Source organism: Xenopus tropicalis, chromosome 3 (genome assembly GCF_000004195.4).
Source record: "Xenopus tropicalis strain Nigerian chromosome 3, UCB_Xtro_10.0, whole genome shotgun sequence".
In the NCBI taxonomy this organism is placed as follows: Eukaryota; Metazoa; Chordata; class Amphibia; order Anura; family Pipidae; genus Xenopus; species Xenopus tropicalis.
The window spans coordinates 59041262-59103254 of record NC_030679.2 but is presented as its reverse complement, the minus strand read 5'-3'; the positions used below and the strand labels follow the sequence as shown (position 1 = coordinate 59103254).

The 61993-nt window shown below is 39.1% G+C and overlaps 1 protein-coding gene across 3 annotated transcripts; it reads right to left on the bottom strand.

Moving 5' to 3' along the window:
• Positions 1–1795: 1795 nt before the first annotated feature.
• On the bottom strand, positions 1796–36110 carry frs2 (fibroblast growth factor receptor substrate 2). Of its 3 annotated transcripts, none has more exons than XM_012958358.3 (7): positions 35846–36030; positions 13282–13382; positions 12677–12768; positions 11913–12099; positions 6428–6583; positions 5472–5635; positions 1796–4138 (listed from the first exon to the last, which is right to left on the bottom strand). In XM_012958358.3, the coding sequence occupies exons 3-7, from the start codon at positions 12740–12742 to the stop codon at positions 3182–3184; spliced, it is 1530 nt and encodes a 509-aa protein (XP_012813812.1). In that variant the 5' UTR covers positions 12743–12768; positions 13282–13382; positions 35846–36030; the 3' UTR covers positions 1796–3181. The 3 variants fall into 3 exon arrangements, with proteins under 3 accessions (XP_012813812.1, XP_031753362.1, NP_001128281.1); NM_001134809.1 differs by lacking the exon at positions 35846–36030 and adding an exon at positions 36067–36110 and having other exon boundaries at positions 1800–4138; XM_031897502.1 differs by lacking the exons at positions 11913–12099; positions 12677–12768; positions 13282–13382; positions 35846–36030 and adding an exon at positions 7022–7470.
• Between the last annotated feature and the right edge of the window lie 25883 nt (positions 36111–61993).

Sequence of the window (61993 nt, the reverse complement as noted above, 5' to 3'; positions counted from 1 at the left end):
CAGCTCTAACCGCACCAGGAAGAAATGTGGGAGGAGAAGACTGAACTTTGGCTATTAATTGGCTGATGTGACCTTAAAAGTGTATTTGTGCCCTTTGTTTGTGTACACTGTGAATTCTAAGATCCCAGGGGCGGCCCTTAGTAATTAATATGGCAGCTTTTTTATTTAGGATAATCCAATAGCACATACAACTAAAAGTATATTCTTATGAAAATAGTTTATTTATACGAAGCAGGTTTTATGGATTCCTATAGAGACCAGCATTGCTTGGGGGGTTTAGTTTTCAACTTCACCACCTGCTTCAAAAACAGGGACATCCACCCGTTAAGCTCAAGACAACCCCAAAACCCATAACTTAGTATTGCCAGCCTCTGCATTGAATGTTGATTGAAAATGTATTTTCTTCCTGCAAGCAACTTCACAGGACTTGGGAAAACAGAAGCGATGCCAAGGGCGACTCCTGTTTCGGAGTGGTTAGTCGACCGCTTTCTGACACATGTATGACATCACATTTGTTTCACTTTTTTTTCCCCCGACACAGATGGTTTATATTTTCACTTTGCCAAAAAGTAGTTTTTATTTTGAAACTAATGTTTCAGCCTACCCTATGGCCTTTTTCAAACTTAACACCTCAGTTTATAATATTATATATAATGTGTGTTAGATTATTGTATTGTTACCCTGTCTGTATTGAAGTGTTTTTTCATTTACAGTACTACCTATACAAAAAAAAAAAAATATACACATACAATGCAGCAGACCAATAACCACAGCTTTTAAACACTACATAAGAGGCATATTTATCAAAGGGTGAACACAGAGCCGACCACAGCTCTGCAAGAAAAAAAAATGCCACTGTCATCTATTCATTAGTGTAGGATTGTTATAGGCATGTTAATAAAAGTATTAAAATTAAGTAAACACTATTTATAGACAATGCTTAAAGAAACTCAGCATGGCATCCATCTGTAGAAGTGCTGAAGACAGGAGTCACACCCTGTTGCCACAGAAAGTGAATTAAAAAAATATACAAGAACCTATCATCACTAAGTTGCTCTGACCCACCTAACCGTTCTCCCCCTCTCTTCCCCCTTTCTTGTAAATATAAACAGGAAACACTATTTACTAAATGGTTCTCAATACAGTAAAGCAACACAGTACTAAACAATGTTGTGAATATGCATAACACGGTAACTAACAGGCTTTTGCTTCTGTTCCCCTTTTTTTTCTCTATGCATGTCACCCTGATTTATGTTTATATTTGAAAAATGAAAATAAAGTATAAAAAAAAAACCCAAAACCCTGTTTTGGTGGACAAACGTACGTTCATCAGAATGATTAATGATAAGGCTTGTGCCTGTGTATGGTCAAGTAAAGCTTTGACTAAGGGGCAGAGCTTAATAAATAAAAACTCATGTTGTACTCATTCCTATGGGATTTTCAGAAGCGGTGTAAAAGTTAAGAGTTCACCAATTGATAAATACCCATTGGAATAATTAGAACATGGGTGAGAGTTTTTACATATTAAGCTATAAATTCATATTTTGAAATATATGCCCTGAATGTCAGCCATCTGAATGCAGTAAAAATGTTTAACTGCTGAATACTCATCACCTGGGGGTCATATCTACTGTTTTCAGAGGAGCACTAGATGGCAATAATAATTCATCATATGGTCCAAAGAGCTTTTTATAGTGAATGCAGGGGTATTTTCAATATACATAATACACATTTTGAAAATTATGCAGTTAGCCTAAAAGCAATTTACAGTGCATATAAATAATCACAGTGTAAATCCATTCTTTGGTTTCTGTTTAATATATGGCAAAATTATACTAGTAACATTAAGTACAAAACACAATATTAGAAAGCCTTGTGTAAATCAGTATTTTATTGCCATGCTACAAAAATGATGTTGGCACCAATGAAGTGACAATATTGTCAATATCAAAATATATATATATGAGTATTTTAAATGAACATCTGGTAAGCAATGTCAATATCTGAAAATGCAAACCAAACACATTAAATTAAAGGCTAGTGTTCAAATCAAGAACATTTTTTAATGAAGATAATGTTTCTGCATAGTATCTCTTTTGCTGAGCCCTGCAGTGCAATGTTTCCAGCAACCCACTGCTCTACATTGTGTTGCATATGAACTGTCACTACTGCAGGGCTCAATAGTAACACAGTATCATGGAATGTTTAGTGCAGATATTAACCTAAGAGACTTTAGAAAAGTTGTCATAATATTTGGCAATGTGCATTGCCTATTTCATTATTAAAAAAAGGAAACTCAAATATTGCCTACACTACCTTTATACAAAAGTTGCTATTTATATACTTTTATGTAGGAAAAAATTAAACATTTTGTAGTTTAAAGTAGAACATACAGTAATCTTACAATATAATACAATGGGATAAACAAAGAGAAATATTGTTTGGCCTTTATACAACTGTAAATATCTGCATTTAATAAATGCAACCCAGGCATAATGTAACTCACATATTCCCTCCCCCCCACAAAAACATGTAAAAACTAGAATCCTTTGCAACCAAATATCTGCAAAGGACTTTTTAATGCAGGAGGACATTTTGGGAACATAGCTTGAATAGTGCTTTGCGTGCAAAAAGCAACATGCTTGTCTGAATGCAGCATGTTGCACGGCTGTAATACAGCACTTTTTATTTCATGATCAAAAGCAAATGTACACTTGTACTAATGTCCATAATGCAAAATGCTGGTGAGAAATATTTGGCAAATTCCTGGCATTATTAAAAAAACAATTAGTATAAAAATACATACTGTATATATATTTAACACATTCATACTGGAAACATCCCCAAAATTAAAATGCATCTGCGGCTTTAAATGGCAACAGTCTAGATGTAAAATATTAAAGGCAAGTGTCTTTTATGTTGATAAACTTAAAACTGGCATATCACTGCAAGTCTATTCAATTAAATAGGCACAAAAATGCAGCTATGCAGCTATACAGTACATATGACTACTGTAGTGTGAAAATTATTTTAGGAGTACCTGCTCTACATCAATTCCCTTTAGACAAAAGCACATGTAAAATTTAGTCTATAAAAGTGTTAGTGTATAAGATGGGTTTTTTTTGTGGATTTTCTAAAAGAAATATCACAAAGGTGCAAAATGAAGTAGCGTGCTTGAGGCTCACATGGGTAGGTCAGTACTGTTATGCCTTGTCTTTCTAGACGTACCATCATCTCTTGGCAGTGCTTTTTGTAAGTTTGACATGGCAGCAGTCCTTTCAATATCTATCACAGCATATAGCTCCGTACGCCTCGTAGGAGTTTGTGGGAGTGGAGTGGTCGGCGTTTTTGGAGTCTGGGGGTTATCAGAGTCACTGCCACCTTCCAAATCAACCTGTATGTAATTAAGCTGCCTTTGTTCCAGACTTGGACGCCTTATATCAAAATTGAAGACTGTTGGTGTGCAGTCCCGACGTCTAGAAAACTCTACTTTGTGAGCACTTAATGGAACAGTTACATTTTCAGTGTTCACGTAATTATGCATTGGGTCTAAGTTACTATGAAACCCATTTAAGGATGGAGTCTTTGGTCCTAGTGATTCATCTTCCTCTCTGCTGGGTTTCCGAGTTTCCCAGACTGGAGGAAGGGATGGTAAGTTTTCATAGTTTATCAAGGCAGTTCTCCTCTGTGCAGAGTTATTTACATTTTGGATATCGGTGGGAATGGGCGGTACCACTCGTCCCCTTCGCACCCCAGATGATGAAATGGATAATCCATTTAAATTCTCATACACCATTTTATTGCCAGGAGTTTCTCTGCGTTCATCGCTGTCATAACCAGTGTCCCCTTCTGTGTTATTTGGACAACTGCTTTCACCATTGTTTACACTAGCTTGGTTTTGCTCAAGTTTCTCCAGTTTCTTTTTCTCCATTAACTGTCTCTGAACAGGTGTTGGTCCTAAAACAAACTTCACTCCTTCAGGCTCAAGAATAACCTGTGGATCTCTCTCAGGAACAGCAGGTTCACTGTGGCCATGGATTACTTCAAGGTTGGAAACACAAACCTCCTGAGCAGGTGGAATATTTGGCCTCTGTTTCTGATCCTCCTGTACTCCAGAAGTGTTAACATATGTATGCACCTAAACAAAAAGGAAAACATTAAAATGTAAAACGAACACACAGGTAACTAATTACAGTTATCTTTATCTGCAATGTTGCCGTCATTAAAAAAAAAAAAAAACTACGAATTGCACTATCCTTTAGAACAGTGCTGTCCAACTGGTGGCCCGCGGCCCCCCTCTGTGTGGCCCCCCACCTGTCTGGCTGCTTTGATGGCTTACCTTGGTGTAAGCTTTAAATGGTATCAGTACTGGCCCCCTGCATGGTTAAAACCTCAGATTCAGGCTGTAAACCCCCTGTATTGTTTAAAAATTTAATCCACTGTGTTGTTCACACCTTTTAATCCCTGCATTTACAAAAAGTTTGTATCCTAAGATTATATGTTAAAAAACAGACTAACAGAGAGCCCTATTCAAGTGTGCTTTCCATCAAGAAAGAAAGAAAACCACTGCAGACGATTATATTTTCTCTGAAAAATGGGAAGTGGAAAGCGAAGGAGTGGCTTTTAAAGCCACTGCTCCACTCCCAGACTCAAAAAGTACAGCAGAACATAGAATCTACAATACGTGGCACATAGGTACTTTTATTCACAAAATGTAGATTTTACGTTATGTGACACAAAGGGTTACGGTGGTCAGAAATATGGTCTTGCAGTATAACTGGTTTCAACTTAAATGACTAAACACTAATGGCTGTTTGTAGCCATAGGCATGCAGCTTTGAAAAACATCCTCCAGAACTAAACTGACTTGCCTGTCTTTCCATTAGTGAGTGTCTGTGACATACATAGACCAATGGCCATACACCTTAATTATACAGGGGTAATCACATAAGGGGGCTGAAACACAGGCAAAAATTTTTATTGAGATACTGTACTGTCAGGCACCATTTTGGTATATTTTTCTAGAAAAGGTGGCAACCCTAAGTCTGATATTGAAACTAGCTGCAAGTAGCTTGTACTATATGATCTCCCTGTGTCTGCATCATATCATCAACTGGATATTTCCTCCAACATTAAAAAAGGAAAAAAAAATTGGCTTCATGAAATTGACCCTAGTGTGTTGTGGAAATTTAATAAACTGTAAGATCTGCTTGGGCAGGGATTAAATTGAATGATGATTAAACTCTTTAAAGGCGCTGTAATTTAGTACATATAACATATCAAAACTGTAAATTAGATAAATAATAAAATGAAATAAATTTACCTGTACCAAGAACAAAAACAAATACAGTTTTAGAATATTTTATTAAAAAAGTGATAAATTCATACCTATATTGCAATAAATAGCAATGTAATTAAGCTATAACTACAATACTACTTTAGAAGGGAGGGATATATTAACCTCGCACTTACATGGTCTTCAGGGACAAGTAAAGGGTGTGTAGATTCTTCACCAACTGAAGGAAGGCGTGTGCTACCCACAGAGGGATGTCTGCTTGATGGGTGCGAGGATGCTTCACCAAAGGATGGGTAGCGGGGGTAGCCATTTGGGACACCTGACCCACTAAATCCAGGGGCTACAAGGGGAGCAAATTTAAGGAAAACAGATTTTAATTTGTTCATATAAAAGTAATAAACACTCGAGGTCTTTATCCTTCAAATAAATATGGTCTACTTAAATATTTTGTGCAATGGGAAAAACACACACATACACACACTATATAAACAATGCAATAAATACCTTAACCAGTTTTAAAATCCTTTTCAGCCATGAACACACACATTTATGCATATTTATAAAAACAAAATTCCTTCAACAGCAAGGAAGAATAATTTCTGTGTAGGAGTTTGAGGTTACTGCTGCCTATAAACCATTGAACTTATTATGAATAATGTAAAGGAAAGAAAACAATAACTGTGGTGCTACAATAGCCTCTTAAATCATACCCAGTAGAGTTGAGGGTAATTCCCATGGGGGCCAAAAACACATCATTCAAGTGAGAAGTTTTTGCCTATAAAATTAATTCTAGGTGAAGTGTGCAAGCACCATTTATTTTCATATTAAAGATGTAAAGAGGAATCAAAACAAGGTGTCTCATTTTTAGTGCTTGCTTTGTATATTAGAGCGGAGATGCTCAGCTGCTTTGTTACACTATTCTAAAGAAATCCTAGCAAAGGTGTGTTATGGGGAAATTACAGAAGATGCCAATGCTGCGCTTATTTAGTAAACTACTGGACTGGGGGCTCAAGGTTAGTGACTAAATTCACTGGGGAATGGGGTATCTAATAAATTAGGAACCCACAATGAATAGCAATTTTTTTTGTCCTTTAATTTCCTGTGAAAGAAGAATAAAAAAAAAGTCATTTACTGGTGGGTGTGCGAGGGGTTCTTGGAACATCCAACTCAGTCTGGGGATTTCGTTCAACTACTGGCTCCTCCACAACGCTAATGCTATTGTTCTGCATGATCTCTTGAAGCATATTGAAGAGCTCTTCTGCACGAGCACACTTAAAAGCAAATATTCCTGAAAAACACAATATTTCTACTTTATGTGCGATTATAACCTATGTCAGTAGCTGACAAAAACATTCCAGATTACTCAACATTTCTAACCAGTCACTGGGACACATAATGGAAAAAATACATAACATAATAAAAACATTACTACAAAGGAAGTTTAGACATAGGGTACAGGTTGTGTGACCTATATAGGAGAGTAGTTGTAAAACTGAAAGACAGTAGAAGCACTAATAAGATTGAAAAGGAATAACAGTGATGCGGTTTTACAGACCTCACCTTCTTTGCATTAATTTTGTAAATAAGCCCTACCAAAAAAAGAAAAAAAAAGCTGCCCCATTCTTGTTGGACGCTAGGAAAAATGGTAGCGGAAGAGAAGACAGACAGTACAAAGAAGGCATTGATAGTGTGATACCATGCCTCCAGCAGAGGGGGCCCAACTTACCATTACCAGAAAAGACAATCAGTGAAGTCTCCAGCTTTGGATTGATCTTCCTTTTGCAAGCATTAAGTTAAAATTAATATTCTTGTTAAACACATTAGTTTTGCATGGACTGATTTGAAACCCTGGACTTTATTTTATTTTTAATTTTTTTTAACTTGCTGTTGGAGGAAAAGGCAGAGCTGCAAAAGCATGCATATCTCAAGTAAACTTAAGATTATATTTTAACCTCGAAAGGCCCACACATTATAGCGATAGCATGCAGTACAAATACTTCAAATATTTTCATTCAGCAGGTAAATAAACAATTTCTAAACAAGGAAAGTCTACAAGCTAGGACTCAAGAGCAGGAATATTTGAATTTTAATTCAATGTATAGATCACTTAAAGAATTTAGATCAGTTTAGCTGTGACAACATTGTTTGTGACAGCAAGACAAAGATTTAGAAGACAGCCCATTCCCCACCCTCATCCCCTCCCAAATACATGCACAATTATAAGGAAGATGTGCTTAGCTAAAATTAGGATACATAAATTATGCTACTGCTGTCTATAGTAAGGAGATCACACAAGGTCAACTACATCTACTAGAGACACAATGCTATATGCCTCAGACATTTTAAACTTACTTAAGCCATGACAGCAGCGAAAACTGACAAAATACACAAAACAGTTTGTACAGTTATGGGATCCCTTATCTGGAAACCTGTTATCCAGAAAGTTCCAAATTACGGAAAGGCCATCTTCCATAGACTCCATTATCATTATAAGCAAATAATTTAAATTTTTCAAAATTATTTCCTTTTTCTCTTTAATAATAAAAAAGTACCTTGTACTTGAGCCCAACTAAGATATAATTAATCCTTATTGGAGGCAAAACAAGCCTATTGGGCTTAATCAATCTTTAAATGATTTTTAGCAGACTTAAAGGGGACATATAGAGTAAATGGGAAAACCCTAATTTTGTAGGCAATTATGAATAATATATGGTGCTGGTTTAACTTTGTGCTAAAAATTAATCCTATCTGTAAAAATGGCCCCTTTATTGGAGCTCCCTATAGATCCTATCAGTTCTCTGTCAGAGTTTGAAATGGAGAGTGGGCGTGTCCTAACAGTCCCTGCCAGAAGCACATTAGGAGGGGGAGAGCCAATCACAGCCCTGCACTCCCACAAGCAAAGACAGACTTCAGTTCCCTATCAGGTCAGCCTAGCCGCTGATTGGTTCCTATCCTACAGTGCAGGGTACGGAGGGCCGCCGGCTCCCCAGCTCATCCAGAGAATTCAGCCAGCAGGAAGTGGAACAGATGGGCGGGGCTAGTGGAGTTTTGGTGGAATTTCTCAATAAATCAGTCTGAAATACAACTTTTTTTTTAAGCACAATCCTTCTATATCTAGAGGAGAATAATTCTCTGGTACATTCATAACTTTTATAGGATATGTCTCCTTTAAAATTGTGGAGATCTAAACTACGGAAAGATCCCTTATATGGAAAACCCCAGGCCCCGAGCATTCTGGATAACAGGTCCCATACCTGTATTATTTATAATATGAAAAACACATCTTTAGTCAGATATAAAATGCATAATTATTCAACACATCAGGGCAGGGCAAAATATGGCCTTTTTAAGCCACCCTAGGTCTATATTCATTTTTCAGATACCGCAATACCGGGGTGTCAGGGTACTCACCCGTGCGGCCCGGTCTCGCGCGCATCCTGTTGTCCGCGGGACGGTGCGCGTGCGTCAAAGTGCACGTACATGTCAAAGCGTGCACGTACGTGACGAGCTGACGACGCCGGTTCTGTGCATGCGTGGGGGGTATTTAAAGCTATCAAATTTCTCCTCCTGTGCTATGTTGTCTGCGGCCTTGCCTGGGAAACTAAGCCTGCCTGATTTACCTTACGACTTTCTGTTGCCGATCCTTCGCTTGCCTGACTCTGATTTTCAATACTGCAGTAATTATTCTCTAATTTATTAGGACATGGGGTTAACACCTAATCATGCATGGAAAAAAAAAATACAGTCAAATACTGTGACACCGATATAATTTTGAAAAATACCGTGATATAAATTTTTGGTCATACCGCCCAGCTCTAATATGATCATCTAGTTTGAGCTGGGACATTGTTTATCTCTTCTTGTATGTTATCTGTATGTTTAATGTATGCAGTCATTTATTGCACTGCACTGAATATTTTGTTTTATAAATACATAATAATTATAATAATGATAATCTGCAGATCAAATTCCAGTCTGGGTCATCATTGCTTTTTTCCCTCCCCAGACCAATTTCCTATTCCTCTTCTACTTTCTTTTATGCCATGAGATTTTCTTCCCCGTCCATCCCTTTTTAAATCTCTCCCCTTCTCTCCATATGCTACGTCTCCCCTTCTTTTGCCAACTTATTATTTCAGTACATTCCTCTGCTCATACTTTCCAGCTGTTAACTTGTGTCCTTACCCCTTTCCTACACCTTTTTCTCTTTCGCACTTTCCCTCTCATTTACCATATATCCTGCTTTACCCTTCATTTTACACTCCCTATAGCTTTTTACACCTCCCCCTTTTTATCTCTGCCTCTCCTTCATTCCCAATATATACTGCTCACCCTTGCACCTTATGCTTCCTATTCTTTCCCTTTTCTTCTGCTGAGCCCCAATATTAACAATTATCCTTTTACTCTCCAGTTTTTTCTCCACTCTTCTCTTTTTTTCTAATATATTTTATGGTCAACAAATTGCAGACCAGCCTAAAAAAAAATAAATTTTAGCATTTTAGTGCCAACTCTGTAAATTATTTTGTTTTTAAAAAAAATCCTGATTATAATTAAAGTGCAGACCAGACTAAAATAATTATAATCAATATTTTTTTTCCATATAAAAACAAAATAATTTACGGAGTTGGCGCTAAAATGCTTTATATGTCTATGATATGTCATCATATGTCAATAAGGACACCTATCTCTCAGCTAAAAGACCCATTTGGAACAATGTGTCTTGTGGACAAACAGTACAGGTATGGGAACGGTTATCCAGATTGCTTGGGACCTGGTGTTTTCCGGATCTTTTCGTAATATGGATCGCCACACTTTAAAAAGGTACTAAAAAATAATTTAAACATTAAATAAAGCCAATATAATTCAACCTTATTGGAAAACAATTCTATCTTAGTTGGGATCAAGTACCAGGTACTGCTTTATTATTACAGAGAAAAAGAAAACCATGTTTTAAAATCAGAATTATTTGCTTATAATGTAGTCAAATGGGAGATGGCCTTCCTATAATTCAGAACTTTCTGGATAAAGAGTTTCTGGAAGGCCAATCCCATACCTGTACATATAGGGTTGATTTAAATTCTTCAATGCTACCACCAGTTCATTACTCTCATTAAACTTTCTAAGAAGCCAGGGACCTTTTTTTGACACAACAATGGAGTAGGCCTAGGCCCCCCTTTCTCTTATTTTAAACTGGCAACACTGTTTGGAAAAGTCTCCTTTATCCAAGGTAAAGGCATTGGCATTAAATGCATCAATACAAAAGTAACATTTACTGACTACAGCAAGATATAAAGTCTCAAAAGATGAATTTAAGGTAAAATGCTAGAAGACAAATAGGAATGTTGAGTGAATACATACTCAAGCAAAAGCAATACATATTTATATATTGTAAACTGGTAACAGGTAAACAGGTGGAAGGGAGATATATTTCCCCTAGGTTCATCTCCTACTCCCTCATGTATAGCGTTGCTGACAGGGGCACTTCTGCCATTAGGCGAGTTGAGAAACTCGCCTCAGGCGGCAGAAGCGCCCCAGTTACCAGGGGCGGCAAAAAGCCACTCCTGGTAACTTTAAGACCCAAATTTCCGGTTTTTAAACGGGAAATTCGGCTCTTCTAGTGCAGAGAGCGCAATTGCGCTCTCTGCACTAGCGATCTCACCGCCCCCGGACCCACTCCTGCGCTCAGAAGGTAAGCGCTGGGGAGCGGCATCCAGGAGCCGCCTCAGGCGGCGATATGTCCAGAATCGCCCCTGGGTGCTGAGGGGGTTAATTCCCCAAGGGAGTCTCACCTGGGGAATAATTAGCAGGCTAGATATGCCTGCAGTCAGAGAGTGAAGGGGCTGGGGCTGAGACTGAGGACTGAACTTGCTGTGTGAGGGTCTGTGCCTGCCTGAAGGAGCTTTGAGCATTTTCTCCCAAACAGAAGGACTCTCAAAAGGTACTGTGACTTTGGGGGAGTTGTGTTTTTGGTTTAGCCGGTAATCCCAGTAGGGGACCGGTAATAGAGAGGGAAGTACTAGTAGTTAGAGCCCAAGTGTGGCAAGGGTTTTGTATTGCTTAAGCTCGTGCTGGATACCAGAGTCTGTGACTGCATATAATAAACTGGACTTTATCGACCTAACGGACAGTCTGTACGTCTGATCTCGCTTACAACATATATTTATATATATATGTACAGCAACTAATGCATTGATATATTCTGATACAGTATGTATCTGGAAGGAAGTAAGGTCTTACAAGACTTTTCATTATTGTTATCTTAAAAATAATTTTATGGGACAAAATATTTTTACACAATATATATGCCTATGCAAAGTCTGCCGCATTGTAGTCACCTACAACAACCAATAACCAGGTAACATTTACTGGTCACCTGTTTAAAAGCAAACACCTTAATGGTTGCTATACTTGATCATCATTTTTTATGTGCCTGAACAGATATAATTTAAAAATATATAAAAGGTATAGTGTGCAAACGAAGCAGCTTCGTTGAAAACTCAGGATGGCGAGCTGCAAACATACTGGTTTACAGTACATTTTTGGTATATCTGATCTAAAGATGTTTCAGTCATTTTTGCAAAATAGCATCAGTACAATTAAGCCAAAAAACTTCCCCTTACCTTGTCCAGTCTGACACCTTCGTCCACTTTCAAAAGAAAATAGGTTTGAATCGTATCCATAGCGTCGCAAGCAGAGGTAAGGCCACTTGACAGAATCTCGCTTACGAGTGTATAAGATTAGCTCATTTTCTGTCAATTCCATTATGCCAGAGCCAAGCTCATTACCATCATCATCAACGTTAATAACCTTATATTAAAGGGGAAAAAATAAACTACCATTAGAAAAAGTAACCATTTTGAATGTCCAGGGTGTAGATTTAAAGTGTCAGCAGCTAAGGAACCTATCTACTGATTCAGTTCAACCTTTTAAATGACTATTTAGAGTAAATGACTATTTAGTCTAAATGGATGTTAACAGTTGAGGTGGCCATATACTATAAGATCCTTTTGTTTGGCATAATCACCAAACAATCTCATCTCTCTCTTAATATGCCCATCTATGGTAGGTGATATTGTTCTAATCTGATTAAATTACAATGAAGAGGATATGAGCCATGGGAGGGAGGAGGGAAAATCAGGCCTGCCCAATCGACATGTGTCCGATTTTCGGACAGATATTTGTCCATTTGTGGGGCCCACCGACAGGCCTCCCTGACCATTAAGTTCTCGAATTGGCAACTAAGCCATAAGATTAGCAAGAAGGGGAAAGAATACAGGCATTATCAAATATAAAAAGGGAATTATTAATAAAACATTTGATACCGTTTAACTTAAGTGTCAAGCTGTTTAATTGTGTATGCAGGCTAGAAGCATTAACAACTTACCTTAAATCTGTTTTGTTGGTTATCTGGGATAGTTTCTTTATCTGGACAGCTACAACAGCTACCCATTGCTTCTTTAGAAGACCATATGATCACTAGAGGCAATTCAAAATAATAGCACAGGTGTAAACAAAATAGCACTTCCTTAGTAAAATAGCAAGCATAAAAAAAAGTCTGCTTTTTGTGTTCCGAGACAAATATTTTTATGCAACTGGCTCATTTTAAGTATACCAGTAACTCTTATACCAGTGTCATTTTATTAATTTGTTATGACTAGGCCTACATAACCAAAGTGTTTTCCATTGTAATCTCTTTTAGATTCAGACGAGACTTTAGCCAGAATAACACTCAGCATTAGTAAATTGGTGGGCGAGACAGATCTGTAGAAGCACATCACAATGGTCTCAAAAAGCTCTACAAAATGTGAGATAGCTTTTTTTCGAAATGGGCACACAATTTTCTAGCATTTTATAAATTAATACTAATGCGTGAAAATGGACATATTTTAACTGAAAAGCACAATGCAACCCCATAGGCTATTTGGACTAAGTGCACCCCATTTAGAGATAGCCTAAACAGGAGTAAAACAGAAAAAAAAAAAAACTTACATAGATCTGGCCATTAATCTTCTTAACCTCTGCTGCTGCATCAGGGCGTTAGTCTTGAACCAAGATACCATACCGCATGTTTTCCCCAAGTGCCTTGCAACCTTTAGAATGGAAAAAAAAAAAGCTATTCAAAGCTTTTGTTCTGTAACAGGTTAAAAGGCCCAATAACAAAGCTCAGAGTGGTTTGCAGGGACAAGAAACTAGCAAAAAAGAGAGTATGGCTTTTTTTTCCCACAATGCTGTGCTGGGAGAATATTCACTTTTTCCTTTACCAGCAAAACCAAGCTGTATTACCCACATTATGGAAATAAAGGTTCACTTGGTACCACTGGGCGTTCTTAGACATTTTCACTTTTACTTTAAGTAGCTTTAGCAGGGCAAAAATTTGACAAACTGACATTATGACGGCATTGCAACGATATCACTGAACTCTTCAATATAACCCATTCTAGTGCCAGTATTTCTGTAGATAACATGGCTGTGTTTATATACCTGTCAGCAGTGTGTTTACAATTAGAAACACATAGTTGGCAAAGGGGTTAACCCTTTAAGTGCCAAGGGACGTAGATTCTACGTCCTAGGTACCAAGGGACCAAAGTGCCATGGGACGTAGAATCTACGTCCAATGGCACTGTCGGGTTTACAAGCGCTGCGCTCGCTTTTAAAGCAGCGCAGCGCTTGTAAAGCCTTCACAACCCCCTAGGCAACGAGCGAATGAAGACATACTTACGGATCCGGTCGCCCAGCCGCACCGATCCGGTCCCTCAGCCAATGACAGCAGTGGACACGCATTGATGACGTGTCCACTGCTGTCCCTTTAAAAGTCGCCGCCTACTGTCGGCTCCCTCACTCCTGCTGCGCACATTGGACCGGATGGAGCTTCCCTGCTGCCTTCCTGCTGGATTTATCGCCCCTGATCGCCTGCCTGCCTTGGGTAAGCTGAACTACAACTCTCTACCACTGTTTATTTTGCTTATTTCTATCTCAACTGTCTAAAAAATTTTTTTTTTTTTTTCAATTTTTTCTTCTATCTTTGTCATTATTACACTTTTGTACACATACACACTTATTTACAACTTTCCCAAGCACACACAGACACTTACACACACACTTACACTTTTTTTTTTTTTTTCTTTCTTTTCTTTTCTTTCTTTCTTTGCTTTCTTTGGCAGTCTTTTTTTTTTACTAAAACTTTATTTCTGATCTTGCTCTATAATTATCTGATTTATTTGGTTGCATTTTAGTGTTTTTTTGGCATTTTCATAATTGATTTCTGTTTTTGAATTATTCTATTGCACTGTAACTTTTTTTATTGCTATTGGGTGCTGAATTTGCAGTGACGTTGGTGGATCCAGGGCTCTGACCACTGATTTCATTGCAATTATTGTTCTTCTGTTGGTTTAGGTGATTTTATTGGATTTTACTGATTTTATGGTGTTTTATCTTTGCATTGTTCTTTGTGTGTTTAGTGCCCCCAAAAAGGTTGCTTTTGCAGTGACATTGGTGGATCCAGGGCTCTTACCGATTTCATTGCAACTATTGTTCTTTGATTGCTTTTAGTGGTTTTATTCCATTTTAACTTCATTTGATTTCAGTTGTTCTAGAAAGGTCCAGAGGTGCTAAGATTGTTCTGGTAGTTTCTATTGCCAAGGGTTAGGCTGATGCCACACATGGCGTAGGGCTGATTTTTTCAGCAAGTGGAAAAACGCTTGCCGAAAATTCAGCCCTACGCCTGCTACTTGTGCCTGCACCCGAATGAATGGGATACGCTCGGGTGCAGGCACATGTAGCCGATATACGCATGAAAACGCGAGACTTTGCATTCTCACGCGTTTTCATGCGTATATCGGCTACATGTGCCTGCACCCGAGCGTATTCCATTCATTCGGGTGCAGGCAAAAAAAAAGGGGTGCATAGAGTGCAGCCCCAATATTATGCATTTTCAGGTTTGGTGGCCATGTACTTATGCGCAACCAGACATAGGTATCGTTTTATTCAGGGGAACTTGCAGATTGATCTAGGGTTGTATCTGGTTTTTCCTTGATTTCTGACCAAAGCGCTGACTTCTGCAAGGGACTGCGGCCACAATTTTCCATGTAGAAAGAGAAGAATGGTGTCTCTGAATAGCTGAAGGTGTGCACTTTTCGTAAATATATAGATTGTGGGGGTTATCTCACAGGTAGGGGGGGTTAACACTGAAAAACTGCAGGTAGTGCACATAGAGCGCAGCCCCCAAAATTTCAACTGAAATTGCCCTTATGCATTGCCCCTGTTTTGGGGCATTTGGTGGCCACGTCTTTATGTGCACCCATACATATGGGGTATCGTTTTATTCAGGGGAACTTGCAAATTGAGGTTTAGTAAGTTTTTGGTAGTTGCCATGGAGATTTTGGGGAGAAATCTAGGTTTTTTATCTGGTTTTTCCTTGATTTCTGACCAAAGCGCTGACTTCTGCAAGGGACTGGGGCCACAATTTTTCATGTAGAAAGAGGAGAGTGGTGTCTCTGAATAGCTGAAGGTGTGCACTTTTCAGAAATATATAGTTTGCGGGGGTTATTTCACAGGTATGGGGGTGTTTAGACTAAATAACTGCAGATAGAGCACAGCCCCCCCTTATGCATTGCCCCGGTTTGGGGGCATTTGGTGGCCACGTCTTTATGTGTACCCATACATATGGGGTATCGTTTTATTCAGGGGAACTTGCAGATTGAGGTTTAGTAAGTTTTTGGTAGTTGCCATGGAGATTTTGGGGAGAAATCTAGGTTTGTATCTGTTTTTTCCTTGATTTCTGACCAAAATCTAGGGTTGTATCTGGTTTTTCCTTGATTTCTGACCAAAGCGCTGACTTCTGCAAGGCACTGCGGCCACAATTTTCCATGTAGAAAGAGGAGAGTGGCGTCTCTGAATAGCTGAAGGTGTGCACTTTTCAGAAATATATAGTTTGCGGGGGTTATTTCACAGGTATGGGGGTGTTTAGACTAAATAACTGCAGGTAGAGCACATAGAGCACAGCCCCCCCTTATGCATTGCCCCTGTTTAGGGGCATTTGGTGGCCACGTCTTTATGTGTACCCATACATATGGGGTATCGTTTTATTCAGAGGAACTTGCAGATTGAGGTTTAGTAAGTTTTTGGTAGTTGCCATGGAGATTTTGGGGAGAAATCTAGGTTTTTATCTGGTTTTTCCTTGATTTCTGACCAAAGCGCTGACTTCTGCAAGGGACTGCGGCCACAACTGTCCATGTAGAAAGAGAAGAGTGGTGTCTCTGAATAGCTGAAGGTGTGCACTTTTCGGAAATATATAGATTGTGGGGGTTATCTCACAGGTAGGGGGGGTTATCACTGAAAAACTGCAGGTAGTGCACATAGAGCGCAGCCTCCAAAATTTCAACTGAAATTGCCCTTATGCATTGCCCCTGTTTTGGGGCATTTGGTGGCCACGTCTTTATGTGCACCCATACATATGGGGTATCGTTTTATTCAGGGGAACTTGCAGATCGATGTTTAGTATGTTTTTGGTAGTTGCCATGGAGATTTTGGGGAGAAATCTAGGTTTTTTATCTGGTTTTTGCTTGATTTCTGACCAAAGCGCTTACTTCTGCAAGGGACTGCGGCCACAATTTTCCATGTAGAAAGAGAAGAGTGGTGTCTCTGAATAGCTGAAGGTGTGCACTTTTCAGAAATATATAGTTTGTGGGGGTTATTTCACAGGTAGGGGGGGTTAACACTGAAAAACTGCAGGAAGTGCACATAGAGCACAGCCCCCACATTTTTAGCTGTAATTGCCCTTGTGCATTGCCCCTGCTTTGGAGTGTTTGGTGCCCATGTCTTTATGTGCACCCATACATATGGGGCATCATTTTATTCAGGAGAAGTTTGTCTTTCAAATATGCCTTTGTTAGAAAATTTTTATGAGATTTTTTTTTGTCAAATCCACATTTGATCATGCGTCCAAGTTTACGTTTTAGAAAAAAAAAAAAATGTCATAAAAAGTTCCAAATTTCACAATGCACTGACAAAAGGTATTTGGCTTTTGAGTGAAAACTACATTGCACCTAGAAACCTGAAGGTCTGTAGTTTCTAAAGATACCAAACATGAGGGGATATTTTAGATTTACATATAAGTTATGCTGCATTAACTGTTACAAGCGCTTTTCTGCTTTGTTCTGGTGTGATATTGTACTAAGTATTGCTTTAGTTTGGGGGTTACTTCTGGACAGGAACTGTGGGGTACCACCACATATTTGGTATCGTTGGAATTGGGAGTATCAGGGCTTTTACAAACAATAAAAAAAAGTGAGTAAAATTAACTTTTCTATGGAAAAAAACCTCAAAATATACAGAAATTTTTCATAATTTTTTTTTTTTTTTACATATTTCACCCAAAATACACATCATATCTCCAGAAAAGTTATAAAATTTGGTATGTATGTCGAAGCCCAATTAGTGACGAAAAAAACGATATATAATTTCCCTAGTTTCGTGGAGGTTTTCCTACCAAAAAACATTGTTAAAGTGAATGAGTACAAAATGCTTAAAAAACGTCTGGCACTGGGGGGAACCGAAATGACGAATTCGGCTGGCACTTAAAGGGTTAAGCTACCAGATACACAGAATCTCTGCTTTCTACATTATGGGAAAATGCTATTTCCCAGCCAATGCTGTTCACAGAGCAATGCAAAGCAATGACAATGCAAGTAAGAGCAGAAATTAATTCAAACTTATAGCGACTGCACTACATATACTGATTCGCCATGCCCTGATATGGGTGATATTTTTCATTATGACTATTCCCGAGTGCAGTTTTTTAACTGGGTCTGTTGTCTTGGTCGTAGTGAACATAAGGGCTGAAACCCTTGAATAAAATTTAACCAACAAATTAACTTGTCACTTGCATAGTGAAAAACAAAAGCTGTATATTGATGAATACTAGTATACCTAGTGGAACAAAATGTATCATACCCAAATAAAAGACTAGATTACCAGGTTACATTTTACATTTCCCAGTTACAATGCTAAACTTTGCGGGACATTTTGTAGTATGGTGTCAGATCAACAAACTGGCAGATGCAGTTGCATAAGTTAAAATATAATGGGACGAATACAAAAATCTGACAAGCCTGTCAAAAGGGAACACTGCTTGCTGCTTCTTTCGACAAGATAAAACTGATGGTGTCCAAATTTTTTTTCTCATCGAAATACACCAGTTGTAGATGCAGGAACAAAACACACCATTTGACTTTATCTGATCTGACATTACAGCGGTGGAGCTCAGATTTTGTAGGATCCTACAAAATCTTGTGCTGTTGCATGAAAAGATTAGATAAAATTTGATCAACAAAATCTGATCAAAATCTCCTGTGAATTTAGTCCTTAAGGCAGGGGTGGGCAAACTTTTTGGCTCACGGGCCACATTTACTCACCCCCGGGCCAGGGTGGGCCCCCTTCTCTCTTTAATTCCGGCACACCAATGACACCAAGTCTCGCGTGATGAGACTTGGCGGCGGGCCGGATTAAAAAGGCAAAGGGGCCGGATGTGGCCCGCGGGCCGTAGTTTGCCCACCCCTGCCTTAAGGGCAGTGGCACACGGGGAGATTAGACGCCTGCGATAAATCTTCACTATTGCGGGCAACTAATCTCCCTGAAATGCCATCCCACTATTGTGGGCGACTAATCTCCCCGACATGCCACAGGCAAGAATGTAAATTGCCTGTGGGATGGCGTCATTTCGGTTTCCAAAGTCGCGCAAAGTTGCCTGTAGGAAAAAAGTTCAATGTGAAGGGCTTTCCACTGGCGGCTTCTATTGTTGCGATCGAAAACCCTTTTCGGAGCAGTTACTCGCCCGCAATAGCAGCGATCTAGTGCCGGGGGGAGTAAGTTACTCCGTGGGTGCTAAACCTTAAAGTTGTGTATTCGCTCAAGAAAGACTATTACAGTTTCTATAAACAGTCATGGGGGGGTAGCTATTTATATTGAAATGAAAACGCTACGGGTTACATTGCACTGGAGACCAAAACTGTACGGCATATTCTAGATGGGGCCTTACCAGCACTCTGTAAAGGGGAATAACAACCCCTTTTAATATAGCTCAAAGCCTTATTTGCCATCGCTTGTTAGACAAATTTATTATCTACAATGACACCAAGGTCCTTCTCCACTATAGATTTACTTGCAGTCCCATTAAGGGTATAAGTGGCTCGCATATTTTTACATCCCAGGTGCATGACATTACATTTATCAACATTAAATGTAATCTGCCACTTAGCTGCCCAGATTGCCACTTTGTCAAGATCCTGCTGCAAGGATGTCTTGCAGCAGGATTTAGATGTCTTCTAAATTGCACTGTTTACATAGCAAGTAACTCACTCACCATTTAAAATTTTATTCTTGAACCCAAAATGTATCTTTTTTTATTGCAATATTGGCGTGTAGGCAGCCATCTTAGTGCAGGTAACCTATTGTTTCTCCTACTCCCATGTAACTGGAGTCCCAAGGCAGACTAGGATTTCTTCCTATTGAGTGCTATTCTGATATCTACTGGGAGTTGCTACCTTAAGGTGGCCATACACGAGCAGATCCGAGCGGATCTTCCCCCGATATCCCCACCTACGGGTGGGCGATATCGGGGACCATTTAGGTAAAAAAAATAATAATCCGATCGTTTGGCCCTGGGGCCAGACGATCGGATTATGTGGGCGGCAATGGGGCAGTCGGATCCGACCAGATTTTCTAACCTGGTCGATCGAGATCTGGCCAATTTCAGGCCAGATATCGGTCGGCCAGGCCGATCTGCTCTCCCCATACACGGGCCGATTAGCTGCCGAATCGGTCCAAGGGACCGATATCGGCAGCTATAGTCGGCCCGTGTATGGCCACCTTTACTGCCTTCCCATTGTTCTTCCGATCGGCTGCTGGGAGAGCGTGATATCAATCCACCTTGCAGCTCAGCAGCAAAGTGTGACTGAAGTTTATTAGAGTCACAAAGCTGTTGCATTCAGGGAAATGGAGAATATGGCTAGCCCCATGTGACAATTCAAAATTACATATTAAAAAAAAAAAAAAAAAATCTGTTTGTGGTTTTAAAAAATGGATTTCAATGCAGGATTCTGCTGGAGAAGCTCTATTAACTGATGCATTTTTCCCATTACAGTATTCCTTTAACAACCACTCTGTACCGAATCCTGCAGTCAGTTATGTTATCTGCTACATAACCTATGCCTTTTCTTTTTTTCCTAGCTTAAATGACTGTCCCAGTGGATAAACAAAGCTTATTTATATAAAACTAGTAGACTTTCTGAATCAAAAACACCAGTTCTACCAGTGCAGGGCAGCAGTACATAATATTTTAGTTACTTTAAAACACTTCATTTTTTTGGTGTTACTGTTCATTGGACTCACGCTATGTATGTATGTATGTATGTATGTATGTATGTATGTATGTATATGTGTGTTTCCCACCCCATGTACATATAGGTTATACAGAAATGGAAAAAAATGTGCATGTGGGGAAAGAAAAGTCATTGTTCAGCACGTTAAAATGTTTAATATACCATAACAATTAGGTACATTCTAGAACACACTCAAACACCCAGACCTGTTTTTAGCATTTAATAAATAATAATTCTCCTTACTGAAGTCATGCACAATTTAAGAGCAACAGGGGACATTTTGCCACCAGCGGAAAAATCGCAAATCCCACGAGTAACAAAACGCAAAATACATTCCAATGTACTAACATTAGAAATGCAGAACCCTAACCTGTTGAATTGTTTAATCACAGGAAAATGCTTAATTTTGCAGTTTCACAAACTTTTCCTCTGGTGAAAAAATACCCAATGAGCAACTGCTATAAGAGTACAGCTTTTGTCAGATTTCAAAGCATTCACATGCAGTATTAAAATTGTGTTTGCTCAACCCAAATGGTAGAAAAGAGGTTAACATTTAAAGATAGTGTCCACCATGAAGGCAACCTGTAGGCTATAGCCAACTAGAATTATTTACTTGCAAATGATGATTTAAAAGCAGTGGATGGTCACATCCACTGTTGGACCTAAAGAAAGCAGATTGTTGGCTCTGCTAAATTCCTTGTGTGCCTCACACATCAAGGACTCACCGAGCATTCTTCTCCCAACTGCTTAAGTAACCTTAGCAACTTTCTCTGTTTAAAATGGCAGCAGGTCAGTTTAAGGAGTTCCTTAGCAACAGAAATGTCTCTCTTTTAAGTGGGAAAAGCCCTTCTTTGTAACTCCCACACTACTTATGTCAGACTTCAAGCAACATTTGTGCTGGATAAGAAGACAGGGACAGAAGCTAAAACAGAGAGAGAAAGAAACACAAAAAAGGGAAGGAGAAGGAAAAGAAAAAAAACAAACAGCAGGGGGGAGACAAAACAATGAAAAGTAGTAAAGTAGTTGCTTTAAATTGTCCATTTTTAGCAAAACACATAATTTCTTATTTAAGCAACAACAGATCTCAGAGTTAATTTTTAAACAGCAGACCACAGGAAGCTTCATTTGAAGTCTTTCACTCAAATAGCTGGCATGTGCTGACTATAAAATGGGTGGTAACTGAAATGCCACTAAAAAGGTCAAAACACAAAAATTAAAAAAAAAGTCAAAACAGACTTTTCAATCACTAGTGATACCTGTATCAGGTGCTCACATTTCACATGCAGTGAGGCTTATTTATGAGGTATGAGTATAATTTATACAATGGTACAGTTCACATATCAGATTAGAAAATCATAAAATACATCACTACAAAAAGTAAAAATGCCATGCATCGTAAGTAAAATTACTGAAGGGCAATTAAAAGCCTTTAATCACTTGTTGAACAAGTTTCTCTATGTGCTTAGAGCTGTCAGTGTCTATAAAACCCTAAACAGATCTGCCCAAGTGATATACATGTTGTAGATGCCTTGAGAAATGATGCTGTGGCTTCTGTTCTGATCTCATTTCACTTTCTAAATAAATGCCCCTCCTTTGCCTTTATCTGTGCATCCGTCCCTTCATAGCTCATGCTGGTCTGCTTTGTACACATTTCAAATGGTTCCAGTCAAGCAGTGCTTCCATATCTAGCATAACTTGCTGCTTCAAGTGTTTACACTTTTAGTATATACCTCTTTTATACTGATAGTATATACTTTTATATTAGGTTCAGGCAAAGCAGGTTCTTTTCTGTGATGCTGAGAGATGAAATAAACATTCTTTTATATCCAAAATGCACTGGTTTTGAGTATTTTCAACGTACATTGAAAATGGTTGCAAAACTGGTGAGAAACTGCTTGTGAGTCTACAAATCAAATTTAAACCTTTTTACAAGCTATCAACCTACCATTTTTTGCAAACAGCTGCAGGTACTGCGATGGTTTGGAGCTCTAGTGCCTTGGACAACTATAGCAACAGTAACTAACGTTGGCATGTAATATTTAAACTCATCTCTGCAATGCCTTTAATTCACCAGCGATTAGTGCAGAAATGAGCAAGTGTTGGGCTTCGCTAAATGCACACATATTTAGCAACGCAATACTATTTTTAGACGTTACTTATTCAAGTGGATCTTACAAATCATAACTGTAGAAAAATTCTGGGTTTTCAAACAAGCTGTAAGTAAAACACAAAATACAATGAGCAAAATCTATATGTTATTACATACACAAAAAGGTCTGCGGCAGTTTCATTTCTTGAAAAACCACCTACACAGATTTACCGGCTAATAAGCAATATTCTATATTGTAAGGAACATGTTCTATAATAAAATGCCAAGCAGATACAAACCAGTCCTACGTACTGCATAAGGTGGCAGGACTAGCCATAATTCTGCGTTCTTACTACACTTCTCAGCCCTGTCGCCAGCCATTCAGAAAATGCACTCAAAGACTGAACTAATTCATCAATGCGGGGTCCATGCTGTGTGACCACCCACTACACAAAGCCCAGACCACACAGCTCTCCAGCCTCCATTTTCTATGTATACACAAGTACAGAAGCATAGAGATCACTATTTGAACTCTTGGACCCTCTCCACCAAATACCATTTCCCACTGACTGCAGTACTGCAATATAGGGAAGTTCTGAAGTGTTATTTTGAATAAACTGCTAAATTGCTTACATCTATACCAGTTTTTCTCGTGTCCCTCCCAAAACCTGCAGAAGTACATGGTTAAATTCATTTATTGGAAAGCAAACAAGACCATGAAATGTCTAAAAATCAGCTGAGAAGGTAATAACTGGGGTAAATTGCAACATTTTCTATTTAAATGTTACCGCTTTGAAACTTCTTAACATAAGGTACAGTAACCATGTTCACCATTAACCACCAAGCAACACACCAGCAGCAGGGCAAATTCTTAATCATTCAAATTAACAAAATTATACCAGTGAAATATGATCAAGTTGAAAAGCACGGAGCAAAGACCTCCAAGAGCTCACAAGGGCTTACAGCTATCATATCAGTTATTTATTTAGCACTAACATATTTATGCAGCACTTATATAGATTGCTCTTCATTTTCACCACTGGAATGTACTAACGTACTAACAGTGGTGCCCAATTGCATCAAAGGAAGTTACCCACAGCAACTAATCAGGCCTTTGCTCTAAACTCCTATGGGCCAGTTAACAAAGGTGTTTTTACCTGTGTTTGCCGTGTAGTGATTTTTTCTTGCATTCCAACTGTATAGCAACCCAAAAAGAATCTGGAAGTCCATCTTTAGGGCTGTGGCACACGCTGAGATTGGTCGCCCACAACAAATCCCAGCGTTTGCCACAGCCCTTATGTCTTGGGAAACTTGTGCACTGTTCTAACAATACACTATATGACCCAAAGTATCTGAAAGCATGGTTAGAGCAGTAACTATTAATGTGAAGCATGGGTTTTTATGCCCCAGCAGCTGCACACAAACCTAAAATTATTGTGTGTAATGTCAGTTTATCACCAAAGGAAAATTGAAAACACATTCACTAGAGTGCTCTAGTGCTCATGTGTTACCATCTGGCAGTCTGATAGATAAGTGTGGGTAAGAAATTGGTACCTGCCTAAATGCTTATTCCCAAACACCAAACTCGGCAGTTGGCACTGATTTTCTGTTGCTCTTTTCCAACATCTCGAGATCCAGTAAAAGCAAACCTTAAAGGAAAAGTAACACTAAAATTTTTCAAGTGAAAAAGCTATTCTACCCTGCACTAATAACTGCCCTATCCTGCAAACCCCTTAGTATTTTGAATTCTTTAAAAGAAAACACCTGTTAAAACTTGGCTTCCTGTCAATTGAACTAAGCCGATACGGGGAAGGAAGGCGCAGGCATCAACTATGCGATGATCGATTGATCGAGTCTAGCCTGACTCCTTCCTATACAGAAGGAAGGCTAGGCTCGATCAATCGATCCTCGCATAGTTGATGCCTGCTCCTTCCTTCGCCGTTTCGCCTTAGTTCAATTGACAGGAAGCCAAGTTTTAACAGGTATTTTCTTTTAAAGCATTCAAAATACTAAGGGGTTTGCAGGATAGGGCAGTTATTGGTGCAGGGTAGAATAGCTTTTTCACTTAAAAAATTTTAGTGTTACTTATCCTTTAATGTATAGTGTGCAAGTGTGCAAAGACTTAATGTATAATGTGCAAAGACACTTTTTTTTTTGACAGTTCTCTGCTTTTTATATGCGGTAGGCTGTTTCAGCATAATAACGCCCCCATGAAAAAAGCAAGGCACATACACAGCATTGGTTTGGTGCAATAGGCATGAAAGAATATGACTAACCTGCAGAAAACTCCCGCCAGTCTCAACTGTGCTCCACCTCCAGTGTATCCCAGGCGTGTGCCTACCCTGCGCTTCTGGCCCTGCAGTGCACTTTATGTAATTTAGTTTATCTAGAATCCTAAGTCTAAAAAGCATAAAACTTATAAGCAAAATACTGCTATAAAGTGATATAACATATGGCACCAGCCCTCCTCCTCCTCTTGTTAAAAAAAAAACAAAAAAAAAACTCTACTCTTCTCTCCCGCTCCCTGCTGGCTCTCAGGTAGGAGAATGGCTGGGGAAGGGGATTTCTATAGCTATAATAAGAGGCAGGGAATATAGAGGAAGCAGAACTTTTGTCATGGGGTGTGCTTCCTCTATTTCTATGCCACTGACTGCTATTTTGGGACAGAAACAAAACCAGTAAAGGCAAATGAAAATCATTAAATGCATATTGCCATACAAGCAAAACATGTATATAGAACTTTAATCTAAATCAGACAGCACTCTTTAAGCAGTGTATGTCAGAATACAATAAACACAAAAAGGACACATATTTTTCCCTTTTAGCAATTTTGTGCTGAAAAATATTCTGTTTTGTCCATCAGAATAATTACACTTGTCAGAAGCATCTTTCTCCTTGTAGCTATCAAAAGTGAGAGACGTACAGTGGAGGAAATAATTATTTGACCCCTCACTGATTTTGTAAGTTTGTCCAATGACAAAGAAATGAAAAGTCTCAGAACAGTATCATATCAATGGTAGGTTTATTTTAACAGTGGCAGATAGCACATCAAAAGGAAAATCGAAAAAATAACTTTAAATAAAAGATAGCAACTGATTTGCATTTCATTGAGTGAAATAAGTTTTTGAACCCCTACCAACCATTAAGAGTTCTGGCTCCCACAGAGTGGTTAGACACTTCTACTCAATTAGTCAACCTCATTAAGGACACCTGTCTTAACTAGTCACCTGTATAAAAGACACCTGTCCACAGAATCAATCAATCAAGCAGACTCCAAACTCTCCAACATGGGAAAGACCAAAGAGCTGTCCAAGGATGTCAGAGACAAAATTGTAGACCTGCACAAGGCTGGAATGGGCTACAAAACCATTAGCAAGAAGCTGGGAGAGAAGGTGACAACTGTTGGTGCGATTGTTCGAAAATGGAAGGAGCACAAAATGACCATCAATCGACCTCGCTCTGGGGCTCCACGCAAGATCTCACCTCGTGGGGTGTCAATGATTCTGAGAAAGGTGAAAAAGCATCCTAGAACTACACGGGAGGAGTTAGTTAATGACCTCAAATTAGCAGGGACCACAGTCACCAAGAAAACCATTGGAAACACATTATACCGCAATGGATTAAAATCCTGCAGGGCTCGCAAGGTCCCCCTGCTCAAGAAGGCACATGTGCAGGCCCGTCTGAAGTTTGCCAATGAACACCTGAATGATTCTGTGAGTGACTGGGAGAAGGTGCTGTGGTCTGATGAGACCAAAATAGAGCTCTTTGGCATTAACTCAACTCGCTGTGTTTGGAGGAAGAAAAATGCTGCCTATGACCCCCAAAACACCGTCCCCACCGTCAAGCATGGGGGTGGAAACATTTTGCTTTGGGGGTGTTTTTCTGCTAAGGGCACAGGACAACTTATTCGCATTAACGGGAAAATGGACGGAGCCATGTATCGTGAAATCCTGAACGACAACCTCCTTCCCTCTGCCAGGAAACTGAAAATGGGTCGTGGATGGGTGTTCAAGCACGACAATGACCCAAAACACACAGCAAAGGCAACAAAGGAGTGGCTCAAGAAGAAGCACATTAAGGTCATGGAGTGGCCTAGTCAGTCTCCGGACCTTAATCCAATAGAAAACCTATGGAGGGAGCTCAAGCTCAGAGTTGCACAGAGACAGCCTCGAAACCTTAGGGATTTAGAGATGATCTGCAAAGAGGAGTGGACCAACATTCCTCCTAAAATGTGCGCAAACTTGGTCATCAATTACAAGAAACGTTTGACCTCTGTGCTTGCAAACAAGGGTTTTTCCACTAAGTATTAAGTCTTTTTTTGTTAGAGGGTTCAAAAACTTATTTCACTCAATGAAATGCAAATCAGTTGCTATCTTTTATTTAAAGTTATTTTTTCGATTTTCCTTTTGATGTGCTATCTGCCACTGTTAAAATAAACCTACCATTGAAATGATACTGTTCTGAGACTTTTCATTTCTTTGTCATTGGACAAACTTACAAAATCAGTGAGGGGTCAAATAATTATTTCCTCCACTGTATAGTGACTTGTATACTATATTACTAGTTAATATTTCCCCATACCAGAGCCTTGGTCATCCCTTCTGTAGTAGAGTGTTGCCAACAACCAACTCTTTTTTTATTAATGCATAGATTGGCAGTGAGTACAAAACTTCAGCGAGGACAGCTGGGGCTCACAGACACAGTATTGTAAGGGTCAGGCATGCACAGTAGTACTAATTTACACAGCATTAATCCTACTGTCATTCAACTGAATTGATGTAATGAAAGCGAGAGGACAGTCGTGGCATGCACAGTAGCACTTAAAATCTCAACTGCCCTCTCCTCTTTCTAAAGTTTTGTACCTGACCATTCTTTGCTGCCACTGTCTGCAACACCACTAACCCCAAGATTGTGTAAGTGAAAACTTTCATTCTGGACATAATGCCAATGATCAATTTTTGATACATGATTCTGTTTAGAAAAGTATTTCTTCAGGTGGTAAGATTTTCCAGAAGGTGAACGTCTTTAAATATTCAGTATGCAGTAAAAGTCAAAACAACTGAATACTGTAACTTGTTTTAAGCAAAAGGAAAACAAAAATTGATGACATCATTTAACACAGTGGGTCCAAATCCATGGATCTAGCACTTCTGGTTTGTCAGCGATGCCTAGCCTGAATGCCAGTTAGTGTAAAATCTGGCATTAAAGGTGTAGTTCACCTGTAAATTAACTGTTAGGATGTTGACAGTAATATTCTGAGGCACATTGAAAAAAATTAAAAAACCTATTTTAAAATTAACTTTTTGTTCAGCAGATCTTTGGAATTGCAGCAGCTATCTGGATGCTTGGGTGCAATCAGGCAGCAGTTTAAACGAGAGGCTGGAAGATGAATAGGAAAGGGCCTGAATAGGAACATAAATAATACCTATTTATTCTCTATGATACCCCAATAAAAACCAGCTAGTTGGTCAGTTAGGGCGATTTGTGGGCTTAACTTATTTGGCTGTATGTCTGACACAGCAATGATTCCTGTATTATTAACTAATAATACTAAACAAAGTTTAGTCCTGAGAGGAGAATTTAGAGAGATATTGACACCTGAATTAAATATATTATAACATTGCCTTTGCATGAGCTTTATCATTTTGCTATAAAAGTACTACCTGATGCTTTTACATTACATATCTGATCAGCCATGTGACTCTATGAGGGGCTGCAGTATTTGTGCTGAAGTAGTTAATTAGCATTAGACGCTATAACTGAACCTATAGCAAACCAATAATTTAAAAATGATCAACAGGACCTATAGGTAACTTTGTATGTACATTAATATTTAAAAAAGTATTTTTTAATGTCAGTATCACTTTAAACCAAATAAACATGACAATCACTACTATAAATCCACTACACATGTGAGGGGGGGGGGGGGAAGGTATATTTAATATGGTGACAATATAAAAGAGATCTGTCAACATTATAACAAAACTTGTTTTCTATTAATATGTATTCTAACAATTTTGGCCTCCCAGGTAAATACCTCACCGGTCATCAACTTTTATTACACTCATCTTGTTACTCACTTCTACAGGCATGTTAAAAGACATCTTAAAGTTGAACTGTGGTAGATACCAAGCAGCCTACATCTATTTTCTGTGAGGAGCCTGTGTGTCTCATTGGTATACTTGTAGTTTACAGAAGTGTTATTATAACACAAAATAATTATTTTCAGTGCAGAACCCAACTCATACCAAATTTTTAAACAAGAACAAATTAATCTAGTGGTAATACATGTTCTGCAACTTCAGTACACTTTTAATTAAATCTGGACTATGCTTTAATTTTGAGATAGCATCATAACTAACAAGCTATGCAGGAAAAAAATAAAACTCACTCCTAAAAAGTTCTAGGCTCCCCCAAACCACCTATTTATTTAGTCCTAAAACGCAATGCAAAAAAATAAAATAAATAAAAAGGTCAAGAAAGCCGATGGCTTCTGGCAGCTACAATCTCTAAATTGTTCCAGCTCTGCGGCACTTACACACATTTGGCACGCAGCAAGTTTAAGGCCTGAATGTTTAAATAAGGCTAGAAAACACAGAGTCTCACTTATTCATGGCCATTGGGAAGGTTTCACATCTTGTAGCACATGAAAAGCTTGCATTCTTTTCTGCTCCTGGGATATATCCAAAGCCTGACATTTTGAAGGAGTCCTTGGTGTTTCAGATGGAAGGGGCAGGTATAAAGTCTGTTTTCACCTATCAGAATTGTGAGATAAATGAAGACCTGCATGGCTATTTTCAAGATAAATATACAGCTGAAAGACCTGAAAGACTATGAGGTAATGTGAATAAATAAAGGTCTGAAAAAAACAGTTTCCCTCTGTTTACATTGGTACATTTATATAGACTATAAAGGAGAGGAGTAGACAGATATCAATCTGATGTAGCAAATGCTACATATTTTAACGAGTTCTGTGTTAAATATTTCTTTAGCGAAATATGAACATGTTTTATATAAATCTTATATTTATTTTGTTGGTCTCCCCCCCCTTATTTACGAGTGCAGGGGGTGCTCAGGTACAAGCACATGCATATTATTAGGGAATTCAAAAGCTGCTTTAGGTTGCTGGTGGGTTTTGAAGAAAATTACTTAGAAAACTACAACATTGTAGCAATCTACATTCTAGTGCTGTACAAATTTGCCTATACAGGAATGGAATTCCTTATCCAGAAACCAGTTATCGAAAAGGATCCAAATTACTAGGCCAACTACCAAAGACAACATTTTAAGAAAATAATCCGACTTTTTAATTTCCGTTATCTGTCTAATAAAGCAACTTGATGGTAACTAAGTTGTATAATTCCATATTGGTGGCAAAACAATCCAATTGTCTTTATTTTATTTTAGTAAACTTGGGGCTTTTTTCCACTATATGGATCTGCATACCTTATCTGGAAAACTCCAGGTCCCAAGCAAGCTTGATAAATGATCCCATACCTGTATTTTTTTTCCTTACATAGTGGCGACATTCAACACAAACAGAAAGTATGAGGAAGATAAGAGATTTCTAAATACAAATTAAATACAAGTTTAAAAACAAACATTGTGTTCACCACTGAGACCTTTAATTGAAATTTCTCAAAATGCAAATAGGGAAAACGAGGGCCCTTTTGCACTGTTGCCCTGGATGTTTCTATTAGCTTCTAAAGAACAACAATTATGTCACAAAGAATTATGGAGTATATTAATTCAAAAGGTGAACAGCTTGGTATGGCAAAACAACAGAATGTGTCCATAAATGTATGGCCCCTCAGGCTGCACAAAATTCACCAGTGTGTGTCAGCATTTACTAGTTAGACATCCATTTATGTTTAGCCTATAGAAACAAGCTAAATAGGCCATCAACTTGCACACCAGCATGCCCCAGCCCACATTAAATCACACTAGGTAAATTGAGTTCCAGTGCAATTACCCAGAACACACAGAATTTCACTTTCACTATTTAATTTTTAAAAGACTGACCAACAGTTGCACTTTTGCATAACTTTCCTTTGCATTCAGACTGTCCAGCTAAATATTTCTGTATCACCTTTCAAAGTATAAAAAAAACTATGTTAACAAGAAGTCAGGATTACTATCCTGAACTCAAAGAGCACATCTAACCAAAAACAGTCGCTTAAGGCAACGTCACACATAGTACTTTGTATGCAGGCAGAGAAACAGCCCTGTGTGTGGCAGTAGCCTTAAGGGCAGTTACCCATGATAAATCTTCACTATTGCGGGCGACATCTCCCTGTGGGACATTATCCTAAAGGCGAAGACGCAGTTAGTTAGTAGCAGCTACTTGTCACGGTACAAAACACCAGAAAATACCCTGCAAAAGGCAAAACTGAGAATTGTTTCTGCTAAAACACACGTAGACACAATTATCAGTAGATGATCAGAATTGTCTATTTTTGTAGCAGTGACAAGTAGCTTATTGTCACTTGCATGGGGCCTCCAAACATTCTATCTGATCGATATCTGGCCAAAATCCAGCACAAATCTGCCAGGCAGGTTAAAATATACTGTTTGCCAAGGACCACATGGGTGTATGAATGAGGTTCTTGCCTGGCAGGTTTTTGTAGGCCCAGTGTATTAAAGTATGTCCAGCTTAAAGGGAAAGGATAAAGATCTGCCTTGTAGCAGGTTGCAAGGGATGAGAGATTTTGTCTCAGATACCATTGGTATGGTCAGGGGGACACTTTCCCATGATGACGCAAACAAGGCATTTTTAGCTGGTGGAGAAGTGGCAGAATTCTGCCAAGAAGCCTGTCAATATTAATGGAAACTGCCAGTCACCAGCAGGGAGAGTTAGCCTAAAAACATCAGTTTTGGGTGCTTCCCAATGTTCTACTGTGCTCCATAAGCCACAAAAAAAGCATAACATAAAGAACATCATAAAAAAAATAAGTAACATATGTACATTACTGAAATACACAAAATAATTTTTAAAAGACCTATAATAATATTCTCTTAAAATGTGTTTGTTTGTTTTTTTAGAAATAACTGCAGCTTTTTGACTCAAGAATGAAAAGAGGCTTTATTCAGGGAGAAGACTGGGGGTTCTAATGCTGTTTCAAAAATGCTATGAATGCACAGCATGGATATTCCAGCTTTATCTTTGTTCTTTCATATACAAAAGTAGTGAACATCTTTTTTTAACTTGTGTTCTTTTTGTAACATCTGTACAATCTAGTACTCACAAAATTATTATTCTAGAAGATAGTACCTTAAAACATGATTTTATTAAAGTAAACATATCTAAGTTAATGCCAAAATGATATTTTGCAATATCATAGAATTTGCAATTGGTACTTTTATTTTGGGGCTTTTGGATTAATTTTTAGCAGCATTCCAGACTGGAATTTGGGCAGCTATTTGGTCACCTAATCAAATTTACTCTAGCGACTTCAGTGGATTGAATGAGAGACTGGAAGATGAACAGAAGAGTGCCTAAACATCAGGATAAGTAATAAAAAGTAAAAATAACCATACAGTTGCAGCCTCACAGAGCAATATTTTTCACTACAGGTGTCAGTGCATCCCATCTGAAAGCTGGAAAGAGGCAGAAGAGGATGGCAAATAGTCACAACTGAGAGAAGATATTATTTATAAGCCAAAATTTCAGTTGCATGCCAGATTTGCAAACAAATTAACTAAAATGATCAAACAACTGGAAATGTACCACATTCTGCAACAAAGATGTTAGAAAACAATAATTATAAAACAAACACACAAACATCAAAACAAAGTCGCTCAGCAGAAACATTTGGTAAACATAAAAAATATACATCTAAGACTATAGAAAAAATGCCCACATTCTTCTGGGGCTAAACGGAGTTCACAACCTTTTCACCAGCTAACCAAAGTAAGATTCATTTATACACATGTAGTGCTTGGCCATTGCCAATCCCAGGATTGAATGGCATATCCTCCCAAATCCCTCTTGGTTTTAAAAATAGTAGAGAAAAGCCAAACAATCTGCAGACAAATGAAAATATGACCGAGCCATACTGGAATTTTCCCTTTTGTTTAATTGCACTGTAAACGAGATATAGGCATCAATATTTAATGTTCTGCAGCAACAAGAACACCAAAAGTTCTCTATCCCCATTGTAGATTGTCAAAATAAGATATCCATATTTGCAGGGAACAACAAAATATGTATTGCTGTAAAATCAAAGCTTGGCATTTGCTCAATTCAGAAAGTCTAATAAGGTAATGTAACATTCATAGTTTCCTTTCGCTACTAGCCCAAGCAAAGCTAAATAAATGCAATCTACTAACTGGTTGCTGTGGGTTATTAGTAGTAGTAAACTCTGCATTACATTACATTATCCCCTAAAACACTGGGGGGGTGTCAGCAGAAAAATGGTCTATTCTGGGTAAAAACATTCAATAGAAAAAGTAAAGAATGGCATGTTTAATTAATAATTCAGCATAGGATTTATTTATATATTCACAAAGTCAGCAGCCATGCCGCCAGCAAGATTTTAACTCTGAACTACCTCCATAACTAGAAAAACACTTGCCAAGAATCAGCCCCTCTGCTCTCAAAATCTTTAAAGGAGAAGGAAAGGCAAAGTCACTTGGGGGTGCCAAAATGTTAGGCACCCCCAAGTGACTTAAATCGCCTACCTTCTACCCCGGGCTGGTGCCCCTGTTCGGAGAGAACAGCACCAGCCCGGGGTAGCTGCAGCGCTTCCTCCTTCCTGTTCGCTCGCAGGTACCCCAGGCTGGTACTGTTTTCTCCTAACAGGGGCACCAGCCCGGGGTACAAGGTAAGCTATTAAAGTCACTTGGGGGTGCCTAACATTTTGGCACCCCCAAGTGACTTAGCCTTTCCTTGTCCCTTAAGCATTGAATCCGCCCTGGGTGCAGGCACACGCAGCATATTTCTGCCTCAAACTGCATACTTGAGCAGTTTCAGACAGAAATACACTGTGTGTGCCTGCCCCCGGTGGATTAAATGCTTCTGGGTGCAGGCAAAACTTAAAGATTTTTAGAGCAGAGGGGCTGATTCTCAGCAAGTGTTTATCAGCTTGCGAAGGATCACCCCGTGACGCATTACCCTAAACATAATACGAATAGATAACAGGTACAAGGATAATTAAGGCCTCCCTCACATATAAAAAGGCACTAGATCAAGAAAATATAGCTATAAGAATCCTGCACGCTAAGGGATTGTACTGACGAGTTTTGCGCAGAATTCTGCATTCCACCTCAGTTCCGAGTTTACACGCGCCTTTGTGAGTAAAGCCCCATAAGGAAGAATGCTTGCGTTTCTTCACAGACCCAACCACTCGTCCTAAATAAAACACAGTCCTAAATAAAATATAACTTGTACTTGCAAAAAACAGGTCTTTTTTAGAAAAATTATTTTATACATAATTTTGTCAACTAGTGCCCACAAAATCATTCATATTAAACATTATGTCGGACAAAACTAAGTAAATACCACCCAGCAATACTGCAAAACGAGAATACAGAAAGACATAACCAGGAGACCCAGACTTTTCAGCAACAAGCCTTTCAGAATTCCCCTTGATAACAGCTTATTGCCTAAACATCGGGGTGATTCTAACTGGCTTGTTACCTGCTTTCCTATATGCTTATTTTGCACTATTGCTGGGTGGCATGAACTTAAAAGAACACTGTTCTATATTGACTAAATTATATATGAAATAAATTAAAATAATTTTTCGATAAAAATTAGTTTTTGTAAGTGCTACTTGTGTTTTAATTAAAGTGCAGGTTTCATGTTGCTATACTGAGATTACACACACGCAGGCAGATAAGATGCCGACTCAGTCTCAAGGGGCTGAACTGGCAACTACAACCTGCCCATGGATGGCCACCTTTAAGACTATGATGTGATAGCCCTTGGTCTAGGAGGAGGGCAGTGATGTTGGAATTTAGAAGGAAGTGGGGCGAATGAAGTTTTGGATTAGTTGTTTAAAACTAACATTATGAAAACATGTCCCAGGCAGCCTACACCATGCAATAAAATAATTACCTAACATTTATGTATTTTTCATTTGTTGTGCATATTAAATATACATTACAATTATTATAATTAAGAATTACCATTAAAAGATGATAGTCATACTGTGTATTTGCCATAAAGGTATTTCAGACACAATAAGCTGTTTGTCCATATTTTGCTTTTGAACATATATAGGTAATGAATATCATATTTTAAAATAGTTTCTAAAAAAAAAAAAAAGGTTCTCTGACCAGAATTTAAAAACATTCAATTTCAAGCAACTTTCCCATATAAATCAATTAAAATTCAGTTTTTTAAGGTTACTTATATGTATATAAAATTGGTACTGAGAACAAAGTATGTTTACATTCTCTGCTCTGTCTCTCTACTGTCTCTCATTGCTAAAACAATATAACATAAGACAGCTGATTAACAGAAGGAGAACTGCCTTCTGCTACACTGTTCCTGGGATTCTGAAACAGAAGTGAAAGGAATACTGGCTTCAATTATATTTATAAATAACTGTAGAACAACTGAACAAGCATTAATTGGGTATTCGAAAAGATTACATTTCCTTTCATTATGTAAAAAGGGGTTCAAGGGGCTGCAGATCCCCCTTTGTCTGAAAGAAAGTTAGCACCTTGTAGCATGACAGTAAGGGCCAACAAACTTCAGGTTCTTCAGACACATCCAACTCTCAGAGAAAGTTGGGTGCTGCATCTAACTACCGCTGAAAGGATAGCCACCCCAAAAGTGACTATATGCCGACTATAAAATGCCTTATTACAAGGTAACAGTGATTTGCCACCAGGAGAAAGTGCTCTGCCTTACAACAACACTGCTTGAGTGAAGCATTCGGCGCACGGCGGTACTAGTGATCTTAAATTCGCTCCTCTCCAGCGCAACAAACTACACATCCCGACAACCCCTCTGAAATAAATGCAGAGACTGGACGTGATGCGAAATAAAGCTGCCGGAGAGCCGTACGCCAAAACTCCATATGAAAAGGTGGTTTGTCACGGTATAAAAACAATGCTTTCGGTGTAAAGATGAACTTACAAACGCCACACATCCACACACGGACACCCCACTCCCACGAACAACGATCACATCAGGGTGCTGGGCAAACCTGGCGATCCCAAACCGCCGTGCTTTACAGATAAGCGGATCAGATGTAGATGATGTGGATCTTTAGTGGGAGTTCCGTGGCCGCGAATGAGCCGTGCAGTAAAGGCTGAGAGAATAGCAAACAATTCTTTCGCTTCAATAAAGTTACTCACGGCTTTCTATGTCGTTCCGGCAGGGCTTCGCTCGGTCCCGGGTTGCACTCAGACCCCGGGCTCCAGGCCGCCAGCTGGGCCGAGGCTTCTGGTTGTGCGCAGCTTCCCCCGGGACTACTGCTTCCGGGTCACGCGGCCAAAGGAGCGCGCACAGGACTTTTGTGAGACAGCGGGGGCGCGCCTTAAAAGAGCTTTTTTTTTTTTTAAGTTGACGTCAGCAGAGCGGTGAGGGTGAGCTACAGTGCAGGGTTACTATGGCGGTGTTTGAAGCTCAAGTTAGGGGTATATCTATCAAACGGTGAAGAAAGCTGCCTATCATTCGCCCCATAAACATTTCGCGTCTTTATTAAGACAAAAGTGTTTACTTTCCAAACACTTCTTCAGTTGGAATCAGACAATAGCAGAGATAAAGTTCTTTTTATTTCATCTCTACTTTTTATCGCTGACCCTTTTCCTAACATTGAAGTTGACAGTTTCCCTTTTCACCTAAAGCAGCAGTGTGTATATATATATATATATATATATATACATACATACATACATACATACATACACACACACACACACACATACATACACACACACACTATAGGGCAGATTTATCAATATGTGAGTTTAGGGGGCACATTCATTAAAGTACAACGGGTCTGATTACTAAAGATTAGTATTTTTTCTAAAGTTTAGAACTTTTGCATATTTTCTACAATATTTTTGTTAATTTGCACGACTTTTTTCATACCTTGCCACAATTAGTGGCACAAAATCGTACTTGTCGCAACAAGTATGAAAGTTTCGTAATTCATTCAAGCTTCGGTATTGTGACTTTCCTTGGGCCAGGTTGGAGCTGCCATTGAGTCCTATGGGAGGCTTCCAAAATCATGCACAGAAGGATCAAAGTCCATCCGTCGTTTACGATCGGATACAAAAATTTCATAACTTTTGGATTGTACCACAATATTTTCAGATCGTAACGTTTGTAACATTGCCGCACATCAGAAATTATCGTTAACTATAAGAATTTTCGCGAATCGTACTTTCAAACAATCTAAATTCATACATTGATAAATGAGCCCATATAAATTAATACATAGAAACTCACCCACATCCTATTCATTCCTATGGGATTTTAGAAGCATATTTATCAAATGGTGGGTTCTAACTTTCACCCATTGATAAATACACTTCAAAAGATCCCATAGGAATGAACAGAATGTGGATGCACCAATATCGAAATTAAAAAATCTTTCTTTTATTACACATTTAAAAATTATTCAAACCCCATTTACTGTATATTGCCTAACGCATTTCATGCTTACCCAGCACTTAGTCATAGGCTCCAAAGGTTAAAAACGGGTTACACATATATATACATAATACAGATCTCACCCCAATTAGTTAAACCAATCCGTGTGTGACACATCACTCACTCTTTAAATTTGAAAAGTTAACTATATCAAGTACAGATAGAATCAACTACCAGATAATAAAGTATACATAGCACAGGGTTAGTCATAAAAACATCATTATGTAAAGCATTGTCACGACACGAAGCAGGTTACATCAAAAGTAACATTCATGAGGTCCTTAGAAGATTTGGCCTGGTGCAACAATTCATTAAATGGGTCCGGTTGTTATACCTAAACCCCACAGCCAAGATCAGAACCCTTTGCCCTCTCTCTCTCGAGGGACTCGCCAAGGCTGCCTCTCTCCGACCTTATTTGCCCTCGCCATCGAACCCCTGGTCATACTGATACGCAACTCCCCCAGCATACAAAGCCTCACATATTCCAACATAACCGAAAAGGTATCATTATTTGCGGACAATATTTTAGTGTACCTAGCCAACCCCACCCAATCCCTCCCAGCGCTCCTCCAAGAGGTTAAAAACTTTGGCAAATTCTCTGGACTCAAAATCAAGTGGGACAAGTCCCAAGTATACGCCTTAGATCACACACCAACAGTCCCTCTCCCATCTGGTATAAAACTACAATGGGTCCAATCCTTTAAATATCTGCGTATCCGGGTTCACTCGGATCCCGCACAGTTTATCATGCTCATGGTGGACCAGTTGGCCCTGATGTTGAAAACCTTGGTAAAATTACCACTCACACTCTGGGTGCGCATGAATCTGCTGAAAATGATCTTTCTCCCCAAGTTTGTGTAGATATTCCACGCCACACCATACCCCCTCCCACGCTCATTTTTCCCCAGGCTCAATACGCTAATAATACCATACGTATGGGCAAACAAAACATTGCGCATCTCATGGCAACAGTTAGCAGCACCACTACAACAAGGAGGTCTAGCCCTCCCACACCTTTTTTCTCTACTACCTGGCTTCCCAAATATCATACTTACACTGGCAATTCTGCCCCGACCCATACAACCCCAATACATGCCTCCCTCCTCAACTCCATGGAAGGCTTGAGCAACTTCCCTTACAGACACATCAATGATGGGGGCGCTATACCCGGCACTTTCAAGACCCCCCACAAAGCCTGGGCAGTGGCACTCAAACTCACAGGTCACCTACTACCCCCACCTATCCCCCCCACATGCCCCTATGGGGAAACTCCCTACTTCCCCACCTCAAAAACCTTCCCGACTTTGTAATCTGGCCCTGACTGGGGATCAAGAAACTAGGAGACCTGGCCCAAGGCGCACAGTTCCCCACGCACCAAGAGCTGCGTGACAAAGAACCCCAAGTGTACCTGCACCTATTTAGATATCTACAGCTCAGACATGCCTTTCAGGCCCAGTTTAAACCCTCACCCCAACCCTGGTCTCCTTGAACCTAGAGGCAGCACTCCGCTAACCCATATAAAAAAAGCTCCTATCCAGGATCAACGGACACCTCCTGGAAACCAATGCCAAACCGTTTGAGCGTTCCTGCAACTTGTGGACCACCTCAATTCCTAGTCTAACGCTAGAACAGTGTCAGGAAGCCACAGAAAGCTGCTATGTATTTCTTATCTACTTACGGGATAGGCTGATCCAGTATAAGGTTTTGCATCAATTGTACATTACACCCACTAAACTCTACAGGTTTGGCAAAGCACAAACCGACCACTGTCCAAGGTGCAAATCCCCCCAAGCGGATTTTCTCCACTTAATGTGGAGCTGTCCCCCCATCTGCAGTGATGGATACTATATCAACAGAGCTAGCGCTACCCAAAGTGATCGATCCAACAACCTGCTTCCTAGGCATGGTGGAGGACATACCCCCACTAACGCAGTCAGGGCAAGATCCCTCACATTTTATGCAAAGAAAGCAGTCATAATGAGGTGGATGGGTAATAGTGTTCCCACACTTGAATTCTGGCAACAACTTAGAAATGCTGCCCTACCCCTCATAAAGCTAACCTATGAGACCAGAGGGGCACAGGGGAAATTTGAAAAAATTTGGGGTATGTAGTGCGAGTCTCTAACCACATAGAACTGGGGCCATACCAAACCCAACACTACGCAACAGGGCCACTCTGAACACCACAGTTCCGTTCAACTAACCTGAAATTGTGAAACTGAACTATGTACCAAATATCCATGTCTAGTTATGTAACCTGCTTTTATTTCATTTTGCTATTCTTTACTTTACTGTTATAAATAAAAGAAAAATAAACCTTTAAAAAAAAACTCATCCCCAAAGTTATACGTGTATGTAAGTAAAAAAATCCAGAACACTTCTCTCTTATGTAACAGTGTTTTCTCCTCCCCTCTTTCCAATTTTTATTCGTTCTATTGCCTGTATTGAGAAAAACTTTTTATCACTATTGTTGCATTCTGCAAAATGTCTAGTGACATTGATTTTGTTTGCATATTTAGTATTACTGATTTGATTAATGTGTTCTCTAATCCTATCCTTTAAACTTCTCATTGTACATCCAACATACTGTTTCTTACATTTTTGACACATTACTAAATAAATAACAGCTGTGCTATTGCAATTTATAAAGCTCTGTATCTTAGAACTTTTTTCAGTGACCGATGACGGGAATTCCTTGGAGACCTCTAGATGTTCACAGGTAACACAATGACGGCTCCAGCACTTGAAACAACCTTTTAGATCTAAAAAGTGTTTTTGCTCAACAGTTTTATGTGTGAATAAACTGGGGGATAACAAATCCCTTAAAGCACGGGATGAAAACGCAAAGTGCTACATGTGCCTGCACCCGAGCGTATTCCATTCATTCGGGTGCAGGCACAAGTAGCAGGCGTAGGGCTGAATTTTCACCAATCGTTTTTCCGCTTGCCAAAAATATCAGCCCTACGCCATGTGTGGCATCAGCCTAAACTGTTCTAATTTAATACATTAGTTCACACATTTCTTATCACTTGTTCTGCTGAGCACAATCTTTGAGTTTTATTAAAGGAAGCTGTTATAACACTATTTAATGGCATAAGGTGTGAAGACAACAATGGTGTGAAGACATACCAGACTTAGAGGAAGAGATGTGGAAAGATGCCCTATATTAGGTACCCAAATAACCATCTCTAGTAGAGATAGATACGTACAGATTAAGTTCCTTAGTATCTTACCCCACAAAGAGTGGCTAGAATATACCCTGGGGCCTTTTACCATGTCTTTTGGGAATGCCCAGTAATAAAGGGATTTTGGAGGGAGGTTCTTAGCTAGGCTGAGTCGGCACTAGCACTTCCCAATATTTTGTCACCTAGTCTGTCAAAAAGGCATTATTAGTACATTGGAAATCTACAGGCCCACCCTCGCTGAACCTCTGGAAAAAGCCTATTGACTCTTTACCAAAACAGAAACTGGTATATCAAGCCACGCGGATGCCCAGACAAATTCGAGGCCATATGGCATACCTCCCAGCTGCACTGGAGCTAAAAAAGATACAAATTTAATTAAAAGTAGCATTTGGCAGAGAGCCCAGAAATCTTAACGAGCGTCACCTGCACTTAGAAACATTGTTTTTCCCTTTTAATTAAATTAGTGGGCTTTTGGCAGAGAGCCAAAAAGGTAGAAGCCCCCCCCCCCTGCACTGAGATACAATTGTAACGAATAAGCTAAACAGGTCTCTTGGGGGAACTGAGACTTGCAGCTTAAAGGGCAATTTCACCTTTTTCAGCAAAACTGTAATAACACATAAAACAGGACACCAAAACCCCCAGAAATGTGTTCAAACTTTAAATAAAAGTGTTGTAAAAGCTTCAAATAAATCTTCCTTGACACCTATTATGGCTTCAATTTCGTGTATAATATGGCTTCACCAGAAAGGTATTGACTATTTAAAAAATAACAGCGTGTACTAGCCAGGCCAATTGATCTTTAAAAAAGAGGCTTATAAGTTACTTAGGCTTTCTTTAGTTTTAGCTTGCTTCTTAGGGAGTAAAGTTGTATATAAGGGCAGGGGTACACGGGGAGATTAGTTGCGCTGCAACAAATCTCTGTTGTCGCGGGCGACTAATCTCCCCGCAGTTCCATGTCACCTGCTAGAATTTAAATCGCCCGTGGGATGGCATATGTGTTGCTGTGATGTCCTGTAGTTGGCCGAAGTTTCGTCTGAAGCTCTAAAGCTGCTCCTTCACTCCCCGCTTGTTCCCCAGCCCCTAGGCAATGAGCAGAGGGGGGAAAACAAATGGCCCCTGGCCCCCAGCGCCTCCCATTAATCTGGGAAAGAAGACGGTCCTCCGGTTCCTGCATGCCCTCCAGCTCCAGGTTAGTGTGAAACAACAAACAAACGCACACTTATTTCACTAATACACACTTATACTTAAACACACACACATAACATAGATTTTGGGGGTTTCACACATTCACAGCACTCAAACTTACTTGCACACACATGCACACAACATGCATTTTGCCAAATGTATTTTTTTTTATCACATCAGATTTTTTTTGCCTGAAAAAATATTTTATTGACATTGCAGATAGTGTATTCGCCAACTGTACTGTGCAATACCTTTTATATGTTATTTTGGTGATTATATTACATTTTTAGTAATTCTGGTACATTTTTTGCCATTTTATTGTATTTTCAGTTCTGCATAGGCGTTGTTCGCTTGATTTTTTCCATAAAACTTATTTGGTCAAGCCAATATATTCAAACTGTGATCCTGACTGCAGATTTCACTAGACGGAAATAAATAATTGATTTTAGTGGTTTTAATGCTATGTGGGAGATACGGTGCTTGAAAGTGGAAGCTTTGAAGTAGGAATGTACTGAATCCACTTTTTTGGATTCTGCCGAATACCAAACTGAATCCAAATCTTAATTAGTGGAAAAATGTTCAACTTTTGTGTTTACATGTTCCGTGTTTACCACCAGTTTTATGAAAGCATTTTGAATCCATAGCTTGGAGAAGAAAGGCATGGGTGCCCATTTTGAAAAAAAATATATGGTTTTTGTACAAAAAACATTTTTTTTAATTAATAATCCTATTTGTTTAACTTTTTTTTTCTTTGCACGCTTCACAGAAGCTCACTATATACTGCATATATATATATATATAGACTATAAATGAAACAGTTTAAGGCTGATTAGTAATTCATTCAGATTCACATTATATGGCAGCTCTGAAACCAGTGTCATTTGCATCAGAATTTAATAATCAGACCTGTAGCATCAGTTTATATGATAGGCCAGCCCTGATTTTCTGCTTGATAATTTGCAACAAACCGTAGGCTTAGCTTCTCAACAGCTGATCAGAGCTCACTGAGCATGTGCACTGTCCAGAACAGAATCCAAGATGAGAGGCGCCTGTGACAACTGTAAAGATCTATTCTATATCAATACTACTATAGAGATGCTGAAACTTTAAGCCAGTGCTGTCAGTTTATTATATATGACATTTCTAGCCATAATCATCTTAAGGGTTTAGTTCTTCTTTAGGTAGTTCATTAAAGTTCAGGGTTGGAAATCTAACAAAAAAGAGCAATAGACATAAACAAGTATATGTGATTGTGACACCCACAATAAAAGCAAATGTAAAATACTATACTGAACCCATAAAACCCATTACCAAAGCTTAAACTTAAAAATGCAAAAAAGTGTTATAAATGTAAAAATTGTGATTCTGGAAATTTCATTTTTGGTTCTATAAAAAGCCATTAAAATTATTAGGCTGCGAACCATTGACAGTGGACAGACTAATTTTTCTTTTGGAACCTGCATAATATAAGTGATTTAAAGCTTGTTGAAGTTATACTATGACATAAGTAACTAATGTACTATTTCAATTTTGACTATAAATTAGTAACTCTGTTGTTAACAACTAAAAAGCTGTTAGAATATACTAGTGCATTAAAGGAGCTTTTATATTTTACTACACTATCCCGAGTACTTGATTTTTTATATGTTTTAGTAAAAAACCCAGAGGAAAATAATATAAAAATAGCCTTGTGTGGCATCTAAAAGTGGTTGTATTAATATGAGCTATGAAACCTAGGATTTTGTCATTTTGCAGAATAAACAACATTTACAGAGCAATGACTTAGAAATGAGAGTGGCATTGTCACACTTAAATCTACCATCCAACTAGCTTTCATTTACAAAACAGCTTCAGAAATAAGATCTTGCAAGTTTTCAGAAAACCCACACCTACACAAACCTTGAGTACACAGATATCTAAAATACTAAATATTTCTGTGTATGACTAAAGGCAGACAGGTGTACTATGAACCAACTGGTGGAAAATGTAAACTGAGTATGACAAATGCTTAAATCATGAAGCATATTTACTTAAACATGCACAGACTTATGTGTATTAATACACAGAAAGTAAGGAATCTGTACAATGGAATATGTACCTCTATTGTTATTTGCAAAAATCTTATAAATCACTAAGAAACTGTTTGGCTTTATAAAATCCTGGTTTTAATAAAATTTGTGAAACTTAACTTCTACATACAACTTCTTCTTGTATGGCTGTGGTCTATACATCTTTGAGATACAAAATCTGATGTGAGGTGCAGAGTAAAATCATCAGGGGGCCATGTTGCAGCCTCTGGCCTCTACAACTCCATTACTTTTTTGTCTTAATGAGGAGTTGAGGTGATGGGGGCCAGGGAGTGTAGAGGGCCCAGTAAGGTCCAAATAAGCAGTTTTCATTTATCTTAGTAGAATAGGTCAACGTACCAATATTTTGCAAATGTAAATTAAATTTGCTCTGGGGCCCAGTGACATCTAGTTATGCCACTGGCTGTTGCCTAAGATGGGGGTGGTTAAGTAAAAGGTTATGATGTGGGGTTACAAAAATATGCCATGTAATGATGCCCTAACTGTCAGGCATTATGATGTGGTTGGACATTGGAGGGGAGGGTGCAGATAGCCTCCCTTGCATTGCTTGCCAAAGATCCTTGGCCCAGCTCTGGCTCCTTTTAAGCTAGTAAGTGATCAGTGATAGGCAGTGTCAGACTGTCCCACCAGTATACCAGGAAAACTTCCAGTGGAAAACTCCCTCCTGCTCCTAACCATTTGGCCTACTCAGTGCCGGGCCAAGGCACCAGGCAACCTGGTCGGCTTCCCCCCCCCCTCGTGTGCAGGCAGTGGGGTTGCCGGGGTGACTGCAGTGAGGGGGGAAAGTGCCCGGAACTAGGGGTAGGTGAAAGTAGAGGTACCTGCCTGGTGCCACCCCACATTTGCACCCTAGGCAGGTGCCTCTTCTGCCTACCCCTAGTTCCGGCCCTCGGCCTACTACATAGTTATTACCTATTTCAAAATGGGAACAAAGAGGAAAAATAGATGGAAGGATAGATGCTAGCATGCAAGTAAAAGTAATAGGAGAATAAAGATGAGTGAGGAAAGGAGGAAAAATATTTTGGAGAGTGGGCCCATGGTCTAAGGTTTTCTGGTGGGTCCCTGGGGTTCCAATCCAACACTGGTGATAAGAGCTTATCAGTATCAATTAAATAAAATACATTGTTATTAAGGGCTATGGCCAATGTATCATATTTAAGCTGGTTGAAAAGCACTTGAAATTGCTTTGTGTGACAATGGCTTGGATGGGTAACGTAAAATACTGGCCAGGGGGCAACCCTAATAACAAGGGATTAATTGGCCTTAACCAATGTTTCCTCTAAGCTATGCGCTCATATGTGCACACAAATATTGAGACCAACGCACATGATAAATTGTGGTGTACACAAAGAATTTTGTGTGAAAACACATAATTTTGTACTATGAACACCAGTTTTTTTAAAGTGTGGACACAGTTTAAAAAAACACACACAAAAAAAATTAGAGGGAACATTTGTCCAAACTGAGTACTCCTGGCAAATTCGTTCGAGTTGTGCTGTTGTGCTCAATTTTCTTAGGCACCTCTAGTAACTAAAGTCATTAAGATTTTTCCAGAACTGTGATCATATTCTTTAAAAAAATGAACTGGTCTGGGGTACTATGCTGCAAAGTGCAATGACACAATGGCACTGTTTTGCTTTGATCCAGGGTCCCCCTAAAGGTATGGTTTTATGCCACAAACCTTTGCACTGATTCACAAATCACAGCAACATTATATCAGAGCTTTGTCACACCAATTACTGCACATCTTACCATAAACCTTTTGCAGCAATGTATTATCAAGAACTAAAGGGCTCATTTATCATTATACACCTGGGCAAATTTGTACATGGGCAGTAACCCATAGCAACCAATCAGTGAATGGCTTTTTTTCAGCCTGATGCAGGTAGAAGGGTAAATGCAACAATGGGTTACTGCCCATGGGCAAATTTGCCCACTGTTTATAAATGATCCCCATAATGACACACATAAGGACCAACGGCACCAAAACACCTGTTATGAATGCGCGAATGTGAGCAAATGGCATGAAATAGTGGTGTTGTGGAAATTCCCACAAGTGCCATGTAATAAGGCAGCATTATGTCGAAGAAAGAACATTATAATACGCTATAAATCACTATGTATCACATGTCACATGCACCAGCAATTCAGATGTGATAATTTGTTTCATTAGATTACCATTTGTTCTAACATATCAGATCCTAATCTGAAAATGCAAATTCTGGTGTATTTGGCCAATACTGGCATGTAATAGGTGTGTGTGTGTGTGTGTGTTTTACAAGCGCATTAGTGTTTTCAATAGTATAGTACATAGTAACATAGTAAGTCAGGTTGAAAAGAGACTCATGGTCAACCACTTATGCCTATATATAACTATATATAACCTGCCTACCTGTTAGTTGATCCAGAGGAAGGCAAAAAAAACCCTTCCTGACACCAAGATGAAAATTGGACCAGTCCCTGGATTAACTTGTACTAAGAGCTATCTCCCATAACCCTGTATTCCCTCACTTGCTAAAAACCATCCAACCCCTTAATGTATCAGCCAGTACAACTGATTCAGGGAGAGAATTCCACAACTTCACAGCTCTCACTGTTAAAACAAAACAAAATAAAAAAAACCCATGTTGTCATAGGCCTTAGGGTAGTTTAAGTCAGGGGCACACAGGCTGCCGCTAAAAGATTACTTTGGTCACTGGGGTTGCCTCATATATTGGCACCCGTCTTTTACTTTACTTTTACTTGTCTTTTAAGTTTCTCTGTCATTGAACCTACCTGAAAATGTTGTATTTATTTCTGCCCTGTATTCATTTTGTGTATGTTGTAGCATGTTGCAGGCACATATATTTCTCAGCCAGCAGTACATTCCCACAGCCGTTTGGCTGTGTTTTGAGGGGGTGTTTTGTACTGCACCAGACAGTCTGCCTGGTGCAGAATTACACTGTCTCTGTCTGGAATTGTTTGGGCAGTCCCAGTGTTCACTGTGCAATAAGGATGCACCTTTTATGGTCTGATCCTGTCAGTAATATGTGTGTGTCTTGGCAGGTCTCTAGTGCTCTACAGTCTTTTAGTTCTGTTTACACATGCTGGCAAATAGTTCTTGTTAAGTAGCCTGGAGGTGTGGAATGAAGAAATACTCAGCATAATTCATCACTTTTGCTTACATTAGATTTTATGTTTGGCTTTCGCTTAGTGCATTATAGTTTGTAAAGTGAAATAATTGTCAAAGTGGACTTGTAGATTTTCTATTGGTGAGAAAAAAATGTTTGTCCAGCATACATATACAAAAGAACTGGTAAATCAGGTTGGTGAGCAATATTTCCTTAACCTTAAAGGATAGAATAAATGGATTTGCATTTAATTTCCAAGCATGGAGAATAAAACCAGAGATAGCTAAAGGCATTGGGTTACATTTAGAAAAATGGAACAAAGTGCGTAATATATAATACAGGTTCAAAGTGCAATGTTTTTGCGCTTTTACCCAAATCCAATTGGAGTGTGCCTCACTCTGGATGCAGCTCTTCCTGTGTTAACCAACACTGCACACACAAGAGGAGAGGTGGGTGGCACATGAGTACCCCTTACCTTGAGCATGACTGAGAACACTGCTCAAACTGGACAAAACACTGCTCTGCATTTAGCACCAGATCTTTAATCTAAAAATAAGCACAGTAGCGGCATTTAAAGAGCTAGCTGCAACCATTATTGCACTGATCTCTAAGGGTCCATAGAGCCCTTTAAATTGCACTTAGCTGTTAACAAATTGGCCCTTTTTTATGATATGTTGAAGATAATGTAACCCATGCTGTAACCTCTGTCCAGCAAGCATAAAAAGGCACAAGGCACACATATGCCTTGTGCATATGCACATATGCACACATGTGTACTAAAAACAGCATATGCATAAGGGGAGGTCCCAATTTGATGTGCATTATCGGGGAAGAACGGTGAATACACATTTATGTTTAAGTGTAATCTGTATCCTGTAACCACTGTATGCCAACTTTTATATACAATAAGCAACTTGGATGTTTGTTATGAAAATTTTCCAAAAATTAAAAAATTAAAAAAGAAAAATGGCAAAGAACTGAAAAATGACTTTGAATATGTAGTTGCTTAGTGGCTGTTTGTCTGACTTTTATCACTGTAGGAAAGAGTAGTGTCAGAAATGTGAAAGCCACCCTTTTCATTTTTTTTTCAGTTTTTTGTTAACTGCTGCCTGTTGTTATTTTACATCAGTATGTAAAGCCATAATAAGGTCACTTATTATGTGCACCAACCGTTATTGCCGATATGGTTTAAAATGCTGCTTCCCTGCTATACCCACAGCTAAGCAGTGCATATTTCTGTTTGATGATCATACCCATGGTTGGCCAAATAGTATTGATCTATTTGTATGGACGTAACCATACTAGGAATGCAGTTCATTTCAGGGCTGACAACAGGCTATATTTTAAGGTAGAGAAGGGTCACATAGAACTGTGTTTATCTGCCCCCTTCAAATATTACAAACATCTAGAGGGGTTAAGGTTTCCTATAAGTGATTAAGCAGTGTATTATATTCCACCGTGTGTGCTGTGGGAAATTTATTAGTGTTAGTTTGGGCAGGTTTAGCCTTCCCAATCCTTCATTAAAATCTGCCTATGACATTCACACACACTATGGTCAGTTATATCAATTAATATATATAATCTGCCTGTATATTTTCAGTGTGTGGGAGGAAATCTGATTACCCAGAGAGAACATACCTGTACAAACTCCTTGCAAATAGTGTTCAGGCTATAACTGAACTGAAAACCCCAGCACTGCAAGGCAAAAATGCAAACCACTGAGCCAGGGAGCATCATTCACATTTACCCATGCCCCAGTGGAGATAACAATGCAAGAGCACATACAGAGCATTGTTAAGCTGGCCATACACGCACCGATAATATCGTACGAAACCTCGGTTTGTACGATATTCGGTGCATGTATGGCAAGTCGGCGAGTCGACCGATATCGCAGGAGGCTGCTGATATCGGTCGACTTGCCGATCGGCCAGGTTAAAAGATTTTGATTGGGTGCCATAGAAGGTGCCGGAGCAAAATCTGCTGTCAGGGCTGAATCGGCAGAAGGAGGTAGAAATCCTATTGTTTCTACCTCCTTATCTGCCGTTTCAGCCCTGAAGGTTAGTGGCGGATTTAGCTATCGCAAATCACCACGTGTGTGGCCACCTTTAAGGTTGAATTTGTCTGTCTTCCTGCTTTAACTACTATGTATCATATCCATCTGCATGGAGTTCAAGGAGGGATTTCACATCCCAAGTCAGCTGTTTCCAAACTTATAAATGCTTCTAAATGGTAACTGTTAGTTGAAAGCTGTTGTTTGTTGGCACTTGGAAAAAAGCATGGCAGCCATAAAAGTAATAAAACAATGGTACTTTTAGTTAGAGCTATATATATATATATATATATTCAGATGGCTGTTCCGTGTAGAAAATATGAAACTGGTTCTAAAAAACAACAGCGGGGTTGGGGGCCATCTCAAAACACATACACACAACACCCGCACACACACACACACTATATATATATATTTGTATCAGTGTTCTCACTCACTTCAGTATCAATGTAGGCGCTTGATCAATATGTGTATGTAACTTCTTTAAAGATCAGTATTACCAATATTTTTATTTCAATATTTATTATTACACTGTTTTTTCCAATGTTTCCGTCCCTATTTCGACTTTTATCAAGAACATTGATAATCGTCCCAATAAGCAAAGGAGTTATACACACATATAGTATATTTATTTTTTGTTTAGCACGAACCACCTCAGACTCCCTTGTGTTAAAGGGATTATAAACATTTATATGTGAAAGGTGTCATTATTAGCATCATGATTTTTTTCAAAACATAAAGGTGCACTGTGTTCTACATATTACTCACAGTGGGAGATCCTCAAACACATTACTAGGCTTACTGTGAATTCCACAGGGCATACGTACAAAGACAAACTTGTAGGCACTGCCCTTTTAGCAGCAGTGGTGTGTTTGTACATATGCAGTTCTGAATGGTTCCGTTTATATCACAGCATAACAAAATTGCCTGAAGAGTGATTATGTTGAGGGCAGGAAAAGGACAGCAACGGCCGTTATATTAAAAACAAACTTTTAACTGTTAAAATAAGTGCCTGCCACTGATAGCCTAAAATAAGTATTTTGTGTGCATTTCTTACAGAATGTTGAAAATGATACTACATAAAGCAGAGCATTTTCTTTACAGCTTATAGGTTTGACAAGGAAACTATTGTTAAATGATTTGGTGAAAAAATGCTCTGCCTTTTTAATAAAAATGTATGAAACTGGCTTTCTAAAAAAAGGTCAAACCATGGTGTACTGAAATGTTGCTGGACTACAACTCCCAGAACACTTTCACATTTTTACAATTGTTTAAGCATGATGGGAATTATATTACTTTATATTTTGCTGCATGCTATTTAAGTTACTTTTATTTACTTACATATATTTTTACAAAATCCTTAACTTATATCTAAAGCGCTTTAAGGTTTACAGAATAAAAGAGCTATAAACAGAACCTGTTATCCAGAAAGTTCAAAATTACGGAAAGGCCCTCTGCCATAGACTTAATTTTAAGGAAATAATTCAGATTTTTACAAAATATTTCATTTTTCTCTTTAATAATAAAACAGTACCTTGAACGTGATGCCAGCTAAGATATAATTAATCCTTACCGGAGGCAAATCAATTGGGTTTACTATTGGGTTTTTTAAAGTTTAAAATATTTTTTAGCAGACTTAAGGTAGGGAGATCCAAATTACGGAAAGACCCCAAATCAGGAAAACCCCAGGTCCCGAGCATTCTGGATAACAGTCCCATACCTGTACAAAGGCTTCTCTTTCTGTTATATCAGATTCTGCAGATGCTAACATTTTTTTAAACTTCTTAGTATTGCTGCAAGGTTCTAGACAGCAAGGAAACCAGCCTTCTCAGAATTTTTATAACTCCTTTGTAGATAAGCAATAATGCCTTGAGTAGATTGTTGCAATGGCAGTGGCACACAGGCTAAATATTTTGTCCCCTGATTTCTGGCTTGGTTGGAGGTGATCCAAGATCATGGGCAGAAAATGAGACCACAAAAAGTATAGGAACTTGGGGCAACACAGATTAGGAAGGTGCAAGGCTTATAGCAACAAAACTCTTTTGAATAAACTTAATGGGCCCCAAAAAATTCCTTTTAGGGTATTGCCAATAATATATTTTCATAACCATACCTGTACAAAGGTTTCTCTTTCCCTATTCCGTTATATCAGATTCTGCCAATGCTAAACATTTTTTAGTTAGTATTGCTGCAAGGTTCTAGACAGCAAGGAAACCAGCCCTCTCAGAATTTTTATAAGAACATGGGGCAACACAGATTAGGAAGGTGCAAGGCTTATAGCAACAAAACTCTTTTGAATAAACTTAATGGGCCCCAAAAAATTCCTTTTAGGGTATTGCCAATAATATATTTTCATAAGCACATCTTGATATTTCTTATCAATTAGTGCCCCACTCAGCCCCTCCCCCATATTTCCCAGGCTCCCATCAGTCACAGGTTTTGCTTCCTCTATAGTTATGCCCCTGCTTCTGAATCACCCCATGTGCCATTGTCCTAAAGAGCTAGTATATCCTTATTTTTTATTTAATCTTCAAGTTTTACTAATGGAAATATAGTAAATAAAAATTGAAGTAAATATCTTGGTCTTTCTTTCTGTCTCTTTCTCTCTTTATATATATCTTGCTTTATTTATCTAAAGATTCTTTTAAGGTATTACTAACTCAGCTTGCCATTTAAATCTGGTATAAAAAGGCAATTTAGCAATTTTTTGCCATTTTAGATGCAAATCGCCATGTTTTTCCCTATAATTCAGTGTTTTTCCCCTAGCTGCTGCCACGTGGAGTGCTGCCACATGGACTGAAAATGAACCCTTTATGCAGTTTTAGTTGGGTCAGCACAATCCTACTGAATACAGTAAAATGTCACCCTTCAAAGTGAGATGACCTAAGTTTATAGGCATTTTTTCTTTACTAAGCACAAATATGCTGGAGAATTTAAGGATAAAGTAGGCTACTGGGGTCCAGCATGACCTAAAGCAGGGGGTCCTCAAACTTCTTAAGCAAGGGGCCAGTCTGTTGGGGGGCTGGACCACCCCTCCCTCGTGTCAAACTATGGCCCACTCCTGCATTCTCTTCCAGCACCCCCCCCCTGCACCCGCGCTCCATCCGTCTTCACAGCTCCCCCTCTCTCTCTCTCTGCCAGCACCGTCCATCCTCCCTCTCAGCTACCCTGTCCCACTCCCTGCTGAGTCCTCTCTCTCCGCTGCCAGGGGTGAGGGCGCTGTGGGGGGCCGGGTAAATTACCCTGGGGTGCCAGATCCAGCCCGCGAGCCGTAGTTTGAGGATCTCTGACCTAAAGGTAGGACTGCCTTTAGAAAGCACTGGGTACCATACAGCAACCTTGTCATTCCCCACCAGGCCCTGTTATGCCCACACATTCGACTGATCTGCTAATTTCTTAACAAGCTCTGCCCTTTTACTTCAGTTTGGGCCCCTTCTCCCTTCTATTTCACCCCCTTCTGCAACCCTGCCTAAAGCATCATAGATAAGAGAATCCTAACTGGTTTATGTACAAACTGCTAGCATACTTTCTAGGCAAATCCAATTTTAAGAATAAGAGAGCTTTTGGTTTTAGATATGTATATACAGTACTTTTGGAATATGTAAAATGAAGGATTAAATTTACAGGACATTACTTTTTTTAAGCAATGTTGCTTTATAACTTTTCCCCAATTTACAAGGGCCAGTGACCCAATGAATGTTACTGGATTCTCTAATGAAAACCCTTCCAGCTCTTTGTCTAATCAGAAGCAATAAGTACATTTTTAATCAGCAACCATCTAAACAGAATTATGATCAGTCTTCTAATAATAACAGTACAAATGACACATCAGTTCCATATACAGTATTACATAACAGCAAGATGACTGATGCTGTAAATCAGTACTCTTAGGGGCACATTTACAAAGGCACGAATGCTTGGAGCATTCATTTGAACGCTCTGAGGGTATTTTCGGCGAATTTTACGGGCGTCCGCACGATTTTGTCATACGCCGATTTTGTCATACTTGCACGAAAGAATTGGAAAGGTTTTACTGCTGTTTACAATTGTATGGTACGAAAATTTTGTGACTTTCGGATCGCCAATACGATATTATCGTGACTAATACGATTTTTTCGTAAGCATTTTCGTGATATTTGCGATCTTCAGAAATTTTCGTTTCCAATCCGAATTTTTCCCATTCGGGATTCGAACTCGTGATTTGATAAATTTGCCCCTTAGGGAAGTGTCACACGGGGAAATTAGTCGCCTTGCAGCAAATCTTCATTATTGCGGGTGACTAATCTCCCCACAATGCCATCCCACCGGCAAGAATGTAAATTTCCGGTGGGATGGCATACGCATCGCTTAGTTTTCTTGAGAGGGAACTTTGGGCTGATTCACTGCACATGCTCTGTGCTACTGTCAGTTACTGAGTTTAGGGACCCACTCACAATATACTGTATATATAGAATATACAGTTAGGTCCATAAATATTTGGACAGAGACACCTTTTTCCTCATTTTGGTTCTGTACATTACCACAATGAATTTTAAATGAAACATGGGCAGGTGTTGGCAAGTCTGTCGATATGTCATTATCAATTAAGCCTGGAGTTGATTTGAGGTGTGGTGCTTGCATGTGGAAGATTTTGCTGTGAACAGACAACATGTGGTCAAAGCAGCTCTCCATGCAGGTGAAAGAAGCCATCCTTAAGCTGCAAAAACAGAAAAAACCCATCCGAGAAATTGCTACAATATTAGGAGTGGCAAAATCTACAATCTAGTACATCCTGAGAAAGAAAGCAAGCACTGGTGAACTCAGCAACGCAAAAAGTCCTGGACGTCCATGGAAAATAACTGTGGTGGATGATCATAGAATAATTTCCACGGTGAAGAGAAACCCCTTCACAACAGCCAACCAAGTGAACAACATTCTTCAGGGGGTAGGTGTATCGATATCCAAGTCTACCATAAACAGAAGACTGCATGAAAGTAAATACAGAGGGTGCACTGCAAGGTGCAAGCCTCTCATAAGCCTCAAGAATAGAAAGGCTAGATTGGACTTTGCTAAAGAACATCTAAAAAAGCCAGCACAGTTCTGGAAAAACATTCTTTGGACAGATGAAACCAACAGATCAACCTATACCAGAATGATGGAAAGAAAAAACTATGGAGAAGGCGTGGAACAGCTCATTATGCAAAGCATACCACATCATCTGTAATACACAGCGGAGGCAGTGTGACGGCTTGGGTGTGCACGGCTGCCAGTGGCACTGGGACACTAATGTTTATTGATGATGTGACACAATACAGAAGCTGCTGAATGAATTCTGAGGTTACATAGTTACATAGGGTTGAAAAAAGACCAGAGTCCATCAAGTTCAACCCATCCAAGTAAACCCAGCACACACAACCCACACCTACCAATCTATACGCTCACATACATAAACTATATATACAACATGTCATCACTTTAATTATATAGGGAGTACAATGCTTATGTATGGATGTACTTCTTTACCTAGAATATATATACCGTATTTTTCGCCGTATAAGACGCACTTTTTCTGTTCAGAGACATACTGTCTGCTCAAATCCAGCTAAATGCAGTCAAATTGATTGGGCGGTGGCGTTTCATGATACAGATGGACAATGACCCAAAACACACAGCCAAAGTAACCCAGGAGTTTATTAAAGCAAAGAAATGGAAAATTCTTGAATGACCAAGTCAGTCACCTGATCTTAACCCAATTGAGCATGCATTTCACTTGTTGAAGACTAAACTTTGGACAGAAAGGCCCACGAACAAACAGCAACTGAAAGCCGCTGCAGTAAAGGCCTGGCAGAGCATTAAACAGGAGGAAACCCAGGATCTGGTGATGTCCAAGAGTTCAAGACTTCAGGCTGCCATTGCCAGCAAAGGGTTTTCAACCAAGTACAGGTATAGGACCCGTTATCCAGAATGCTCGGGACCAAGGGTATTCCGGATAAGGGATCTTTCCGTAATTTGGATCTCCATACCTTAAGTCTACTAAAAAATCAATAAAACATTAATTAAACCCAATAGGATTGTTTTGCATCCAATAAGGAATATTTATATCTTAATTGGGATTAATTACAAGGTACTGTTTTATTATTACAGAGAAAAAAGAAAACAATTTTAAAATTCTATATTATTTGATTAAAATTGAGTCTATGGGAGACGGGCTTTCCGTAATTCGGAGCTTTCTGGATAATGGGTTTCCGGATAAGGGATCCCATACCTGTATTAGAAATGAACATTTTATTTCCAGTTATTTAATTTGTCCAATTTCTTTTGAGCTCCTGAAATGAACGGATTGTGTTAAAAAAATGCTTTAGTTGCCTCACATTTTTATGCAATTGTTTTGTTCACCCCACTGAATTAAAGCTGAAAGTCTGCACTTCAACAGCATCTGAGTTGTTTCATTTAAAATTCATTGTGGTAATGTACACAACCAATATTAGGAAAAAGTTGTCTCTGTCCAAATATTTATGGACCTAACTGTAAGGCTGATTAGTAATTAACACAGATGATTACTGCATAGCAGCTCTGAAACCAGTGCTATTAGCATCAGACTTTAATCATCAGCCTGTTAGGATCAGCTTATATGAGAGACAAACATAATTATCTTTGCTTGATAATTTCCGACGACACCTAAGCTCCGCTTCTCAACAGCTGCTCAGAGCGCACTGAGCACGTCAGTGTCGCAGACACTCCTAACAGAAGTGTCCAGTATGGTCTCCCCCTGTGACAACTTTAAAGGACTGGATTATTGCTACTACAGAGATGTTGAACTATTAGCCAGGTTCAATAAGTTCATTATATAAAATATGGCGTGTCTAGCCATATTCATTTTTAGGGTTTAGTTCTCCTTTAAAAGCTCATCTAGCAATCATATATTACCTGTCCCCCCTCTATGTCTCAGGCATAAAGGTGCGGCAATCAGGTACTTTCTCTTTCAATTCAGCACTTCCCAGATGTCACTGCACTCCTCATATTCACCCTCCCTCTGTAAGGAGTGCTTCGGTTAAGAGGGCTCCGCTTCTGTTTCAAGATGGCACGGCCCATGTCGCGATGTTATGGCAGCAGATTGTGTAGCACTGTGGCACGTCATCACATAGTGTTTTGGAGCAAACATTTAAAATAAGAAGACGCCAGAGACCTGGGTTCAATGCTTAAATGTAGGTCTTTCACTGTGAAGTTCCTGGGTGCGTTTCATTACCATTGGCTTGTACTACCATTTCCTGACCTTCTGCTTTGTTGCAGACTTGATTGCCCCCTGCCACAATCTTTTTCCTTAATTTGACTAGAGACTTGCTTAACTCTTAAAAAAACGTGTATTGGATTTTCTGAACTCAGCTTCCTCCTTAGTCCAGACATCAACCCTGGTAAAGACTGTTGGGCCCTGACGCCCTCCTCGCAGTCTATAATTGTGTAGCCAGTGCAAAGGCATAAGCATCAGGTCCCCCATTCTGATGCATATACAAGATTTTGGAATGAAAAACTTGCCTTGGTAACAGTGTCCACAAAATGGAGTCTGCCTGCTTTCTGTGGTTGAAGAAAACAAGGTTTATATAATTGATTTAGTGAAAGTAAAGTTTATTTTGGCTGAGTAGCTTAATAGAAAAGGATTGGGGATTATTTGTAAAGGCAACAACCCTTTTTTTGTAAAATAAAGCTTGGTGTGTTTTGCCCTTTTTTAATTTATATAGCTAAGCACCTTCTTTTGCATAATTCTTATTAGAGTGGGTTGGAAAGTGGTGAGGGAGGGGAGGCAGACCCTGCAATCTATTACACCAGTGTCTACCATGGTTTCCTTTTATTCTGTGGAATTAGGTATGTCTGTTTAGTTATTTCTGAAGTGTTTTTTGTCAAAAAAGAATATATTTATCCTCTAAACTGTGAGCTGCTCTTTTCTGCTAGAAAGTTAAATGTTCACTCTCTCTCCAAATGGTATTTTCACTACATAGCTCATTGCTGTCCCCAAAAAAAGTGCAGCTCTGACCTGCATTTGCCTCTTCATTTTACCACGATTAACTATAAAAAGATTTTGGGTTCCCAAAGTATTGCAACATCATTCCAGCTTTGTGAACATTGCTGAGAATTTTGTCAGAAGGGTTTTTTTATGTTTTTGGTCGTCTGTGTGGAAATTTTCTCTTGTGGTACCTCAGCTCCCTCTAGTGTTCATGGGAACAACCATATTTTCTCTCTTGTGTCACACAATGTTTACCTCTACCATGGTTTATGTTTATTTATAGAATAGATAATGTTTTACTTTTCTGAGGCTAATAGGAAATAGTTTTAACCCTGCCAAGCATGTAGTTCTTACATCATGTTGGTCCAGTGTGATACTTCTTGCAATGTGACAACCATGTGTCTGATGTTTGGGCCTTTCAGTCTGCTGCCCCCACACTTCCTGCTTCTCAGGATTTGGTAATCCTGGGACACTCCATTGATGCCAGCAATCCTGGTAAAACACACATTTACATACAAACACATTTACAGACACAACATACATTTTACTATCTTTTCTTTTTTTTTTTCCTTTGAACACTTTTTTACAATTTTTTTGAGTAGAAAAAAGTATTGCCTCATTTTGGATTTGTTAATATGTGTACTTTCCAAAAAGATATGGTTATCTGGGTCTTTATACATAATGTGCAAACAGTGCTTAGTTTCCTGAAGCTTAAATACCAACCAAGAAAATTCATATATACTATTTTAATGTTAGGGTCCATACATACCACATACTTTGGTAAACTGTTCAGTAGTGCTCTGGAGTTCATATTTAGGGTGCTTTACCTTTGTGTGTACGAAACTGTGCAAGATAATGCACATAATTGCAATATTTGTAGGTTTTTTCCCAAAATGTCATAAATAATGCTAATTTTAGCAAAGATTTGCAATTTTATAGTTTGTAGAAGAAAGCAATATTTACCCATTTTAATTTATCAGAATGTGTACTTTCCCAAAATATATGATTTTCTAGAATATTTGTACTGTCAGGACATGTAATATCACATAATAAACAGGCAGTGGGCTTTATCTAAAAGCTAATTGAAAATAAACCCCTCTTGCTAATCAAACTAAAAGTTCTACAAAAGTTATTTTACTTTATTCATATATTTTTATAAAGCTGGCATCTTAGCAGGCAATTTATCACACCTAGAAGATATTTGCTTTTCTCCCAGTTGGTTAGGAAGTCAGTGGTATTTTTTTTAATCTCCAAGGTGTATAAACTACAGAATTAAGGAGGCCATACATTGAAGTATCTGCTTCTTTGAAATCTACCCCTTTAGCCATTACCAGGCCCGGATTTGTGGAGCGGCCATGCCGCACCAAAACTTTTGCTCCTATGCGGAGCAATGGGGACCACTCCCCCACCGCTCCATATGCGAGTGTAAGTCCTGCGCATGCATGCGTGCTCGCTTGCAGGGGTTGGGCGCGAAGAACAGGTGGCGGCCACGGGGCGTCCGGATTACAAATCTGGTGCTCGCCATTTCCTTATCCATATACAAACAACATTACCAAGACCAACAGGCCTAGGTTAAGAAAACAGTTGTCTACACAGAACTGTATCCAAAGCTTTGGCAAAAGTTAAATAAATTAAATCTACTGCAACCCATTGCCTAAGTTCCTACTTACTTCATCTAAAAAAAAACAAAAACAGTTACAATTGTTATTGACATGATCCGTCTTTCAAAAAAGCCACACTGATTGCAACTCATAATTCCATTGTCCAGAGAGCATACTCTTGAATCCCTTAGCAAACATTTTGAATTCATGGTGTCACTTGTGTTACTAGTCCTTTGAAGGGGTAGTTCACTTTAAAATTAAGTTTTAGTATAATTTGGCAGAAGTATTCTAAGACAATTTGCAATTGGTACCCACTGGAACCAACACCACCTCAAACTTAACCTAGCTAAAACAGAGCTCATGGTTTTCCCGCCCAAACCTAGCCCTTCTACTCATTTCACCATTACTATTGATGGCATGACCATCAACCCTGTTAATTCTGCACGCTGCCTTGGTGTTATCTTTGACCAGTCACTCTCCTTCTCTAACCATTTTAACTCTCTTTAAAAAAAAGCTCAGCTGTTACCTTCTGGAGCACTAAAACATTATTTTGCCCAATCCTTCGCTTAAAGGCAAATGCCCATACTTAGTGCACTCTTACCTTCCAATTTGTGCCTGTATGTTACTCAACCACTTAGTCTGTAAGCTCTACGGGGCAGGGACCTCCTTCCTACTGTGTCTCATACCACATGGCACTTATTCCCTGTGTATAAATACTTATTTATTGTCCTCTCTGTGTGTAATTTTGTATATTGTAAGATTGTACACTGCTGCGTACCCTTGTGGCGCTTTATAAATAAAGTTATACATACATACATACTTGATTGTTTGTGTTTTTTTAATTATTTGCTTTAATTATTAATAACCTCCTAAAAATAAAGGCTCACATTAGTTTTCTCTTGCTTGCTATGGTCAGTGACCCTGACAACTAGGTCCAAACTGAAATTCATATAAATAGAGGTTCAAGCATCCCCCACAGGCCTATTAAATACACACTGTCTTTGGCATGTAACTGTAGCTCTTCCTCTGGCATTTGTCAGTATCTGCCAATTGCAAGTCCAGGGCTGCTAACAACCAGGTAGTATTTTTTAGTTGCAGACCAGAAAGAGGCAGAATAGAAAGGCTTATCATTTGTAACCATGAAAAATTGAAGACCAACGGACTTTTTATGAACAGGTCTATCCATAACTACTAAATGTTTATACAAAGGTAAACTGCACTTTAAAGCAGACAGTTTCAAATCTTTTCAGGTTACAACCCTAAGGGTAATGTCCCATGGGGAGATTAGTTGCCTGTGATAAATCTCTGCTATGTGCTGACGCGGGCGACTAATATCCCCAAAAAGCCTTTCCACCAGCAATAAAGTGAATCAGCGCTGGAAAGGCCTACACATCACTTTGGTTTCCGAAGTTATACAAAGCTGATTGCAAGAGGAAACTTCACTCAACTTTAGAAGAACAAAGTGATGCATATGCCTTTCTTCCCATGACTGCCCTTTTTGCCAGTGGAAGGATTTTGCGGGGAGATTAGTCACTAGTGGAAGCAGAGATTTATCACAGGTGGCTAATCTCCCTGTGGGGCATTAGCCTAAAGCGAATCCTAGGAGGAGGGAGGTCTACATGAAGGTACCACTTCACATTTTAATACTGATGTAGACACATTGTTTTTTATTTATGCCACTGGCCTATAATACAGAAATACTAAGGTAACAGGTCGCAAGCTAATGAAATTCCTCACAGAATACAGCTCACACAAACATTAATTTGGTATTTCAGTCAGTAGACTACCATACCTCCCAACATTGAATAAATAGAAAGAAGGACAAAAACTTTGACCACACCCACTTCTTAATCACCCCCCCCAAAAAAAAACCAACACAGCAATTTTACAAAGTTACACCCCTTTTAATGGTTCTAATGGTGACATTAGTTGCAAGTACACTGTATAATAAAAGTCCTTTAAAAATTAAACATGAAACCCAATTAATAGCAGTGTTCACAAAATGGCGGCTGCCTGCTGGCTGTGACTTTAAATTCCAAGACTGAAGGGAAAAGAAATGAAACAATTTTATATAGTGTAAGTAAAGGTTATTTTGCTCTACTAACATTCTAGCAAAGGATTTGGAATTATTTTTTATGGTGACAGGTCCCTTTAAGACAGACACATTGGCTCCCATCTATAGCACCTGCATGTTATAACAGTGACAAAACCCCATCATTTTATAATAGCCACAGTATTTCACAAGCATCCCATGCTACATTTTAGCCCTTACCAGTTTCAATCTTTTAGTTTGGGATAAGTGCATATCAGATACATATCCAACAATTATGAATACAGGCTGATTAACACATGGTTTTAAATATTTACATGTATGGAAACTTGCTTGCCTGGGCAACCCCTCTGGGTGGAGAAGGGTGGCTGTTTTTACATCATTTAGAGCAGTGGTTCTCAACCTTCCTAATGCCGCCACCCTTTAATACAGTTCCTCATGTTGTGGTGACCCCAACCATAAAATTATTTCCAAGACCATCGGAAATATGTTTTCCTATGGTCTTAGGCGACCCCAAAGGAGTCGCAACCCACAGGTTGAGAACCGCTGATTTAAAGCATCACCAGCACCTCAGGGAGTTATAAAGTTTTACATATAAAAAATAACCCCTTCATGCACATCTCTTTTCTCCCGGCACTGCACCCTCCCCTGACCCACTTTCCCCGATCAGAGCATCTACTACAGTAATGAATGAGCTTTCCGCACTTGAAATTTAAAGGAGACATATTAGATAAATGGGGAAAACCCTAATTTTGTAGGCAATTATGAATAATATACGGTGCTGGTTTCCCTTTGGGCTAAACATTAATCCTATCTGTAACAATGGCCCCTTTATTGGAGCTCCCTATAGATCCTATCACTTCTCTGTCAGTGTGTGAAATGAAGAGCCCTGCAGTCACACAAGCACAGACAGGCTTCAGTTCCCTATCAGGTCAGCCTAGCTGCTGATTGGTTCCTATCCTACATTGCCTGTACTGAGGGCCACCCCTGCACTTCCAGAGAATTCAGCCAACAGGAAGTGGAACAGATGGGCGGGGCTAGTGAGGTTTTGTTGGAATTTCTCAAAAAATCAGTTCGAAACACATTTTTAAGCACAATCCTTCTATATCTAGAGAGGTATAATTCCCTGGCACATTCATAATTTTTTATAGGATATGTCTCCTTTAACCTTTTTAGTGCCACAGGACGTAGAATCTACGTCCTGTGTATCAAAGGACCAAAGTGCCACAGAACGTAGATTCTACGTCCTGCTGCACTTCCGGTTTTGGGAGCGGAGGAATGGCTTTTCAAGCCATTCCTTCGCTCCCCACTCGTTCCCCAGCCTCCAGACAACAGTCAGAGGTGGGGAACGAGTGGCCCCTGGGTAGCGATTGCCCAG

Bases quoted from the DNA above. Each gene is read 5' to 3' on its own strand.
- frs2 (NM_001134809.1), bottom strand. From the start codon at position 12,742: ATGGGTAGCTGTTGTAGCTGTCCAGATAAAGAAACTATCCCAGATAAC. The intron at 6,584-11,912 runs GTAAGGGGAAGT...TGTGTTTTTCAG, and splicing joins AAGGTGTCAGACTGGACAAG to GAATATTTGCTTTTAAGTGT. The intron at 5,636-6,427 runs GTAAATGACTTT...CTCCCCTTGTAG, and splicing joins AACCCCTCGCACACCCACCA to CCCCTGGATTTAGTGGGTCA.